The 71790-nt window shown below is 41.9% G+C and overlaps 3 protein-coding genes across 7 annotated transcripts; 2 read left to right on the top strand and 1 right to left on the bottom strand.

The window, feature by feature from the left end:
- Positions 1-13751: 13751 nt before the first annotated feature.
- Positions 13752-22894, top strand: fkbp1ab (FKBP prolyl isomerase 1Ab). Its single transcript, XM_047608135.1, has 5 exons — positions 13752-13943; positions 14156-14203; positions 17762-17874; positions 19972-20139; positions 21625-22894. The coding sequence occupies exons 1-4, from the start codon at positions 13907-13909 to the stop codon at positions 20098-20100; spliced, it is 327 nt and encodes a 108-aa protein (XP_047464091.1). The 5' UTR covers positions 13752-13906; the 3' UTR covers positions 20101-20139; positions 21625-22894.
- A 2142-nt stretch (positions 22895-25036) lies between these two features.
- Positions 25037-41691, top strand: sdcbp2 (syndecan binding protein (syntenin) 2). The gene is made up of 9 exons (XM_047583956.1): positions 25037-25214; positions 30602-30653; positions 31046-31142; positions 34131-34231; positions 35371-35535; positions 36963-37138; positions 38422-38593; positions 39366-39457; positions 40193-41691. The coding sequence occupies exons 2-9, from the start codon at positions 30603-30605 to the stop codon at positions 40245-40247; spliced, it is 909 nt and encodes a 302-aa protein (XP_047439912.1). The 5' UTR covers positions 25037-25214; position 30602; the 3' UTR covers positions 40248-41691.
- Positions 41692-46304: 4613 nt separating this feature from the next.
- Positions 46305-70220, bottom strand: snphb (syntaphilin b). 5 transcript variants are annotated; one of them, XM_047583920.1, is made up of 7 exons: positions 68804-70220; positions 61159-61278; positions 56946-57107; positions 53296-53475; positions 52639-52746; positions 51537-51686; positions 46305-51455 (listed from the first exon to the last, which is right to left on the bottom strand). In XM_047583920.1, exons 2-7 carry the CDS (start codon positions 61206-61208, stop codon positions 49469-49471), a joined length of 2637 nt encoding a protein of 878 aa, XP_047439876.1. In that variant the 5' UTR covers positions 61209-61278; positions 68804-70220; the 3' UTR covers positions 46305-49468. The 5 variants fall into 5 exon arrangements, with proteins under 5 accessions (XP_047439876.1, XP_047439866.1, XP_047439892.1 ...); XM_047583910.1 differs by having other exon boundaries at positions 69282-70220; XM_047583936.1 differs by lacking the exon at positions 56946-57107.
- Positions 70221-71790: the final 1570 nt, after the last annotated feature.

Raw genomic sequence — 71790 nt, 5'->3', positions numbered from 1 at the left:
TAACCTTTCCCCGGCCGAGAGACACCGCGGCCTGGTGCAACGTGGGCCGTGCGTGACTGGACGTCTGCTACCGAGGTTGGTGGGGAGGTGGGGGGTGAAGGAGACCTGAAGGAGAGGGGGGCGAGGTTAATGAGCTGGGTTTGCACGACCTGAGAGGTAAAAAATAGTCAGCAGTGGAAAGTGATTATGTGTCTTTACTCACGTTTCAGGAATATAAATAGTAAATATCCAGTAAAAAAATAAGAAATACATTTTATTTAATGGTGATGATATTTATATATTTCTTTCAATTTCAGAGAGGAAAATGAAAATCATTTTATAAAGAAAAACTATCAGAAACAAGTTGATAATGATAATAAAAAAAAAGATAAATATATTATGGAAAGAGTGAGAAAAATCCTTGAAACTTTCAGGAGAGTGTTAGAGCCACCCACGAGTTTTTCATCATGCACTTTGATAAAAAAAAAGGCGAAATTTTGAGAAAAGCGTCGAAGTAGACAAGTAGACCTTTAAACCGGCAGTGAGGTCGACTTCATTTTCTCCAAATTTCTACTTTCGTCTCGAAGTGCCTGATGAAAAATCTACCTCTTCTAATTTTTTTTTCTCATGGGTGACCCTAATACTCTTCCATATCTGGTGGACATACACCACTGTGCAAATGTTTGTAGTGGATGTGTAGAAGAAACGCTGGAAACTAAGAATAATAAGAAATATAAATAATGATTATTATTGTTTTTCTTTTTTTGCCAATTTACAAAATACAAAGTGAGCAAACGAAAAGAAATCTAAGTCTCATCAATATCTGGTGTTACTACCTTTTGCCTTCAAACCAGCATCAATCCTTATTGGTTCACTCGGACTGAATCAGGGATTTAGTACGATCGTAGACGCAGTGGAAACTGCACACATCAACATTATTCCCCTTTGAAATCTGAAGACGTCCAGCAGAGACATGAGCTCAGGACTGTCAGAAACCAGTGGGACACAGGTTCATCCATCTACTGTCTGGAGACGTCTGGACACAAGTGAAGAGCTGCAGCTAAAAATCCATCTAACATGGAAACAAGACCAAGAGACTCAACTATGCACCAAAATATCTGGCTGCAGGCAACAGTGAAGCATGGTGGAGGCTCCTTCTAAGGTCGAAGCTGCATTTCTGCAAATGGAGTTGTGGATTTGGTCAAGACTAATAGTCCTCAATGCTGAGAGATAGAGGCAGATACTAAGAGGACAAAGAGCCCAAACATCCAGCCAAGGTCATTAAGAACTTTCTTCATAGGAAAGAAGAACAACACATCCTGGAAGTGATGGCGTGGACCCCCCAGAGACCTGACCTCAGCGTCACGGACTGAGTCTGGATCACATGAAGACACAGAAGGATCTGAGGAAGATCTGTGGTTAGTTCTCCAAGATGTTTGGAACAAACTACCAGCCGAGTTCCTTCAAGAACTGTGTCCACGTAGAAGAACTGATGCTGTCTGGAAGGTGAAGGGGGGTCACAGCAGATACTGATTAGATTTAGATTTCTCCTCCGTTCATTCACTGCGTTTTGTTAATTTAATGAAAATCAACTATTAATAACAGACAACCATTCACACTCACATGTACGGCCAATCTAGAATCACCAATGAACCTAACGAGGATGTCTTCAGAGGGTGAGAGGAACCTGGAGGCATCAGTCCAAACCACCACAAATCCACCTGAAAATCTTGAAAACTAAATAGCAAAGTACATTTTTAATTTACGCTTCCACAGTGGAAGGATGGGAGAAGATATATAGCACTAATAGAATAAAACAAACATCTACTAACTTAATAAAAGAGGTTTAAAATAACATGTCACTTTTATTTCACCCTTATTTCCCCACTGATGTCAGAAAATTGGTGCAGTCACATATAACTTGATGACTAGAATCCAGGAGTTGGAGTTTCTCTGCACTCGCTGGCCTCTCACCACCGGCTCCATGTAGAATATGAAGTCTGCTTTAAATGGATGAGTCTTTGCTTTTCTACTCACTAACTAACTGAAGACACGGGGACAGTTTTGTCCCTGTGTTTCCAGCTCCCGGCTCCGTTCATCCCTTTGTACTTTCCTGAAGCCGCAACAAGCTCAGCTAATTGTCTCCAGTCCCCTTTTCCATTTACAATTCAATTGCTGTTATCTGTCACCGAGATCAATGTAAAAGCAATAATACTCACCAGCAGTTAACAGTCAGGAGGCGTGTGCAGCAGAGACACAACAGCCGGCATGAATACATACGGCATCGCTCTCCTCTTCTGAGTAATACCCTTTTAATTACCAGGAACAGGAAGGAATCATTGGCAATTTTCGGAGAGGGTAGGGGGTTTGCGACTAATGCTGGGGGTTGACGGACGGTGGAGAAGGCAGCAGAGAGAGCAGAGTGGGCCCTCTAGTGGTCACATCAGAGAAGTCCCACAACCTCCTTCATCAGCTGCTAAGATCTAAAGCAAAAGACGTGAAAAGGCAACGAGGTCCAAGAGAAGACGTCATCCTGTAAAAATGCCTGTTTTGTTTTTTTTCTCTTCTTGTACTTTGCCTCTAAATAAAATATTGCTCTTCACTTTTAATTCTCTAAATATTACCTCGCGTCCCTCCCGGCCCAATAAAGCAGATGGATCCCCGGGACGCGTTCAGATCGCGACGTCCATCAGAACCTGAGCGGGATTATTTGTGGAGCATTACATCACTCGACTGGAAGCAATCCTTCACTTTTACACCGCGCATTATGCGCGCCATGTAATGCACATGAGTGCCTGCTTCTCATAAAGAAATATTGTAAAGTCTCTCCCGGCCTCCTCAGCTCCTCTTTATACAGATAGAGCAATAACCTGAGTGGACTTCTGACTGTTACAATAAAGCCGGAGCAGTAAAGAGGGCTCGGTTTGATCCGGGGCCCATGACTGATTACTACGAGGAAGTGGGTTATGTATGTGTGCACCGAGCGTTTCCATATTCATAGGGTCTGGAAAAAAAAAGTGTGAGTCTGGTGGGTTCTGGGAAACAAAATAACTTCAGTGAAAAGTTACTAATGAGGAATAAAAGAGCTGCAGGTTAGAGGCAGGACGAACCGAACATGGATCTAAAACCAGGTGAAATGCAAAAAAAAACAAAAGCTACACAAGAACAAGAAGTCAGGAAAACAGGGAAAGACAAGGAACTGAACTGAAACATTAGGAAAATCCACCGATGATTTAACAAAGGACAAACATTATGACCATCCTCCCTAATATGTGGTGTCACTTCTCCTGTAAGTGGTCATAATGTTGTGGTGGATTGGCGTAAGTGATGACGAGATGCAGGTGAATCTAAAGAGGGCGGAGCAAGGTGTAAACACAGGAAATAAAACTGGACAAGACAGATGAAGGAGCTAAGAAATGAAATCAGGAAACAGGATCATGACCGAGGCACCAGAGACAATTTCGACATAAAGCTTTGGTTTAAGGTAAATGTTAGAATTAGGTTAAATGCACTTTTATAGAATGATAGAATGATGATGTTTTCTGATTAGTTTTGTCTCTTCTATCCGTGGTCTAACTTCTACTTACAGCAGCCAGAGGATCTGGAGAAGCCTGATTCTGCTCCTGCAAAGATCTGCGGGACTTCGTGGGGTAAGTTTGATTTGACTCTTCCAGTTGTGTGCAAAGCTACTTTTTCTTATTTTTCTTCTTTGAATCTGCAGGAATAAAATCCAAATCACGAGTTACATTGAACTAGTAGTGGAGAAGAAAGTGTGATACCTGGTTTTAAAATGTGGCTTCAGAAGTTTTAAGTGGCAGAAAAACAGAGGACAAAGGTGTAAACATCACAATTGTCCCACAGTGGGAAAAATTGTAGAAAATAGTTTACTAAAGTTTCAAAAACGTAAGAAAATTGTCTGTACACTCAGGTTTAATATGAAAACCTGACGAATGCAGAAAAATGGGCCCAAAACTGAAAATGAGGTCAAGTCAGTGACAAGTAAATTAAGGCTTCATTTAACCAAAACTGACCCGGGGTCATATAGACGTAGGACTAGTCCAAAACAGACCAACAACTAACATAAACCAGCTAACGTACCTCAACTAAACATGAACTAAATGAACAAAAAGATGAACTTTATACAAGGAAAATCCTTCTTTTAACCTCACAAATCCTATTTAAAGGAAACTTTTAAGCCTTCTCTAGTCTCGTCCCCCCTTATTCCATCTCCTGAATGGTTTCCTTCACTTCTTAAAAGGTTCTCAGCCTGGTTTCAGGATCTTCCAGACCAGAGGAGCTCAGAGAAAGAAAAGGTATTTGTATAATTCAAAGACCGTGAACAGAATGCCAAATAGTGTGCTCCCAAATCAACAAACCGCAAATGGAACCAAAGACTTTGTGTTGCGTTGTTATCTGTAGATGTGTGTGAGTAAACACTGGTGGTGGACGAGTGCTGTGAACATCACATGGAAAAACCTGAAGGAAAATGCTTCAGAGCTGAACCTTCTACTGCAGAGTCACAGAGTTACAGCCTCAGTCTGAAGAGATTCATCTCATAGAGAAGTCGTATGTCTCTCTTGTCCTTGTCCTCCTGTATCATGTCTCCTAAATGTCCATCTCCTCGGCTCTTAGGCCGACGTTGGGGTGAAGTCGGACACATCTCCACACAAAGGCTCCTCATTAACTCTGCAGAGAAGGACTTGATCACTGAGCTCCGGACCTTTAACTGCTGAGCGAGCATCGATTTCTCCGGCCTGTTCAACCCTCGCTACAACCTCACACAACCTCACACACACACACACACACACACACACACAATGATCTGAACATCATAATCCAGGCTGTGATGAATGCTAACTAGACAGCAGCTCCTGCTTTGATTAATGAAGATACCGTGCTGGTTCACAACAGTGGACTGAGCTGCAGATAACTGCTGAGTGGGTATTAATCATGGTTAACCAGGCGCTGGTTTCTAACAGGGCCGATGCATTAAGTCGCTTACTGTAACCTACACACACGCTCCTGAAGCATTGTGTACGCCTGCGTATGTATGAGGCTGCATAATGCACAAGGTGAGCTTTTGAAGCGAACTTAATTAGGCTTCGGCCCAGGTCGTCCACACAAAGCAGGAGCCAGAGCGCCGGCTCACACCTCGTTCACCCGTTACTAACTCGCTGCTTTTGTTACGCTTTTATCCTGAGTCTGCAGCTTCATTCAGAATCATTCTCTGGAAAAAGAAGAAGAAGAAGAAAGAACAAGACAGACGACTTGAACAAGTCTTTTACTAATTATGGAACCACACAGAGGCTGGAACTCGGTCCGTGTAGGGTTTGGATTTTCTGTTCAGGAACGAATAAAAAAAACTAAAATTATTTGATTTTCATTTTAAAACTGAAATTCAAGGCATTTTTCTTTATCAGGGCTGAGAATGGATGAACAAAACTTTTTTAAAAAAATGTTTATTTTAATTTTCTGCTTCTAAAAATAAAATAAAATGTGTCTGTGTAACAGATGGACATGGATCAGTGCGTTGTTTTTAGAAACAAAAGAGTTTGACTCAGGTAAGACGACATGACTGCAGAAAAACTGAGCCGCATATTTCAGGTAAAAACTAAAAATAACTGCATATAATCAGGGAATAGTTAGCTACTAGCTAATATTACTTGTTCCAAAGCTTCCAGGTTGCAAAATATGAAAAAACGGGTACTTTTTTGTTTCTGTCTTCTAATGAGAAAATGCAAATAGCCCGTTTTTTAAAGTTTTGTTTATCCATTCTTGACCTTGATGAAGAGAAATGCCTTGAGTTTCAATTTTAATGTTTGATTTTTTTTTTCCTTTTTTTATAAAAAAATAAAAAATAATGTTCTTTTCTGAACAGAAAATCCAATGACCAAAAAATACTCGGACCAAACACCGAGAGAAATGGATGAAGACGAGGTTGAAGATCAGAAACGTGGGACTTGTAGCCGAATCAAGTCAAAGTTTATTTCTAAAGCACTTGTAAAAACAGCCTCGGTTGAACCACAGTCGCCGTCCAGAGGTACGAAATGATGATAAATACACTTAATAACTAAAACAATAATGGAATAAAAATGAGCACAATAGTTTTTTTTAAAAAACAAAATAAAGAATAGTAAAATAAAGCAATAAAACATAAAGAATAAAAGCCAAGGACTCATCCAGCTAGAAAAAGAAAAAACAAATAAAAGTGCTGGTGGACTGCAGCTCTAGTTACTAACAGTAAAATGTTTCTTCTTATTTAATGTAACTTTAAATAATCTTTTGCCGTCCGTGCATGTGACAAATAAACGAGTATAAATGTAGATTAAACGATGCAAGTCCTGTTTTGAGCTAATCTCAATAATATATTTGTAACAGCAGGAAACAATAGACTCTATGTGATTGGTCTTCTCATCATTTAACTTATAAACTGGTTCATTTAAGATGAGGAAGTAGTGTCTATTTAATGCCACTTGTAACACAAAGGACATCACCCAGCGCTGTTGGAGCGTTTAGCAGAAGACACGGTGGCCTGCTGCCCCCTGGCGGCCGGATGGTGAACTGAACAAATAGAAACACTGTGTAGGACTAAGAACAAAAGTACTTTGACTCAGGGTCTGTGTTTGAAACAGAAATGGTTGACATTTTTAAAAAGAAAGTGAGAAAAAAAATGAACAGGAGGAGGACTGTGGAGGAGACAGGGTACAATAGACCAAGGATAAACACAGAAGACAAGAGATGACTCGTTCAAAAGGAAATCAAACACTTATTTGAAAGTAAAAGAAGAAATATTTTCACCAAAAACCAGCTGCATCAACCAAACCTGTCCAGGGAGAAAGTGTGAAAGCGGATATTGTTGAAATACAGCGACTGGTTCCCAGCAGCGTCCTGCTGTCAGACGTCCTCCCCAGACAGATGACGAAGTCCGGCTGTGCAGCGGAGACGACCCAACGCTGGATCAGTGGACACGTTTTTAAAGAGAGACACTTCTACTCCAGTCAAATGTAAAGAATCACACCTTCACCCTTTATTTTTTATTATTTTATTTTATTTTATTTTTTAAAAACATTTCAGAAAGTTACTTAAACTTACTTTAAAGGACAGTATGTTGGTTACCTAGATGGTTTGATTAGTATAGAAAAAGAGTGGGAAAAACCGGAGTTCCCGGAGTAAACCCTAACTACCACCCTGCCTGCTTGGCTCTTAGGAATCGTTTTGTGTGGTGGTGGTGGTGGTGGTGGTGGCAGGTTAATAGTTATAGTCAGATATCAGCGGAACAATGGTCTTCATCCGCTCTGGTTTCCTGGTGGGAACGTGTCTGACTTTACTGGCTGATATCGGAGGCAGAGTGGTTGTGTGGTCAGCTGTGGTTTGCTGCAGGGAGTTTGTATCACGGTGATATTCGTTGGTCTGACTTTACTGGCTGATATCGGAGGCAGAGTGGTGCTGGTCAGCTGTGGTTTGCTGCAGGGAGTTTGTATCACGGTGATATTCGTTGGTCTGACTTTGCTGGCTGATGCTGGAGGCTGAGAGGTGCTGGTCAGCTGTGGTTTTCCGGGGTTGATGGCTGGCAGGGTGGACTGTTGGGAAGTGACACCTTCCAGTAAATCGCTGACAGCGAACCTCCTCTTACACGGCCTCTCCACCTTCGGCTCCTGCCGGCTCTTTCGCTCCTGACAGAGTTTGGTCAAACGTGTCTTGTCGGTTGCAAACCTGGGCAGTGACACGACCGTGTTGGCTGTGAAGTGCTCGGGCTCGTCCCCTTCCAAAACGAATCTTCCTGCAGTCGCCGCCAACCTGAACGGAGCGTTTCCTCCCAGCTCCACAGCTTTACGCGTTTCACCGCGGAAATAATCCCGGAGGCGTTTCTCCATCTCTGAAACCTGCTGCGCCATCTTCCTGTCGTGCTCCTCCTCGTCCCTCTTCACCTGCTGCTCGCGGGCGCGTTTTTGTAACTTCCGCTCGACGTTGACGTCACGGAGCTGGATGTGTTTGTCCCGTGTCCTCTGATCCTTTTCCCTCTGCGTCCTAACGTGCAGCTCGTGAGCCTGTTCCAGAGCCTCTTTCAGGTCCTGTTTGTTTTTAAGCTCCGCTAACCTCACCTCCTCGTTGCGCCTCATCGTTTCCTCTCGGTGTTTCTGAATGGCCTTTAACCTGGCGTCCCTCTGCTCCTTTTTGTCCCTCTGTGTTTCTTCCTCTTTGGCCTTTTGCTTCTCCAGCCCCGTCCGTTCCCTCGTCTCCTCCTCCAGCGCCGTCCTGGCAGCTTCCTCCGTCTTTCTCTGCGCCAGCTTGTCAGATGCGACGCTTATGTCTTTCTGGTACCGTGTTATTTTGTGAGCTTGCGCCGCCTTTCTCTGCTTCAGCGCTGCTTCCATTCCACTCTGTACGCTCTTTATACGCTTCTGCTCTTCCTCCTGTTTCTGCTGCTCCTCCTCCCTCTGGAGTTTTCTTGAGTAGATGCAGTTTAAGTTTTCGTTTAAGGTCTCTTTCTTAAACTGAGCGTCACGTTCCGCCTTTTGTCGCATCTCCTGTGCGAACTGGTCGTCCAGGCGCCTGAATTCGTTTCGTTCTTCCCTTTCCTCCTGTGTTTTCCTCTCCCAGAACTGTTTCTCCAGTCTGGCCTGTTCCTGACGATACTCAGCGACGGCCTTCTCTTTGAGCTGCCGCTGACGAACCCTCTCCTCCTCGATTTCTTTGGCTTCGTCCAGTCTGCGCCTCATCTCCTCCTCATAGTGTCTGGTCCTCTCTTCCTCCTCCATTTTTCTTTTCCTTCTCAGCTCTCTGAAGATCTCGTTTTCCTGTGCCACCTTTTCAGAATGGACCACACGGTTGAACTTGGCGACGCAGTCGTCCTGGCGAAACCTCAGTTCATTGCATCTGACCACCACTCTCAGTTTGTCCTGTTTCTGGCACTCCGCCTCCTCTGCAGCGATCCTATTCAAGTATTCCTCCTTTTTACGGTCCTCTACTTCGCGTTCATGCCTCCTCTTTTCCAATTGGGTGAGCAACAACCTGTCCTGTGATTTCATATACTGATATTGAGCGTTGCTCTCTACGACCTCCTGTCTAGAGTAAACTTTTTGCTCAGGCTTATTTAATTCCGCCTGGATTCTTCTCCAGGTTTCTCTGGGCAACACAATCTCTTCTGACTGAGGCATTTCGCTATCTCTTTCTTTCTGTCTATCACTATCTGTCTCTGTTTATCTCTGTTTATCTCTATCTGTTTATCTCTATCAACCTCTATCTCTGTCTCTCTATCTATCGCTATCACTCTCTATCTGTCTATCGCTATGTATCATCTATCTATCATCTATCTATCTACCTATTTATCTATAACTGTGATGTCATCACATTGCCTTTGATGTCTGACACGCCCCCTAGTTACCGTTGCTGAGCAGCTGAACCTTGTGGCCCCTTTAACAACAACATTCCAGAATCTTGAGGACTCGTCACTAGGCAACGGATGTAAACAAACTCCTAGACAAAAAACCTGGTGAAATGTGTCAGTAAATACAGAGACACCGGGAAAAAATGTGGATTATCAGGTCAAATTAAGGACAAATGGACTCGACGATGATCAGGTATGGATTTGGAAAAGTTGTGGTGAATGTAACTAAATAAAAGATGCTAATGCTAAGAGCTTCACTGAGAAGTAACGTTAGCCATATAATACTGCAGCGTTAAAAGGACGATGAGCAGTGATCACAAATATTCAGTTTGTTGTTTTATTCTTATTTATTGTTGGAGCTGAAATAGTTACTGTCGGTTGTAACTACACCAAAACAACAACATCCACAAACTTATCTGACAGAACCTCCAGAACGTAACTTAAGAAGTAACTTAAGGTTTGACTTCATCAAAAAATACAGCATGAATTAATATTAGCTGACACTAAATGAAAAAAAAAAGTTTTCACACAAACTGACATATTATCATCAAATATTTGTGTAAAAATCTTTGTTTTGTGTCTGGCTGCATTAGGCAGACACTAACAAATACAAATTATATTTATTTATTTATTATTCACAAGAACAACTATCAACGGTAAGTTCTAGATTGATTGATTGATTGATTGATTGATTGATTGATTGATTGATTACTTTATTCATCCCCGAAGGGAAATTAGATTGTCACAGCAGTCCGGTATTTGGGTACAATAAAATACAATAGAATAAAATACTGAGGTATAAAAATAAAGGCAAAGGTAAAAACACACAACAGGACAAGGACACTTAAAAAACACAAGTTATAAGATACATAGGTGGATAAGGTGCAGTGGCAGGATGATGGCAGTAGTACTGATGATATGATGGTAGTGTTATTGTGAATAAACAGTATATAGTAGTAGTATAGTCTATAATAATATGATATATAATAGTAATGTAGTATATTATATAATGATATAATATATAACAGTATATGATAGTAATAAAAGTATGTAATACTAATAATGGCAGCAGCATCAGTATGTAATAATAATAATAATAATAATACACACAGAAATGTGTCATGTGTGCAAGATGAGCATACATAATTGCAATATATAATATGTAAACATGTATTAATGCATGTACATATATATACATATACACATATATACACACACACACAATATATCGTATAGGTATAATATATGCATATAAGTACTTGATCATGTAAGATATACTGGCAGTGCTAAAGTGACCTGTAGTAAATGGTGACAGTTAGATTCAGTGCAGGTTTAGTTCTGTGATGGTGGATCTGACAGACGTGGATGAGTTGTAGAGTCTTATTGTGGTTGGAAGGAACGATGTCCTGTATCGTTTTAGAGCAGCGGGTTGAATGAGTCTGTGGCTGAAGCTGCTCCTCAGCTTGTCCAGTGTTTTGTAGAGGGGGTGAGAGGGATTGTCCATGATCACCAGCAGCTTTGCCAGCATCCTGTCCTCCACCACCTCCTCCAGGGAGACAAGCTTAGAGCCAACAACAGATTCTGCCTTCCTGATGAGTTTGTTCAGTCTGTTGGCGTCCTTTGCTTTGATGCCTGCAGCTCAGGACACCACAGCGAAGAAGATGGAGCTCGCCACAACAGACTGATAGAACATCTGCAGCATCATGTTGCAGACATTGAAGGACCTGAGCCTCCTCAGGAGGTAAAGACAGTGTTCTAGACAGTTTCAATATCTCACATTGTCGGTATCAAAGTCAACAAATAAAAATAAACCATCACATCATCAGTTAATATTTATTAGTCCTGTCACTAGCAGCAGTAATGTTAGAGCTCTAATCCTGGCTGACATGTTCCCCACGAGCCTTTCGCACTGTTGAGGACTAATGTTGTCCCATTCTTCTTGAATTTCTCTTTTCAGTTCTTCTAAATTCTTTGGTTTGCTCTTCGAAACAGACCTTTTGATAATCCACCACAGATTTTCAAAGGAGCTCAAGTTCTACTGGTCCTGAATGTGTGGAAAGTTACAGTATCTTGTTGAAACATCCAGTTTGGACCTCGATGAAACCGAGCACGTGCAGAAGGGAGCATGTGAGTTCAACAGTGAGATGACCAACACCAGCAGCACTCCTGTTTCCCCAAACCATGATGCTGCCTCCACCATGTTTGACAGTAGATACTGTACATGTTGGAGTTAATTCTTGGCCTGGTCTTCTACGTAGCCTCACATTATCAGGAGGAAGATAAACTGGAAACTTGACTCATCTGACCACAGAATCTTCTTCCAGTTCCTGACTGTCCAGTTCTTGTGTTCTTGGGATAATCTCTGTCTCTCATTGATCATTGATCTAAAAGGACTGAATCTGCACTTCCACTTCCAGGCGTGTTTCCGGCATCAGGTTCCTGCGTCAGGTTCCTGGATTTAGGCATTTTTGTCTCTGAAGAACTTTCAAATGTACCGGCTTTTTACAGACACGAAGCACGACAACAGAAAAATGTGTCTTTTAATGAAAAGCACAACCTTCATTAGTGAATCACTGGAACCAAAATGACCCATTTCATCTGTATTTTTATGGAACCGATCGATTTTAAGTTTTTAACGGCTGTTTCAGGATTTGTTTTGTCTGTGACTGAACTAAAAGAAATTGCACTTGAAGACCAATGATTCTTAATGTAATACGTCACAGATGTGTAGTGTGTCTGAAAACTTTTTTTCCACCACTTTATCTCTGACTACTCCAAATCCGTTGGGTCAGTGAATCACACAGCAGCTCTTACCCATCTTTTAAATTCATTTTGAAGCCCAGCTGTCACTTTTTGCCACTCTGTGTGGTCACAGACACAGTTAAAGCTGATCTCACTGTAACATCACATGCATACCCTCTATATTTGTTCTTTTAAACTTTAATACTCTACTTTTTTCTGCTATTTTTGCTCTTATGGCTGAGTTTATCCGCATTTCATCGCGCTGTTGCACAGTTGGTGCTGGTAAAGAAAGGAGGCTCTGAAGGAGGCTAGCTAAGCTAAAAGCTAACAAGGAAAACAAACAGAAGGAGAGGGAAGAGATTTGCTATGTTCAGTTTTATTGATATCCCAAAGGAAATTAATTTCGCAGCAGGCATCAGAGACACTGTTAGAAAATGGACAACGCCATGTGACATCAACAAAATCACATTAACCAGAATAAAAGTAATAAAAATACTATTAAAATGTGATGCAAGGGCCTCAAAGCACATGGTAATAATGTGATGTGTTCAGGAGTCAGACTCCAGATTTTTTTTTTTTTTTTGTCTTAACTGGGTTACGGAGGCAGCAGTTTGTCCTGGAGATTATTCCACTACGTTACGTTGGTATTGAGATGTCTGCAATCAGGTTCCCTCATGTTAGCGTTCGTCTGCTAATTCAGACGATTGGTAAATGGTAAATGGTTTTATACAGCACTTTTCTACTTTTCTACATTCACACACTGGGAGCAATCATAAATTAGAAGTGGAACTCAAAAAATAAAATAAAATAAATGGATTTTCACACTACATACACTACAGGCCAAAAGTCTGGAAGCAGCTTCAAGTTTCTGTTCACATGTCTTTCTCTAAAACCAGCACGAGGTTCTATGTATTTACTACATGATCAGACTTTACTTTTACTGATATGAACCATCTTCCTCAGTTTATCTTTAGCTGAACATTAATGTTACCACAACATTGATGAATAAATGTCAGAAAAAGAAAAGAAGAAGGTTTAGTTTTAGGGTCGAGAAGATTTAAAGAGTCACAGCTTCAGAGCAAAAGTTAAAAAAAAAACAACAACCAACAAACAAATAAACAAACAAAAAGCAAATCACAGTTTGTCTTATCCACTTTAACTCTTTGTCTTTTGAGGCTTCATACAAATATCCCCTGTGGAACGAATGTCCTGTATATGTCATAATGTTGTTAAAGCAAAAACTCAAATACCTGATAATTGTAGTAGATAAGTTTCTCTTTATATAATAGTCATGTTTATTTTGATACCAATGAAACTATGATCTTTTATGGACAAATTTGTTCTTGCATCCAAACTTTGTGCCTGCAGTACCTACCTATCCACCTAAAACATGCAGGGCTTTAAATGATTTCATTTCCTCCACGTGGCGTCATTGAAAAGCACTTTTTATGTCATATATTTATTTCGCAGTAAACTGTAAAGTGCTCAGAAATTAGCGGAGGAAAATGTTGGAATGAAACGCGTTTTATTTTGGAGGTGGTGGGCGGAAGTGCTGCTGCGCAGTGTGGGCGATGACGGTGGTCTCCATGCACAGGGAGAGAGAGGGAGGGAGGGAGGGAGGAGGGAGAGAGACTGAGAGATCTGGGAACATCCGCCAGAGGAGCGAGCAGACAGACGGGAGTGTTGCCGGGTGCAGGGACGCAGCAGCAGCAGCAGCAGCAGCAGCTCCAGAACTCACCGCTGGAATAATAATTACAATTATTACTATTAGAATAATCAAAACAGAAAAATACAACCATGGGTGTGGAAATCGAGACTATCACCCCCGGTGACGGTAAGGCCAGGGTGCACGGGGAGGGGAGGGAAGGGGGGGTTGCGTGTTGCTTGTGCTCGACCACTTTTGTGTTGTGCATGTAATTCCAGCGCAGACGCAGGAAGCGCTGCCTTTAATTGCGTCGTGTACCCTCTCCTCTCCTCTCCTCCCCTCCCTCCCTCCCTCCCTCCCTCCTCACGTTATGTTAAGCGCCTCTTTTGGTTTCTCCGCAGGAAGGACTTTCCCCAAAAAAGGACAGACGTGCGTGGTGCATTATGTCGGTGAGTGTGAAACGGGAAACTTGCTCCGCTGCATGCATGCGTGCACGGACACATTCTGTCTGCAGAATTAGCCGCGAAGGCCGTGGAGAAGGCAAGTGGAGTGACGGCTGCAGGCAACTGTCTCCTACACCAGTGTCTGTGTGTGTGTGAAAAAGAGAGAGGGGGGGAAATAGCCCAGCATGGGAATCCTCAGAGTGGCAGCACACGCAGATATTGGCAGTCCAGTCCAGACCAGACCAGACAGGGGTCCGTGTTGGTTGATATCTGGGGGACAGTGGCACTGAGTTGTAGGCGCACAAGCAGCAAGCAGACACGTTTCAGACTCAAAGTGGGGCAAAGAGGCACGAGTCGGTTGTCAGTCACAGACTGGGGTTGCGTGGAAATTGAAGCACTTGCGCTCAGCAGAGGAGGCAGTTGGGACCGACTGCGCTCCGGACTCACCACTGCGTAAAATAAATGCGCGTCTCCTCAGTCTGGGCCGAGCGCTCCATTCCAGAAGCCTCGTAAAATAAATGTGGCTGAATGTTACTACTGTATCTGCGTCTGGAGAATTAACAAAAGAAAGAAGGGAGGGGGGGCTTCAGACGGATTCTGCCGCAGGGTTCACTCAGATGTCCAGACAGACACACAGGCTTTAAATCCCGTCTGACTTCCTGCGCTTTTCTGTCTTTGTCGGGAGTTTCTCCGGGGTCGTTTTGGGGAGGGAGACGTGGGGGGGTTGGTGGCATTTGGTTGAGCCGATTATAACCGTCTGGGTCTGACTGCAATAATAGCAGACTGACTGTGTTGTAATATTTTTGCAGAGACCACACAAACATATGACTCACTATAATTAAAGGGTCATGATGTCAGATTTTTTTTTTTTAATATCATCTGTTTTTGAGCCTGTGACCAACAAACATGATGATGAGGTGTCTGGACATTATTGTCTTTACAGATGGATGTACAAAATTATATTATTTTATTCTAAATTACTCATTTTGACTGAGCTTTTCCACTGTGCCCTTAATTTCCTCCCGGGGACAAATAAAGTTTTCTGATTATGAATCTGAATGAGTGAAAAATCAAACAATTGATCAGTTTTTCATTTTGGCTGCTGATCAAATTCCTGCAGCTTCAGCTAAAAACACTCCAGATTCATGAGGATTAATCTTCTGGGGAATGTGAACGTCTATTGCAAATTATTTGCAAAGTTTTACGACTGTAGTTTAGTGATGAAGCACGTTAATAATCGCCTATTTGCATCAATGCCTCAGTTTTGCAGACATTTGAGTATCGACCAAAGCATTAAAGCATTAATGTTCCAGATACTAGTGCTAGATGTTATTAATCATGCTAACATTTGCTTATTTCTTTTGAGCCACGCTAATGTTTAGCAGTTATAGGTTTGAACATTTCCATTGTTGTAGTTTAGATAATATTTGCTAATTCATGTCAATACCTTCAGGTTTGCAGATAATTGATCATTTCAGACCAAAGTGTTGATGCATAAAGACTTTGAAACAGCTGTGAGAGGGTTTAAACTTTTGGGTTTTTAGTTGCTAACGTCTGCATGCTCAAATTCTCACCTAATACTGATGGTTAGCGGTTAGAAATGTGAACATTTTTGGCATTGTTAGGATGGCTAACACTTTCCAGATGTTATTGGTATTTGGATTTAGCAGGCTAACGTTTGTTAATTGCCTTTGAGACAACAGCTACATTTACAGCTAAAAAGTCACAGTGGAACATGGAGATTAGCAGCATTAGCTTGAATCATAGGCTTTAATAGCGTCTACATGATTTTAAAAAAGGGTGGAGCGCTGTCGTTTTAAAAGCAGTTAGAGGTATTTTTCTTTTTACAGATATCAGTACATTACAGTAAATGTATCACTGCATTAGAAGAAACTACTGGAATCCAGGCTCAGAAACCTGGTGTTGTGGTTCACATTTAGTGTGAGCTCTTAGCATTAGCATCTTTTATTTAGCAACACTTATCATAATAAAAATGACTTAAAACTAGCTAATCCACTTTTCCATATAAGAGGGTCCTCTAGTACGAAGCTGTTAGAGCTGTGTTGTATAAAGCTCATACTTTGGTATCAGTGTAGTATTTCACGGCATTGAAATCAAGTCCATATAAATATCAGGAGAACTGATTTGTGGCTACATGGTAATGTTTGTGGACCATTTGTTTATTTGTTATTTCATATCAGTCATTGTCGAGTCCTTAATTTGATCTGATAATCTAGATTTTCCCCGGTCTCCCTGTATTTACTGATACGTTTCACCATGTTTATGCCACTCAGGGGGCGTGGCCCCCAGGGGGGCGTGGCCCCGGGCAGCACCACAACAGATTTGTCATCACAGGAACATGAATAGTCTAGTGTCAGTCCCTCCTGTAGCTGCTGAAATGTTCCAGTGCCGATCAAAGTGCCAGACGGATCCAGTTAGCACCACTGCAGCGTATTAAAAGACACAAGCCAAACACGCAACACCATCAGCAAACTGGGTTTTTAAAAGAAGGCCTTTGCTTTCCAGCATTGCTAGACGCCGTACATTCGTCTGCACCTGTTAGTCTGGCAGAGCTGCTCTCAGACTTGTAGAGACTCACATTACTCACTGTAACACAAGCCTCTTTGCCTCAAGATTATGTAACTTGACATAAGACCCAATTCGAGCCGCGGGCCACTCGCAGCGAAGCATTTTTCTGTTTCTCTTGAGGCATAAGAAGCCTGGATTCTCTGTATTTGTTGGTTAATATGACTCAATGGGCAGGATTTCCTCTCCGGGCCGTCTCCCTTCCTGTCGGCCGACGGAGCAGCCTTGACATGAAACCGGATATTCCTCTGCACAAGCAAGAAGCCAGACATCTGCTGGAAGATCAAAACCTGGATTTTTTTGGGGATTCTGCACAGGCTCTGTCTGCAGGAAACGGCCAGCGTGGGAAAATGCTCTCACTGCATCGTTTGCTGGCGGAATGACGCCTACAGATCAGCTCCTTTAGGCTCTGCTGCATATCTACGTGTCCAGAAGAGGACAGGAGACCCACTTTGCCGCCTGGATTACAGGGTCTACATCTCGCCAGACGCCCCCTGATGTGCTTGGTGACATGTGCAACGTTGCACCTACGCACACGTCACACTGTGCCAAGCCCCCTCCCGCACACACACACACACACACACACACACACACACACACACATGCTGCGTCGCTGGTGCTAATAACAGTAATAGAGCTGGCGAAAATAGTCTCGGAGAGTCGCTGCTGTTCTGTGGATTGATTCTTACGTTTTCCCCGACTGTCACACTGAAATCCACCCCTGCTGCAGACAGCTGCTGGCTATATCTGAGATCTTCTTCATTTCAGTGCACACACACACATTAATGCACAGTGAGCAGGGATGATGAATGTCTGTGGAAGATGTATTTGTCGTCCAGTCGTTTTAGAAAATGTTCTATCATGAGCTTCCACCTGCTGAATATATCTAACGTTTCAAGCCTCTCATATATATATATATATATATCTGTGTGCACGCTTCATTTTCTTCCTCCACTCTGTCTCCATGTCTTTTTGCAGGCTCCCTGACAGACGGACGGAAGTTCGACTCGTCTCGCGACAGGGAGAAGCCTTTTCGCTTCAAGATCGGCAAACAGGAAGTGATCCGAGGCTGGGAGGAAGGCGTGGTGCAGGTATGCAGGAGCACCAGGAGATTATAAACTAAAAGCACAACACAGAGGAGTATTAGGACGTTCAGTCCGCTCAATCTATTTTCTTCCTATTAATCTGTGTCCAGGACATGTGACATGTAGTTACAGTGCTGCATGAAACAGAAATATTATGCATTTATTTACCTCACAAAATGACACAATATTACGTACATGAGAGCTGCAAATGTAAAGGCCTTGACTAGAAGTATTAAATTTAATTAAGACAAATTTGAGTCCATCTATTCAGAAATTAACAAAATTAATCATTTGTTCATATCTGTGAGTTGCTAAAGCAAGTGAAGCCTTGTTTCCAGTATCTGCTGTGAGCTCCTTGTAGATAAATGTTTCTGGTAACTGCTGATCAGTGTCTACAGCCGCTTGGAGGAAGTTGATCCCATGCCTCAGAACAGAACCACTTCAGTTCTGAGATGATGACAATTGAAAACAATTGTTTTGTCTGAGCTCTTCAGAAAGCTCCTTTGTCTCTGCCATCTTTACAAAAATGTTGTGAAGGTCGGACTGAGAAAAAACACATTTTTTTAAGCAAAACAGGAACTAATCAGCACCAGAACGTGTGCCATTTTTTTAAGCAATGTAGCAAAAGAAAACTCATGTATGTACCTACTAGTCCATTCTATTCTCAATGTTTTTCTATGATGGTTTCCAATTTCTGAGTGTTACTGTGATGTAGCCTGACTGAATCTAATGGTACGTTATATTTGTACTCAAAAGTCGGACTTTCCGAGTTCCTAGTTGGAATTTCCAGCAGGAACGTGCCCCGAAGTCAGTTTCTCCCCAGAAAGTCGTAGAATCCTCACTACCCCCGAGTTGAGTTTCCAAGATGGCCGCCCCGTGTGTAAACAGTAATTAGAAGCTCCTGTAATATTCCGTTTATTAGCTCTTCTGATTAGTTTTTGTCGTATTAAATTGGTCGTATTTTTTACCACATATATGTGTAGAAAGGCTGTTGTAATTTAAGTTTTTCATGTGTTATATGGGAGCTACAAGCCCACGTCACGCTAACAACGGCTAAAAACAACAGCCTGGTAAAACCGGAACAGAGACAAACACCATCGTGGCAAACTGGGGTTAATAGTTTATTTTTTGTTTCTACAAACGAAAAAAACTTTTAAATATTTTTTGAACTTTTGAATATTTTTAGAAATTCCTGCCTCATGTGATTTTGTAGATTTTGTCGCTATAAATAATTCTAGTGAAAAGGTTATTTGTTCCATTTACAATTTTAATTTCACTCTGCACTCAAAAAATGTAAATACTGAACACACCAAGTTATATTTGAACAAGTCTAGAGATTTCATGGACACAGCCATCTAGTTTTCCGACTTCTGTCTGGAACGCCGATAACTCCGGTGTGACGTCATTCCCGGTGCTGAAATCCTCCCTCCGAGGTACATTGAACGCACCATCAGTGTTTTCCACAGGTTGCACGTATTCATCCTCTTCAGAAGACATGCTAATGTGCATTTATCAGAGCTCTGAAACTGGGAAAACTCAATAATAAAGGTCATCCAGCCAAGTCTGTGAAGGTTCTCAGTCATCCAGGTCAGGGATTATCTATAAAATAGGTCCAAATGGATTCGTGGACCACTCTACAAGTTCAATTGTCCTAGTTCCAGCTTGTGGTTCTTTTTTTGTGCTTAGTCACGCAGTGGATGACATCATTGGTATCGTGAGAAAGAAGATGCGTTTTGCTGTTGATAATGTTGTTATCGTGCACTGAAATGCATGAATTTATTGACAGGGTTCCATTATGGCTTTTCCATTCACTCTGCACACACCAGGCTAATAGAGCTCAGACACGGCTCCATATCTCACATGCTCAGGCCTGCAGTGTTTGGATGAGGAGGCCGGTAGCTATTAAAGCTTCAGATGACTGCAACAAATATGGTTTTAGGAATACGGACGGGGCGTTAGTAAACAAGCTGTTTGTCTCTGTGACTTCTCATTGTCCCCTGTGGCTTATTATCTGACTTATGAACACTCATGATCCAATTATCGGTGTCCGCTAACACCTGTCACCTCTTTCCTCTCTTTGTGTCGTCACCCTCTTCACTCCAGATGAGCGTCGGACAGAGGGCCAAGCTGACCTGCTCGCCCGATTTCGCCTACGGAAACAAAGGCCACCCGGGCATCATCCCTCCCAACGCCACCCTCATCTTTGACGTCGAACTGCTGGGTCTGGAATGAAACGAAACAAATCCACGGCCTGTTCTTTTTTTGTGTTGCGTAAGTAATCCGCAGCAAATCACAGTTTGCTGGACGCTGTGGTGGCTGTTAGGTTTAGCTGCAACTGTGGATCACATTGTTCTCAAGGTCCGGCCGCTGCGAGGACGAGTGTGGGAGTACTTCAGTGCTTCACACTGCAACAAGCTGCCGGGGTTTGTATGGAGAGATGAGCGAATTCATGCACTTCAGGTTTTACTGAAGGTATTAGAGGCAGCATTAGGAATCACGCACATACAGATTGGATGCACAGACTGCGAATAGGACAATGAGTCCAAGAGTGTTGCCTCTTGACCTTTGACTCCTGTTCCACATATGTTAAACTATAGTATGGCATAATAGTTAACAGTGTACAGGGTCTCAAACCATCAGAAGGCCTCAAAATAGACAAACAGAGCCCAGTCAAACAAATGAAATACTATTTATACATTTATTTATTCCAGAAAATCAATCATTGCAAAAAAGCTGATCAGTGTCCACAGCAGTTTGGAGGAATTTGCTGAGATGTTGGTGTTTTCCTCTCATGAACTGATGCCACAACTTTTCTACTGGATTAAGGTCAAGACTTTGACTTGTTCCTAAACATTCATCTGGTTCTTCTGGAGAACCACTGGTGTTCTTGGGTTCCTTGTCTTCCTCCATGACCCAGTTTCTCTTCACATTCAGCTCATGGACTCATGTCCTGACATTTTCTTTCAGAGTTCACTGGTAGAATTCACAGTTCATTGGTCCATCAATGATGAGCAGATGCAGCAGAACAGGCCCAAACCAGGACATTAGCGCCCCCATGTGTCATGGAGGGATGAGGTTCTGATGCTGGAATGCAGCGTTGGTTCATCTCCAAACATTTAAACCAAACTATTCTACTCTGGTCTCATCTGTCCACTAAACATTGTCCCAGATGTTCTTTGTGGACAGAGAGCAGTGTCTTTGGTTGTTGAGTGGATTCATCAACATGAACATCAGCCATGTGAGAGAGGCCTTTGACTGCTTAGACGTTCCCTGGTTCCTTGGTTCCTCTCCCACTATGATGGAGTGATGTTTGTTGGTGGACCACTCCTGTGGAGGGGAACAGTCGTCTTCAATCTGTCTGACTCTCTGTGGATTATTTGTGGCTTCCAGACTCTTTACAGATGGTTGTGGAACCTTTTCCAGCCTCATGAACAACAACAACTCTTTTTCTGACCTCCTCACAAAGCTCCTTTGATCTGTTGCTGTCATACACTTCAACACAAATGTGTGTTTTGAAGATCAGACCAAATCCTGTGAAAATTTGCTGATGTTTTGAGTCATTCTCACACAGAAACGTAGAAAGTTCTGAAGGGCGCAAACACCCTTTCATATGGAGGATGATTAGGGCCAAATTCTTATTGCTTTGAAGTACTTACATACTTAATGACATTAAGGTTGAGTGTGAATCTAATCAAAGTCTTTGGAGGAAACTGCTTCTCCATTTCAAAGAGCTTTTCTTTCTCCCTGTCTTCACAGGTGACTTCCTACCTGGGTGACCTGGAGAGAAGCTAGGAGAGTCTGCCCCTTGAATAAGAGGCTCAAGTCAACTGTTCCACTACTTATTTCATCAAACTACAACAGTTTCTGTTATTTTGTCTCTGTGACTTAATTATAAGTATTATTATAAGTTAATTATATATACTTTTTTTTCCATCCTATTCTTGCTCCAAGAAACTGCGGGCCATTACCTTACAAACCTCCACATTCTTAATCTTGAATGGTTTAGAACTGCTTTTCTTTGTGTGTTTTTATTTTTATGTTTTGACGTGTAGGTTGTGCATGGTGACGCTGGGAAGTACAAAAAACGCTGATGAACCACTAGCAGCTTGTCACATTACCAAAAAAAAAAAAAAAGTGTACAAAAGGAAATAAAAAGCACACACTTGTATCCTATCCAGCTCAGATTTGGGTGAAATGAAAGTTCGAGGCTCGGCGTGAGTCACGCGAGGCCTGAATGGTGCAACACAGGAACTGAGCTGCATATATCTCTGAGTAGAACCTCTGTTTTCTTTCTCACCGAAGACGCTAAGCGAAGGAGGCGCAAAGGAGAACCAATCACAGCTGGCGGATGATGTGTGCCTCGATGATCTCACAGATATGTGGTTGCTACCTTGCCCTGTCTGCATGTACCAGACCCGACAGAAAAACCTTAGCGCGCGTACGTCGAAAAGCTTTGCATACGATATGTTATTATATTTATTACTATTATTATTAGATTTGTCTTCTACATCTTCGCCGACTCTTTAAACCCCATTTAAAGCCATAAACGGGTCAAACGGTGCAAAGAAATTTTTGAAATTTACAAAAAAAGAAAAAGGGGGGTGGGCAGTGGAAGCAATCAAATTGTGACCCACCCTGACATTATTTTTTGAAATGACTTCAATCATGTATTTTACAGATGCCAACTTTTTATCTCTGGGAATCAATTGTTTTTTTCTTCTTTTCTTTTTTTGCCACTGTCAGTAAACTACCACACTGCCTAACGGAAGTCTGTCTCGCACACAGGCGTCCTTGTGGTTTTCTTTGTATCTCAGATGAATAGTTTTAAATGGAGTTTAATGGAGGAGCTCGCTGGCTTGGCTGTCTGATATTGACCGTGGCTGTCGGTGTTTTTACATATTGGCCGAGCTGTGACTGGTGCGGGCGGCAGCAGTCCACCTCTGTGCTGTGTAGTCATGTGCTGATACGTTACTGTACGCAGGCTAAACGAATGAAGACATATTTAAAATAAAAGAAGTGCTCTCCACCTTCTGACTAATGTTGTTTTTTATTGCTTTTTCTTTCTCCCCTACTTTTAATCTATTTTATTCATTCTTTTCTGAAGACCCCTCTGGGTTCTGTAAAGCATCCTGAGAAAATTTGGATATTTGTTGATACCATAAATAAAATTGTTAATTATTTTACCAGGTCAGTCCTCTATGCTAGAAGACCCTGAAACAAACAAGTAGTTTTTAAAAGCAAACTAAAGGCCCACGTTTTTTAATCTTGCTTTCAATTGAATTTTATTTACTTTTTAGTCTGGTTATTTGTTGAATTTTATTTATTTCATCATTTTTAATATTTTTAGTCTGACTTTTAACTGAATTTTACTACTTTTTTTATTATTATCATCTTTTTAGTCCAGTTATTATCCGACTTACTTATTTTTGTTATTATTTGTATCCTTTCAGTCTGGTTATTAGTTGAATTTTAATTATTTTATCATTTTATATATTTTTAGTCTGACTTTTAAAAGAATTTTACTACTTTTTTATTATTTTTATCTTTTTAGTCCGGTTATTCACTGAATTTTACTTCGTTTTTAGTCTGATTATTAATTTAATATTACTTATTTATTTTATTATTTTTTTATTTTTTTACTTTTGTTATTAATTGAATTTTATTCATTGTTACACTTTATGTAATTATTACATTATTATAATTTTAATTCATACAGTTATTTATTTATTTTTTGTTGTATTTCTCTAGTGTTTCCTCAACGTCAAAGTGGAGAGGTTGTGATAGCGTTTCCTCAGGCTTGTCCACATGATACTGATCAAGCTAAAGACGGGTAGAAATGGTTTAATTTATTCCCTTTCGATTCTATTTCAGAGAACTGAGTGGTTAACAAACCTCTATAATTGTTTCCATATAGAACAGATGTCCTGATGAACATGCTTCTGAATCATTACTCTTTTGTAATCATTGGTTATTAATAAGACTGGGAGTGTTACTCACCATTACGTGTTATTTCAAACGTGAACTGACCTACTTTATGAACATGCCTCCTTAGTCATGGGTATGTTTTTATTTACAAACGGGACAACCTACATTAGGTTCCAAAATAAGCATCACTAACACAAGATATGGGGCGCACACACGACAAACAGCTGGTCATGGTTCTGATACAACAATTCTCTGAATGAGGCCTAAATATGTGTTTATTGGATAAAACGTACTTTAATCTGAACCCATGACCACAAAGGTTAAGAAAACAAAACATATCGACAACAAACAGGTGTTCATGGTTCTGATACAACAATAGGGTCATTCATTAGGTTCTCTGAATGAGGCAATTGGGAAAGGAACTTAAATCATTGTGACTGTCACAATGTTCCTAAATAAGATCAACCCAAGTCATGGCGCACACTCAACAAACAGTTGTTCATGGTTCTGACACAACAGTTGGGATTCATTAGAGACTGTGAACGAGGCCTAAACATGTGTTTATTAGAAAAAAAAGTACTTTAATCTGAACACCTGACCACCAAAGGTAAGAAAGAAAAACATATCAGCGACAAACATCTGTTCATGGTTCCGATACAACAATTGGGATTCATTAGAGACTCTGAACGAGGCCTAAAGGGATTTTTATTAGGAAAAGAACTTTAACCTGACCCCTGACTAGTCAGCACAAGAAAGCAAAACATTCTGTCACGAGGTTCCTAAATAAGGCATGGCACACTCAACAAACAGCTGTTCATGGTTCTGATACAACAATAGGGATTCCTTAGAGACTCTGAACGAGGCCTAAAAGGGGTTTAGATTAGGAGAAGAACTTTAATCTGACCCCTGTCTCAAGGTTCACAAAAAAGCAACATCAAGGTAAATTGTGGTGGGCGCTCAACAAACTGTTCATGGTTCTGATACAACAATAGGGAAATGTTAGAGACTCTGAGGGAGGCCTAAAGCAATTTCATTAGGAAAAGGACTTTAACCTGACCCCTGTCCGCTAATAATAAAGGAAGATACAACATATCGTGACTGTCATAAGGTCTGTTTGCCGTGAAACCGGTCATGATGACTCAAGGCTCATGTGACCGAAACGACTGGTGTAAGGAGGGGAGGGGGGCGTGGCCCGCGGCGTCAACATTGATTGACGCCGTTCACGCAACCAGGAAGTCGGCGGTGACGTCACTTTCCAGAAGTCCCCTTCTCCTTCTTCTTCTTCTTCTTCTTCTTCTTGTTATCTGGGCGACGGTTCATCCACAGCGAAGAGGACACAGAAACGCGAAGGAGAGCGACGTACTCTGAGATTACCGAGACACGTTTAACCGAGCTAATACAACATCTAAACACATTAAAAGGTGAGACTGTCTTTTTTACCGAAGTCTGTCTTCCCCACATCCTGCTTTAAGCTAGCGTCCTTACGGGCTAGCTCCCCGCTTTCCCCTGCTGTTTTTGTCGGAACAAAGACCGTGTCCGCTTGGCCACTCGGCTACTTTTGTTTTTCCACTAACCCATAATGTCATTTTATTTAAAAACCAGCTGTTTATTAGTCTTGTTGTGTCCTCCTCGTCTTTGTTGTACGTGCTACTAGCTCCTGCTCCTGCTGCTGTTTCATGTTTGTTTTTTCTCTCTGTCCGTTAACGACTGCGCAGCAACGTTAACTAACGGTTTATAAGCAACGTTTCAAGTCGTAACTTCAATAAAACAACACGCAAAAGCTTGTTTTTGTGTTAGAAGTTTTGTAACGATAGTCTTAAGATATTATAATTAAGAAAAAAAAGAATAAAAAGCCAGTCGAGAAATACCTATGAGCTCTACAGACAAGTGTAGCACATGTGTTGTTAATACAGCAGGACATGGCGGATGTGTATATTTATAATAATGACATTTATTGGTAATTATAGGTCTTATTTTTTTTACTTTTTATTTTTTTCATTTAAGCAGTCAGTCCCTCCTCCTTCCCTTCCCTCGTTCCTTATTTCCCCTTTCCCATCGCTGTCACTAGGCCGGAACAAGCTGCCAAGAGAGACCACATTCTTGTATCCAACCAATTCGTTCAGGCTCACAGAAGTTAGCCTTTCTCTTTCCTTCCCCACTTTCCCCACAAAGCTTGGCTGCCTGCACGACTTCAGCCTGAGTGGTGGACAAATAACTAAGTGCATTAATTCAGGTGCTGTCTTTAGCCACAAAAGTGCACAGTGTACACTTTCATTCTACTTCCTCTTTCCATATGTGACTTTACAAAAGTATATGATGAAGGAGTCAGGTTTCACCACCTTACGAAGAGACATTTCTCTTTTGTTCCTTACTTACATACTGCGCTATATGCCTCCGGGCATGTAGGGCAGCAGTGAAGTATTTCCACTCCTGCCTGTTTTGATCCTATGTCTTTATGACGTAAGGTCTCCTTCCTCCGTCCTGCGCCAGGTGTATTTGGGTCAGTCTCTTTTGCATTTGCCATGAAGGTTTTTGTGGATGTTTTCTCCCTCCCTACGTGTTCAATCCATTTCCATTACTTTCTCATAATGACGGTATCCATGTTTTTTTTATATGTTTGCACTGGCTGAGAAGACGTTGACTGGAGATGGTGTTGTGCCAGAATATTGTCTTTATTTTTTTTTTTACGTAGGCTTACACCTGACGTAACTAGACTTAATCCTTTTCAGAGTATGAGTCAGGCAAAGAGAATAGAAAACCTTTATTTCACCCACAATGGGGAAATAGCAGTTTGCAACAGCATACACAGAAAAGTGACAAGAATAAGGAATGGACTAAAAATAATAAGATAAAAAAAAGCAGAATGGAATAAGCAATACACAAGGATTTCAGTGCAGTCAGTGCTGATTCAGAGTAAAAGTCAGACACTCTTTACTTGATTCAGTTAAATGTTATCAGTATGGCATCAGTGAGGATACAGATTGTCTCACGGTGCTTTACAGAACCTGACCTGAGGTCCCCAGAGAAACCACTGAGGCGTCCGTGGCAAAGAAAAACTCCCTTTAACAGAAAGAAACCTCGAGCAGGTTGAGAAGTTCATAGAGACAGAAGAAGAAAGAGGAGATGAGCATCGAGATACAATCTGATGATGACACAGGTGCAAGATGTAGCTGATGCTGTTGCATTACGGTTAGAAGAACATAGAGGCATAAAACTGACAGTAGTAAATGTATTACAGGTGAGTTCGGTGGTATAATAGTTGAGTGTAACAGGCATCGTAGGCAGGTAGGAGAGTAACGCATTCAGGTAGGAGTGGATACCTGCAGGCCATGAAGACCAGGACCACAGATGTGTAGTTATGCAGCTCCACAGGTCAGAAACACACAGCTCCAGGGCTGAGACACTCTTTACTTATTTACCTTGTCATTATATAAGCAACTCAGCCAGTCACGAGGATCATCAGCCATGTTCTTGGTAACGCGTTGTAAAGTTTGTCCCGCTTTCCGGCTCGTGAAATTCACAGTTCACAGTTTCCCTTTTTTTACCTCTTTGGTCTCAAGTTAATTTGCAAAAAAACACAAGTAAAACACGATGCAGTGAGGATATTTTGATCCCAGTGGAGAATTTACAAATACTGGACCTGGCGTCCAAACTGCTGCCTCAAACTTTGATGTTTTTCATGTTTCTTTAGTGGAAAGTGGCAGAGAAAACAAAAAACACACCCCAGAATCATACTGGATCAGGGCCTCTGTGTCAGGAGGGTTACGGTTCATAATTCACAGTGTAAGTTTGATTTGCACAGTCACAGATGACCTCTGCAATTATTACAAATTACTGGATGTCCCGAGGTAAAACGAGTCTAGCAAATAGGATTTAGAAGAAAGAGATTAGAGGGATCAAAAGAAAAGTGTTTGTTGGAGGGGGATCGTTGGGTTCTGAAACATCGTCTTAATTAACATGTGGTTAAATTGCTGCCTATACTTTAACTTATCAATATGAACTTTTTTTTTATGGATATTTCTGTCTGTGTAGAGAAACATGTTTATTACCCACTTAGTTGAACTTTTCCCTTTTTACTCTTTATATAACTTTTACGCTAGCGTCTCAGTGATCAGGTCGCGACCCAAACGCTCATCTCTTCCAGGTTTCACTTGAAACTTCAGTAGTCCACACGAGGCACGAATATAAAACAAGCAAACAAGCCCAGCGGAAAAGTAAACAGCAGAAAGTATTAAACGCCGCTCTGTGTCCTCCGACACAATGATGCACTTGTCTCGGGAGGACTGAGAAGAATAGAATAGAGTGGTGGCTGGAGTAGCTGGGAGAGTGAGATCTCACACTGATGTGATTGTGGTCAAGTGAATTTCTTATTTTAGGGACTCAGGGTTTCTACTCGCTGGTGTTAGAATGAGTGTTTGACTGGAACATCCTACCGTTCCTACCCACCTTATGCACATATAGCTGTTTATGGTATATATGTATTTTTGTGTTGTTGCCTTTATTGCTCTTCTCCATTTGTATGAGTTCAGTCTTTCCCTGATGAGGCCTCGAGTTCAAGCATCGCAACCTGAACCCAGTTGTTATTTTTTTCTCGTCCGGTTGTTTTGCTGCAGTGTTGTTAGTAAGTAAGTGGCAGTGGGTTGTGTTTGCAGAGGGATTCACAAAGTTGCTGTTTACTTTCCAGTGGAGTGTAGCTGGACTCCAGGAAAGCTGCGTAGCTGGAAGCGGCTGGTGGTAGAGTAGTAAGGTTACGTCCAGGTCCACTGCTCCACTAGCACAGAGGTAATAACAACGTGAGAGGTTTTCAGAAACACACAGAGGATTGAATTTCTTATCTTTCTCAGAGCAGAGTTGTCTCAGCATAGAAGTTCATTATTTTCACATTGGAGGAAACTTTCTCATCCCTTAAAAAAAAAACATCACTTTCTCTGTCTCTTTGTTTTATCTCCTTTGTGTCCACATCCAGAAAACTGTCATTTACAGCTGCCATTAACTTCCAGGCTTCCATCCAATTGGCTAATGATCATATGTAAACATTCAGGCTTCTGATTGGTCCTCACATCATCAGAGGAATTCTAGGAACTCGAAACTAGTTTTTTTATGTAGCCTATAAGTGTATGTACTGAAATATGCACCTCTGCCCATCCCAAGGCTTTTAATAACTCACCTGTACCTGTCGCTTATAATATAATATTATATTTTATCTCGTTTGAAAAAGAGTTCCACATAACGTGTCATTGGCTCTAGGGATATTTCCATAATGTTTTCCATCCTGCGTATGACTGTCCTATTGTGCAGCTCTTCTGTCATCACACGTTGTGCGTTTAAAGCGCTGCCATAAACCAGCTGTCTCTTTCTTGCTGGTCGACTGATCTTGTCGCCCAGTCTTCTGAGATTTGTAACGAGAGGAGGCAGGAAATGGCTTAAACTTGGAATTTTAAAAACAGTTTTTACGACCCAGCCCGGTTACTTTTACAGTCGACTGAAGACCCTGTTATTTACGTAGATAGACGGATGGATCGATACTTTGTTCTTCTCACTGAGAAATTCACTTTGCAGATTGCAGCACTAACATTTCTAATGTTAATGCCAGATACGGGGAAGCTGAGAAGAAGCTGCCGCAACTTTGGCACAGGGAGAAAAATGATCAAAGCATGAATGAAATGTAATATTTAACAGATGTCAGACGCAGACATACCTGTGTTTAATCTGTAATCATGCTACGCTCGTCACGGCCCGTTCTTCTTCTCTGTTTGTGCACGTCTGTCTGTCAGCTGACTATTATCTCTCACTTCCTTTTCCTTTCCATGGCAGGCTGCTGTTTATTTTTGTGCACTGACATGACCTCACTTTTGGTTTTATTTTGTTTCGTGTGGAGCAGAAGGATTTCAGCTTGTGTTCTCATAAAAGGGCTCTAAGCCTTTATGCATCCTACACACCTCCCTCCACCCGTGTTTACTTATGTCCTGTGTTTGGTGGAGATTCATATATTTACAGACCCAAGTGTCTTGGTTTGACTTTCAACATAAATGTCCTCTCCTAAAGTCTTTCCTTGTCTTCTCCTAGAGTCGACACGACTCGACCCAATAACTCTAAGGTTAATGTGGTGTGGAGACGGGAGCTTGTACCTTGTGTTCTCTCCTCTGGAAATGTTCTGGTCATCATAAACTCACTAAACCTTCTCTGGAAGACGTTTCCTCCAGGAAACGCTTCTTTTAAACATTCAGTGTTTGGTTGTTGTTCGGGTTTCAGCCTTTAACCTGAGCAGACTCCATGACTTTCTGTCTTTGATGTTTTTTTGTTGCTGTAGACAAAATCTAATCGTTTGTGATCATTTAAAAAATGCCCGGATCGGTCTTGATATTAGTTGGGATCCTTCCACTTCTTGCTCTTCTTCTGTTTACTGTCTTATGTACTTTGTATTACTTGTAATGAGTTATTTTTATTAATGTTCAAAGACAACACACACACACACACATAAACCTTGTTGTATCTGCACGTTTATTGACCGCGTTCACTTTGCTGACACGTGACTTCTATTTTGGGAGCTAAACTTCATTTTCTGTGGAAAATTACACTCCCCACCGACACACTCTGGACAATAGGTCGCCTCATCTTAGATTTTCCACTCACCCGAACGCTGTTTATAAGCCTCAGATAACATTGATTGTGGTTGAGTAATGTGGGTCAGCAACACAAAGGGTGAGATCATGCAAACCAGTCACCAGGTTAATAAGATCAGTTTTATTATTTTATTAGTCTTCAAGTCACTAACGGCTGGTTATGTTTCTCTTTTCTTTTCTTTCAGCATGTCCCTGTATCCATCCCTCGAGGACCTTAAGGTCGACAAGGTCATCAAGGTGAGAAATGAAAGTGTTTCATTGACACCGTTTGTATGGAAGTAATTCATAAATACGGAGCGAGCTTCGTGAGTCTGTGTGCAGCAGCAGCAGCCGCAACGTTTGTATGATTCCGTCTTTTGAAACCGAGAAATGATGCAAACATTGTGAAACTGTGAGAGGAAACTCAACATGCACCAATAAGTTTAGTGGAAGCTCAGTTTGCTCGTCACAGAATCTGGACGCTCTGGAAGTCGCAGACATTTAGGACGCAGGGATTTTAATAGAAGATGTTATTAATAATGTAATGAATAAATATATTCTTTGCTGTTTCTCTGTCAGTCAGCATTAAAATCACTTATTTAGACATTTACACCTTCCACTTTTTGACTGGTTTGTCTGATTATCTCCAGGCTCAGGCCCAGTTTGCCCAGACGACCACCCCGATGCCGGCCATCACTGAGGGAACCTACCAGCCTCAGTTTACCACCGCTGGGATGTCACAAGCGGGTGAGTCTCACAAACACTGCTGCCGCGTTTAGAAAGTATGTTATAAAAAAGCACTTTATTTCTTTGTTCTCCGGCCGTTCTCTTGTTTCCTGTGGCGTTGGTGATCCTGCAGCTCTGAGCCTGTTAGAAAAGAGCAGTGCTGCCTCTGTACCTCTGTACGGGGGCACATGAAAGACGTGAGGAGGAGGTCTCGGGTATTTTAGAAAATAACAGGAGTCGGTTCTATTTCTGTGTGCAAAAACAAGGATTCCATCAGAGGACACACACACATTATAGACGCTCACTCCTCCTTCCCCCCTGTCTTTTGGATGCACAAGTCTTTTGGGCTTTGGGCGTCCTTTGTTTTTACCTCAGCAGAGCCGGGGCCACGGGTCGCCATGGAGACCGGCTCTGGTAATTGTGCTGGGACAGGGCTCGAGAAGGGGGGGGGGGGATACGAAAGGAGGAGCTGAACGAGAGCTGGGGGAGGAAGGAGAAACGCTGGGGTGTAGGACAAGTGGGAGAGGGAGGTGATTGACATGGGCTCAGGACCACGGTCCAGTCAGATGCTCTGCAGCTGCATTTAAATCACTGCACACAACATAAACCTGCGTTTATCAGAGCAGGGAGAAATGGGACTTAAAGTTTCAGTTTGGAGACTTGGTAAAGTTAAGACTCAGAATGCACCAGTGGATTTTTCCCCCTGAAAGGCTTCGGTTCAGCTCCTCCTTCACTGACTAATTTGGAAATGTGGGGTTGAGTTCCAGAGTAGCTCCACCTAGACTTGGGTGAGGCACCGGTTAAAACGCAGAGGACAGTGGAACACTGTTGAGCTCACTAAAATAACTGGGCAGAGAACATTCCCAGTCCACTAACATCTTATATATATTTATATATTTATTTCCACTGTGTGTAAATGTGGAAAAGGCGTGTGGGCGAGAGAGGGTCACGAAAGAGAAAGTTACGTTAGGGGGGAAAAAGTGAAGAAAGGCCTTAAATGGTGATTATGGACCACAGTTATTTCCACCACAGTTAATCATCACCATTAATAGTGAGGAAAATATAAGCTCATAACGTCTCTAAAATATGAAAACCCTGCTGCCATTTCACCAAAAACAAGAACTTTAGCTCTAAATAAATGTTTACTTCAAACCGACCCACTTCTCAGTGCTGCTGCCACATGTTCACGCCTCCACACAGAATAACCCACTCAGAAATAATGGCAATAATGTGTGTGACTGGGCGCTGATCTCCAGATCAGAGGAGATTATTTATCTGAGTGGGCGGCTTCAGAGTTGATAATCAGACTGTTTAAACCCGTGTTGACTTATGACTCCATCTGCTACCGTCCTGTAACTCTGAGCTTCGTCTGTTTGTTTCTGTTTCCTCTTTTAAAGTGAACGTCCACATCATTATTAAACTGGTTTAATAATTAATCATAGTAAAGTTTATCGTACACCAGGATTCTTCTATATGACACCGAGTGCTTCAGACTTGCAAATATCACTCCTGTGCACTTGTAGACCCGCCTCCACAAAATCCCACAGCAACAGCCTGGAGAGCAGCTTTTAAATAGAACAATGGAAAAGCATTGTTGTTGTTGTTGTTGTTGTTATTCAAACACCAGAACAAACACTAACACAGAACGCTGCAACGCTCTCCATGTTAATGAGGAGGTGATAAGGAGTCACACATGCAGGAAATGAACAATATGACCTTTGAATCATATAGTCTGTTCACCAATAAAAAGTATATATATATATATATATATATACGTAACCTCTAGAGACCATATGTCCTCATATGGGGACAATAAGTTTTAGGTTTTATTGGAGCTTCTTCTGCTTCATTTAAACTTTTATCCTCTTAACTAGAGACTAGTTGGTGTAAAAACATGACACTGAGCGTTTCAGCTGATTCATTCTGCAGCCAATCACAAGACAAAAGTGACAAAATGTGCAAAACCTCACCAAATTTTACATTTTACAGAAACTTGTTTAATACGACACACAAACTCCATCAGTAGTAACAAGCTCTAACTTTGCTAATTAGCAAATACTCGTTTGTAGACGTTGGGAATTGATTATTCACAGTTCTGTCTTTGCAAGGTTTATATTTTGTTACATATTGGTGACTTTATTGTAATACACAGTGAAATAATCCCAGTGCCCACATACGAGGACATAACTTTTTCCAAAAACTACAAAGATGATGCTTAGTTTTTATGCGTCTTAGGTCCAATTAATCCCAAATACCTTGGAGAAATTAAAAATGCACAGGAAGCTGAAGCTCAGGTCTCAGGTTAATGACACTGAATGAGTGAAGTGTAAATGTCTGGTTTATCTGTGGACATCATGTCTTGACCACATTCTTTTCTTTGCATGTGTATGAAAACAGTGACGTGCTCAGACAGGAATGAGCAGTCGGACCAATTTGCGTCGTAAATTTGTGTGTATTTATATCAGTATATTTTCACATTTTAAATAGGCAAAATAGGACGAGCGCACGTTATAGTTGATGATAATGGCCTCGCTGTCAAAACGAGAAGGTGCATGTAGATGACAGGTTTTACTGCACAATCAGGAGGTTAACGTAGCTCAAGTAGGGTCCTGGTCCGGTGGATGGCATGAATAAAATCTAACGTTTAGAAAGGAGAGATATGAAATAAAAAGACTAAAGATTGTACAGGAATGTTTGTACGTCTGTGACATGAGGAAGAAGAGGACGAGGGCGAATAAATGGCATTTAGTGTCGCATTGAAAGGGAAGAGTCTGATGTGATGCTGAGTGGAATTAGTAAGTAGATGTCAGGGTCTGACGGGGGCATTTATGCATGTGTTGCCATATTGATTCATTATATAACCTCATGCTCTTCACCTCTCTTTCCTACCAACCACCTGCTTTCACTCTCCATCCTCTCCCATCCTCTCCCACCTGCCCCCATCTGCCCCCACCTGCTCCTCTTACCCCAATTCTTCCCCTTTTCTTCTTCTCTCTCTCTGTCTCTCAGGCTTGTACCCAAACCTGGAGGAGCTGGGCGACTACATGGGGCTGGCCCTCAACAGCGATGAAGTCCAGAGGAACCTGGCCTTGGTGCCTGTGGCCGATAACGTAAGCTGCATCCTTCAACATCATCCCCTCACTTTATACGTGGATATTCATTCATTAATTAGTTACAAAAAAATCAATGCATTTAATCGCAGTTTGCATTCCAAAACAATGTGGAACTTTTGTCAGTGCATTTTCCTGGTAAACCGATTACACTGATGCTCATGGCTAATGGCTAATGGCTAAAAGAGCACTTCAGCTCTACGGTTCCATCTAAATGCAAAGCAGAAACCACCCAGAGCTAATGAGCTAAGGGTTTCTTTTTTGTTTTTTACTAATTTTAAGTCGTTGCCGTTCTGAAAAAGTAGTTTCACTTTAGGTCTGTTCAGTTCTGGCCAGAGATATTTTCTATTTCTTCTACTGTTTTGAACTGAAATGCAATTAAATGCATTTTTCCAGACATTGAAAGAGCTTGAGTCTATTATTTGATTCCAATAAAAAAACATTTAATTTAAAAAAAATATTGCTTTTTGGGGCAATCGAGATTAATTAACTACAAAGCCTCTAACTAATTTGATTAATTTGATTTAATTTGAGTCCCACCCCCTAAAAATATACATATATGTGTCACATTCATTTAAAAACCCTGTAAACCACTAAAGATGAAAACCTGGTTTCAGTAGCGGGATGAAGGGATGGAGCCAGTTTTCCTGGAGATCCACATTAGTGAGTGAGTCACCACAGGCCTGGAGCAGAGTGTGTGGGAGGGTGTGAGCTCTTCACTCCTCTCCAGCACCATGTTGTTTTTTTTGTTGTTGTTGTGGATCCTGCAGAACCAAAGCTACTCGGTTTAAGCATCTGTGTATCACTGACATGTACTGATCCCCTTTTCTATTATTAACTAATTTATCGTTGAATGCAGATCAAATAATTCCCATCATGGCGCTGCTGTAACAGCTTTATCCTCAATATCAGAATAGATTATTAATCCTTAAAGAAAGGAAAGAGAAACAAAACATAAGAAGAGCCTGAATCATTCCTGATCTCGTTCACTTGTGGAGGAGATGAAACCGAGTCCTCCCACTTACAGCAGCTCTTATTTGATGCTTCGTCTCCAGCTGAATTTTAATGTAACGTTCTCCTCTTTAATTCCTTTCTGCCTCGCTGTTCTCACCCTCGACTTGTTCTTTCGCTTCTTCCAGCAAGTTGCGTTGGCCGCGAGCTCAGGGGTCGGCGGGATGGTGCGGCCGGTGACGGGGTCGGACGTCGGCATCAGGAGGGCGGAGATCCGCCCGGGCCTCAGGGAGATCATCCTCTGCAAGGACCAGGACAAGAAGGTCGGGCTCCGGCTCAGGGCCGTCGACAACGTGAGTCAACAAACTCTTTCATAGACGCTCGAAGTGAATTATTCATCTCACACCATTTGACACCGGAACAGTGACTCAGGCAATATGTAAAAGGCCCTCACTTAAATATCCCAGCGTCTACTTCCTTTAAATATCTTAAATGAGCTGTAAAATGCTCCTCATCAGTCATGGAGCTGTGTTTTAAAAGTGGGAAATTACTCAGAAAAAATATAAATACTCAGAAATGAGTGAAGATTAAACTTATCTTTCTTTAAGTCTTTAGTCTAGATAACTAGCTAGCATAAGTCTAGCACAAGGCTAGCATAAGGCTAGGCTAACTTCAAACTTCATTCATGTGTAAAGTGGTGTTTTTGAGATCAAGGTTCACATTAATGATGGTGTCACTTTATTTTTCTATATAAAATCTTAACAAATGCCAAAGAGAGACATTGACATTTACCTCATCACATAATAGAGAAACCAGCTGACGTCCAGTTCTTCCTTTTAATCTTCTGCTCCATAACTTTCTCTGTTTTTGTTCACTGGGGAAACGGTGGAGTTTCCTCCGTGTTTTCCTGATCCTGTGGCATATTTTACCTTTTAATCCAACTTTATTCTCTGTTATTTCCACTTCTCTATGGATGAATATTGGTTAGATGGATCCAACATGGCGCCCATGAAACATGTGACCAGCTCAGAACCAATCAGCATAGAGGGACAGATCAGACGCTGTGTTTCCTGGTTGGACAGAGTCTCTATAATATACGGCTCTGTTTGGTTTCACCTTTAAAGGTGTTGTCCACTGTCCTACAGTCCTGGTGCTGATGTGATGATGCGATTGTGCAGTTGCACCTAAAATTCTCGTTAAGAACTGACCAATCAGGTTGTTCACTTCTACGTGTCGTGATCAGAGCGACGTCACTGGGACCAGTTCTTAGAAACAAGAATGTAAACAATGGAGCCAGTTGGTAGCAGCTGGTAGCACAAAGATAAAAACAGTAAATGTGTTTTCTTTCACGTCACCCTTTTAGCAGAGATAAGTATTTAAATGATAAGGCTGTTTTCTCTTTAAACCCGGCTTATAAAGATTAATAATCTTTAATAATTAACCCCGTCCCTTTTCAGTGTGTTTGCAGTGCAGTGGTGAAAGAACCATGTAAACACAGCAGAGAGCGACTGGTGTGTAGCAGCTCCAGCAGCGTGTGTGGTAATAGGTTCCTGAAAGTGGTTAATAATTCAGTTTGTGCTAATACAGCGGGAAGCCTTTGAGATGACTGGAATAAACTGGCAGACAGAAAATGGAGTGTATGGGTGATCAATGAATGCCTCTGAAATGAAACACACACAAACCCCCTTAAAGGCTGCTGCCTTTCCTTCAGCTTCTCTCTGTGTTTCTATTCTTTGGCCTCATTGTGTTTTATCTGTGTTTCCTCTGCCCGTCCTCTCAGGGAGTGTTTATCCAGCTGGTGCAGGCCAACTCCCCCGCCGCCCTGGCTGGGCTGCGCTTCGGGGACCAGGTCCTTCAGATCAACGGGCAGAACTGCGCCGGATGGAGCGTAGACAAGGCCCACAAGGCCCTGAAGGTCGCCTCCGAGACCCGCATCGAGCTGGTGGTCAGGGACAGGTGAGGATGCAGCCGCTTAAAAACACCAGACAACAGACACATTCATATGTCTTAGCATCCGTTAGTGCAGTTCAACTTTCCCTTCAGTATTTTATTTCCTGTTGATGCCACATTTGTGGTTTTAAGTTCATTTAATTAAAGTGAATTGGGTTGATGACTCACAGTTTAAAGAGGCTTAGTCAGGTCATGGGAAATGCTTTATTTTAACACGTCGCTGTGACCTGGTCCTGTGTCGTCTGCTGCTCAGAGCTGATTTTCTCTGGTGCATGATGTTTGTTCACACTGCCACCTGATGGTATTTAACTTCCTTTAGCTGCTAAATGTTCTCACACCTGATTCTTTTCAACATTGTGGCTTTTTTTAACCATTTTTCTGCCTCTGTCTCAACTTTTTTAACATCTGTTGCAGCCATATAATTTAAAGTGAGCTCATTTTGTGGAAAAACTATCAAAAGTTTTTAGTTTTAGCATCAAGGTGGTGGAGTCACCTCGTCCTCCTTTAAAGAGATAAAATTAATTCAGAATTAAAACAGGTCAACCATTAACTTACGTCATGCATTTCATCTATTTTGTGTTTTAGGTTTAGTTTTGATGTCCTTAAAAGATTCACTGATATCACTCAGTGAATTATTATTTTATGAGGCTCTTCAGCCGTTTATGTTTTTGCTAAAGGGTTTGTTGTTTTTCACCCATTTTCTCTTTTAAAACACACTTTACCATATTTTTTAAATATTTTTATTTTTTTAATATTAATATTTTCTAAGGAAAAGGTGCAAATAAATAATTAGTTTCATAATATCTCATTAAAAGCTGAATCGTTTGAATCACTCTGCAGATACGATACGATTCGCATCACAATATTTCAGTTACAACAACATACAGTATTGCAGTAATATGATATTACGATATATTGTAATATTCTACATGGTTCAGCTGTAAATGCAGCTTAAAGTACATGTTGTATGTATATATATATATATATATTTACATCAGATGACAGTGATAATTCACTGGACAAACTGAGTCAAAAAACAATATTAATCCAAAGGATCCATTTCCAATTTATTGCATTTGTACAGAAATCGATCTTAAGACATTCACAAAAACATTGTGTTATGTTGCTGCCACATCGATATCTTTTCCCGTCCCTACTCAGACTGTTTATCACTCTGCTGAGTTTAGTTTGTATCACAGACACAGGTGTATTTATTGAAACCTGCCTGGTAGGTTCTTACACGTTTGGATTGCTAAGCTTGGACCCCGTGTCCCCGTACGTGTCTGCAGGCCTTTCCAGCGCACCGTCACCATGCACAAAGACAGCTCAGGACACGTGGGCTTCATCTACAAGTCCGGCAAAATCACCTCCCTGGTCAAGGACGGCTCTGCTGCACGTAACGGCCTCCTGACCGATCATTACATCTGTGAAATCAACGGACAGAACGTCATCGGACTCAAGGTGGGAAACTTGTTTCTCTGCGTTCTCTGACATTAAAGAACGAGAAGAAGTAAAACTCATGAATAGATACTGAACATTTCTGAAGATGTTGGTTGATTTAATGTTTGTGCTCCTATAAAAACAAAGTAGTTTATCTTGGGGACGTGCAGCAGATTTAAGTAAGTCCAGCTCTCAGTCTGTGACGTGTTTAGTTTGTATCAGAATAGTTCAGTGTTTAGTTTCTGTCTCAACATACGATCAGTTTTTTTAGTTTCGTTAGCGCCGACACTTTTTCTCCATCCAAATAAAAAACCTGCAAAACTCCACTCGTAACTTCTAATGCATTTCTTTAGCTTTCATGATCAAATCAGATCAAACTTTATTTATGTAGCACGTTTCAGACATAAAGAGGGTAAATAACGGGTTTATTTTCTGTGGGAGAACAAAGTAACACCTCTGTAATAAACAGGAAGTCAGTGCGGGGGGGGGGGGTCTCTTTGTGAGTTTCTCTTGTGTTTCTAACAGACGTCACTGTTTGGTTTGTTGTGTTGATGTAAGTGACCGTGTACAGGATAATACAGCTTCATCTCCAGTTACACAAGTATCATGAAGTGAAACCTATCAAAACCTATTAAATTAGTTCTACTAAAATATCTAAAATATGTCCCAGTTAGTTTATTATCGTTACTACTGATGGAGAAAAAGTGTAAACTGTGAAGATGAATGTGTTTCTGCTGGTTATTTATGGACTAACGAGTATTTAACCCGTCACTGTTTCCTGTGTGAACATCAGGACTCCCAGATCAAGGACATTCTGAGCACCTCTCCCAGCGCCATGACCATCACCATCATGCCCAAGTTCATCTACGAACACATGATCAAGAGGTAGGACTTCAAATAAAATACAATAAAATAAAAATGTTGAGGTTTTCAGTTGGTTACAGATAATTATTTAAGGAGAGACTGTAGGTGAATAAAGGGTAAAACTTTAACTAATGGATATCGACATGAAACTTCTCCAGTTAATTACTTACATAAATACAATCGTTTTCTGTGCATGTATATTTAAATATGCACTAATTTGCATAAATTTCCCAAACAGAAATGTGACTAATGGCTAAAATGAGGTTCAGAATTCTTGTTTCATTTTGTTAAAATATTAGATTTCCAGGTATTTACAGAGGGAATTTTTCTCTTTTTATCACATAAAATAAATCACAAAATACGTCAACAAACAAAAAAACAAAAAAACGAAAAAAACAATGACATATGTCTTAAATGAGTTTTATCAATGACAAGAATATCAGGTCATGTTACGCTTTTGAACCAATCACGTTGGCAGAAATCGACCAATGAGAGTTTAGCTTCAGATCCGTCTCTACTTTCAGTTGTCCAATAGACAGGATATGACCATATTTGGACGTGACAGACTTCTGCAGGAGAACAAGAGCTTCACAACAGTTCCTCATGTACCAGATAGAGACGAGGCGACAGCAGAAAGACTTTAGAGAATTTAGGAGGAAACACAGACACAGTGATTTTTTAACTAGTTTGACAGAAAACATGTTAATGAAGGAAAGAATCTCTAAGTTGATCCCGTTTGTCGTCTGGTTTGTCCAGGATGTCCACCGGTCTGCTGAGGTCAGCCATGGATCACTCCGTCCCCGAGGTGTGAGGACGAGGACGGCGTTGTCCAGGATGTCTACAACACAGACTCTGTGTCTGTCTCTTACTCATATCTCCATGTATCTCTCTGTCTTCAAACCGTCTCCTACGTCACAATCATTACCCTTTAACATGCGATGCCTTTATTTTCTATTCGTCATTATATTCTTTACCTTTTCTACAGGTCCTCGTGTCTGTCGACATTAGAGCTTAGAACGTACGTTAACCATGTAGTCTGACATTACATGTTTACTTTTTAGTTGTTTTTTTTTGTACTTTGAGATCATGGGCAGTACAAACAGCTTGTTGTTGTTGTTGTTATTAAAAAAGAAAGACAGAAGCCATGCATACTATCACGAGTCCAGAGCTTCCTCCTCAGCGTGGAGATGAGTCAATGACCGTTCACCTTTTCAAAATGCTGTAAAAGTCAGATTTCAGATTCATGACTGCGCCCCCCCCCCCCTTCCCTCCCTCCCCTCCTCTCTATGTGTAATCTGAGCAGTAGTTTTAACTCGGCCAGTAGAAATAATAGGTTTTAGCTATTGTTTTTTAGCTTAAATACATGTGTTTATTTTGGCGTTACGCTCACAGTATTAGTTTTATTCTCCCGCTTATTTTTTTTTGAAAACCCTGATGCAGTTTTCCACCTTCTCCAGGAGAGGGCGCCGTGTCATTGCAACACATTTCCAACCAAGTGTGAGTGGAGTGCAGGTATCGGGGACATTGTGTACACATTCCGGAGGTGGGAGGGGGGGAAGGAGCTGGAGATTTTTTTTTTTTGTTTCCCACGATGAAGCAGGCTGCGCTCGGCCTCCACGCTCCGTCACCGTGGGGGGGGTGGGGGCGGGGGGGCGGCTGGTATTCTGTCTGGAGGGGTCTGTTCTGGGCCGACCCACTAAGTGCACTTTCCATTATCTTTATATAAGAGCTCGTCTTTCCTGTATCCATTTCAGAAATTTAACATTTCTTATGGTTTTTTTTTTTGTTTGTTTTTTCTTTTTTCTTCTAATTGTTGTGTTTGTGCCGCTTCACGTTATCAGAAGAGAAAACAAACTCAGATTTTTTCATGGTTTTAGGTGAACTTGCTGTCCTCTTATAGTCCCCGCCCCCCCCCAACTCAACCCCAACCCCCCCGTGCTCTGTTATAATTAATCCTTCCTTTCACCCATGAGCACAGTGAGTAAAAAGCTCACTAGTTTGTGAATTTCTACTTGTTATATATATATAAATATATATATATATAAAAAAAAGATAATTCTCCTTTCAATGCTGTTCATGTTCGGATGCATGTATTCCTTTAATTTTCTAGGTATGCAATCTGATAAACATCGCTGTCATTCTGTACAAAAGTAAAATTCAAAATAAAATGCTAGGGAAGCCTAAAGGTTTATATACGAATGTAACCGAGATAATATTGTAAAACGAATAAAAAAGTCTTTTTCTGTTCACATAAATATTTTTCGTCTTCTTTTTTTTTTTCTTTCTTTTAAAAAAATAAACACAAAGACACACAAGAGACGAAGACGACGGGTTCCTCCATGCTGTTTAATATAGGGGCTTCTGGTCTTCCTTTACACAGTGTGGTGGGAGATGTTCTCTAAGTATTTTTTATTATTTTAACTGTACACACTACTATTGCCATTAAAATAGTTCATTTACATGACGGTTATCAGTAGCTATGAATGATGGCGGCTTAGTTCCTAAACAAGGCATCGAGCGTCCTCCGTGTTAGGATGTTAAAAGGACTTCTGTATACATTAATTATTATTATTATTCTTATTATTACACAGGCTCGTGAACACGCACACACACACAAACAGTCAGACAAGGAATAAAGCTCAAGATGACGATGCACATTCAAATATTGTTCCAACATAAAAATAAAAAAAGAAGAAAAAAGCCAAAAACACCCTCCACCTTCTTTCCACAAGAAATATACGCGTTTAAGGATATACTCAGTATATAATCAGTTAGTCACCGCCACACACTGGACACTGACAACCTCACACAGCAGCAGGAAGTTCAGGTGCATCATGGGACAGGAATAGAGAAACGTTGAGGTACGATAATGATAATGTATTGTGGGACAGTCTCTCGGATCCAGGTTCAGGGACGCAGCAGATCATGACGGTGGATTTTTAACCTCCTGAGACCCTGCGTCCTCATACGGGGACATGGAGATGGTGACAGTGTCTTATTCTGCTTCGTTTAAACCTGTTGTCCTCGTAAGTGGACGCTTTAGTCTTAGTCCGCTCTAGTGGCAGCAAAGGGTCGATAAACTACTCGTAAAGTGAACAAAAAGTGGACAAAACCTCATCAAATTTTACATCTGTAACTTGTTCATTTATGATTATTAACGTCTGTAGTTTGATATTATATTTAAATTTAACACATTATATCAATAGTAACGAGCTACAATGTTGCTAATTAGCAAGTACTCATTTGAGGACATTGGGATCTGATTTTTTTCTCAGGAATTGAAATAATGTTCAGGAATTGTAATAAATAGTTTTACATTTTGTTACACACTGGTGACCTTATTGTGTTATACAGCAAAATAATCCCTGTGTCCACATATGAGGACATTTTTTTTTCAAAAACGACTTATTCTTTTTCTAAATATGATGCTTAGTTTTTATACTTCTTAGGTCCTACTTATCTCAAATACCTTATCTCAAATACCTTAGAGAAATTAAAAAATGCATAGCAAACACACACTCAGGAGGTTAAGATTTAGTTTTTAACCTCCTGAGACCCTGTGTCCTCATACGGGGACTTTAGGTTTGAGGCAGCTTCTTCTTCTGCTTCATTTAAACTTTTATCCTTATAACTAGATACTAGTTGGGCTGATTCATTCTCCAAAAGTAGACAAGGTACAAAACCTCATCAAATATTAAAGTTGAAACTTGTTTATTTATGATTATTATTAACTTTTCTAGTTTAATATGACACAAACTCTATCAATAGTAACAAGCTGTAACTTTTCTAATTAGTAAATACTCATTTGAGGACGTTGGAACTGCATTATTTGCAATTCTGTCTTTGCACAGTTTGATATCTTGTTACATATTGGTGACTTAATTATAATATTTAATGAAATAATCCCCGTGTCCACATATGAGGACAACATAACTTTTTCCAAAAACGACTTCCTGTTCAAAGATGATGCTTAGTTTTTATACGTCTTAGGTTCAGCTAATCCCAAATACCTTGGAGAAATTAAAAACACACAGGAAACACAAGCTCAGGCCTCAGGAGGTTAAGAGAATTAATGACTACAGACCCGATCAGGACGTGAAGACACGCCAGTGTACGACAAACATACTAACAATAATAAAAAGAGCAACTCGACACAAAGAGGGACAATAAACTAAATATGTTGTGACTTGTTTCCATCCTGATATGAAGCTCAGCGTAATTTAAATGAGGAAGACGGCTCCTTTTACAAAGTTACGGGTTTAAACGCTCAGATTTTACCACGATCTTAATTATCAAATCATTAAATCAGATGTAATTTAATTTAATTACATTTAATTACATCCAGGACGTCTCTATTGGATCTAACCGCCTTTTCCTATCCTGCATGTTATTAAGTAAAATCTCTCCTGACTGAAACACACATGGTAACATCTGTTGTTATCAGAATTAGTTTAACTTCCATTACTTATGTCTACAATGGCTAAATACTTGAGTTTACAACCTCATCCAGGTCACGTTATATATCCCAAAAACAAGCTGAAAGTACGGAAACTGGACTTCTTGAGTCCTTTGAAGACGTTTGTCCAAGTAGCTGAATAACGCTGAATGCTGTTGATGAACAAATTGGAGCTCATTCATGGTCTTTGTCTCTTTTAAAAGCCAAGACTCTGAAGTTTCTATCACAAAAGTCAGAATCACTCTAAGTGGTTTAGTTCTGGAGGAATCAAAATTGGCACACGGTTAAAAAAAAAAAAAAAAAAAGTTTCTTAAACAGTTACAAACAAATTAGGATTGTCAGTTATTTTCACTGAAAAACGTCTTCTATAATTTTCACACTTTGCAAATTCATGATTTACTCCTCTGAGATATAATCTGCCATCAGATGGATGAAACGTCTTCAAGAAACTCTACAGGTCCAGTTGCCTTAGTTCCAGTTTTTCACATGCACAGATGAAATTAGTGTTTTGGGACTTTTATGGGACGACTTTGTAATTAAATAACAATTCAACATTTAACATAATCCTGCACATCTGCAGACGTTTGTGCGTAGAGGTGAATTAACGGGGTCAAGGTGGCTGCTGCTACTCACAACGTGCCTGGACGTCTTATTAAACGCCACCTTTCCTTTTCTGTGTTTGTTACCTGTTGACTTTCACCATTAGACATTTTTTCCACGCGACACATTAACACTGAGAGGAGGAGGCCGCCTCCCACATTCTCATACCTGTCACATTATATGGCTTCAGTTTGTAGCCTCCTAATCCGCTCTGGCTCTGGCAGGTGAGGAGATGAGAACACAATCATGGACGGTTATGATTGTCACTGACATTTACAGACTGGAGAAAAACAGTGGACCCATGTGGAGCTCCCCCTGGTGGCTAGATGCAGTACAGGTTATCTCGGGGGAAATAATACATCATTAGCGTTAATCAACACTTTGTTTTCTTGGAGCTTCTGAAAATGTTTGTTTAAGACTCAATTCTTCTGATATCTAAATATTTCATTCTCTGCTGACAGCATTTTTTAAATGCAAAATTTTCTTTAGACTTTGTGTGTAGAGGTTGCGACTCTTTATCAAGGATGGAACAAAAAAATGAAACTGTTTCCCAGTATTCACAGAAATAACACCTTGAATTCTAGCGCTAGCATGGATCTACCTGAAATGTCACCACGACCCAACCGACTGTTTCAGGCACTTCACCCCCGACCTTTCCTTCCTGTCTCCACCTTCACTGAGAACAGAGCTGCAGCTCATAGGCTCCGGTCAGACCTCAAGTGAACATCCGTCCTGGGAGATCTGGTCATGAGTTTGCTCTTTGAATTAAATGACTGGAGCCGGTTGTGGTGTGATAGTTAGCAATGATGCCTCACAGCAAGAAGGTTCCGGGTTCTAGTCTGGGTTCAGGTGACCCTCCAGAAGACCTTCTTCTACAGCAATTCAATGAGGATTTAAATAATAAACAATTGATATGATGCAATTCCATTAGTAATTCTCTTTCCATTAGACACATAATTTGGTAAATTAATTAAAGCAACAAAAAAAATGGATGGAGCCAGTTGGGAGCAGAAAGAACCAGCTCTTTTTTTTAGTGAGCTGAGTCAAAAGAACCAGTTCTCTAAAAAGAGTCGAAATTCCCATCACTCATCACAAGTTTCCAACTGAGAGTTCCAGGTATGAACATATTTCCAGGACTAATCTGAGAGATCAGATCTCAGTCCACGTGGTGGTGTAGGTGGTGGCATGGAGACTTTCAGGGTTATAGTTAACGTCCATCCCAAAGTCAAGACAAAAAAAACAAAACAGCACTGTTCTTGGTTCTGAAACAGCAGCATAGATCAATCATTAATATTTATCTGCATCCAGAGTGTGGAACTGAGATTAGAGCTCAAATGGGGACGCAGGTGATCACAGGTGACCCAGGACGGATGTTAATACGAACGATTCTAACGTCTGTAAATAACTCACAACGTCTACACTTTGTATTCTCATCCAGTTGTTCATTACAGCTGCTGCGTTCGTTTATACCATTCACAGTTTTCTCATAGATATGTTTTATGTTATTTATTTTTTCTCTTTATCTTAAGTTGCTTATTTGCGCGGTTGAAGTTGCTGCACATTAAACTGCTGCTGTACCAGGACGATATGCATGTGACATAAAAAACACAACAAAAAGAAACAACCTGCCTCAACCACCGTAAGCACGAAATCAAAGGTAACTGACAACCAAGAGCAACAGAACAATCATTGAGGACACACATACAATCCTCGAGTAACTGCTAAAGTGAACATTAGTGCAAAAATATGTCGACCAAACAAAGGCAATAATCAGGAGTCTCTTGACGGACTTCTTCTTCTTTTTTCTTTTGATTGCACATCATGGAAGGATTATGAGACTGCGGGGGCCGGGGCACATGAAAAGTCCACCCACACGCTCTTAAAACACAAGCTGAAAGCGGCTTTGTGTCTGGATTGTAGTTTGTTTGCTTTTTGCTGGTTTTACATCTTAACAGTTGCTTTGCAGTCATTGTGGCGTCACTTTAACATCGTTTCGTTGGCGTTTTGCATCTCTTTGTAGCATCGTCGCTTCGTTTTGTGCGTCTGAAGTCCTTCTACTTATAATTGAAGGCATTTTATTTCTGCAGTCATCGGCTTCTCTTTGCAAGTCTTTTGTGTCTCCTTGAAGTTGCTCTTTATTTTTATGCATCTCTTTGAAGTGATCGTCGTTCTGTATCACTCTGTTTTCTGTTGCTCTTGCATCTTTTTTCATCATTCATTCCGTATTTGGGCCACTGCATTTTCATGTTGTAGTGTTGCTTCTTTTTTTTTTGTTCAATAATCCTTCCATGATTTGCTAATCTGACCTAGCCACATTCAGAGCCATGTTGTTGACGTGCATGACTACTCTTCTGTCCATCGCCTCATAAAATCCGCCCAAACTATTTGATTGAATTGGTTTTTCAACTTTCCACCATAAAAAAATAAAAAATAAAAAACTGTAGACAGGGAAGTTGATGTAGGTCCCAAGCTACACACAGTCTAACGTCTGCACAAGATCTTCAAACTGGAAAGAAAAAACTAACCTGTTCCTAGGTGATTATAACCTAGACGACCTTACCGATACCAAATAAGTCAAATTATCTGCAGTGACTGGTTAACTCTCGTACAATGGACTTGATACATACACACACACGACCAGAGTGACGGTTTAAAACTACACCAAAAAGAGCATTAGGTTCAGCAGAAATATACAGCACAGATCACAGACTGAGCACAACTCACTTCATTCAGATCTACATCGAGTGTCAAACTGAGCAAGTGAGTATCTACATAGAATCTGAATGCGACACGACTCCCATCAGGATATTGTCTTGGTGCGTTGCGTGTGAAAAGGAAGTAAAACAAACCGAGCTCGGTTATATTCAGATATTCAGTGAGTTCAAGTGAGTTTGCTTCATGTGCAGTCTTTAGGACACGAGGACTAACGAATACAGAAAATAGAAAAAATGACTCCCCCTGGTGGCCTGGCACCCAAGAATAAAGGCCCCGATGAACATGTATGAGAGGATTAGTTCTTGGAAATGCATTTAAATTTGAATAAATCTGCTAACTTTGCTATAACTAGTAAATGTCTTTCCATAAACCTGCAACTTTTTCTGACACTTGTGTTTGTGCACAGACCAAAGAGAAGTGAAACTACATCTTCATATGCTCATAAAGTCTCACTGCATGGCACTGCAAGACTGCTACGCGAAACATACGCGACGATCCAGCATGCAGATAACTGAGGGATAAATTAGTCGGAGCCTGCACCCTTTCATTCCCACCATGCAACTGTGAGAAGAAAAAAACTTCAGAAAATTTAAATCTTGCAGCCAAAGTTATTCAGTCGTTTACATCACGATTGTCGCAATAATTTGGTGTTCGAAGGTGTTGTGACCTAACAGACTAAAGGTCAAACAACAGTTGCTCTTGCAAAAACTTGCGGCAATGTTTAAATATGCCACAGATGAAACGTTCAGGGCTAAAATCTGCCTAAGTCACTACACTGTCTATCTGGGATTAACAGAGACACCAGTGAACCAGCAGTAAAGTTTGTGTCTGACTCGACAAGTTCAACTGAGCCTAAACTGCTGGGTGGGTTTGGTTCTATTAAGCTTTTTATCAGGTTCAGACAGGAGGTGCAAGCACCATATGTTCAGTTCAATTTACCCAAATAGAAGCCTGGCTAATCACACCACGAGGCTCAGCACAGGACATAAAAAACTATTTACACTGTTTAGAATTTTCTACATTTCTGCTTAAAAACAAATATTACATATGTGTGTGTTGCAAAAGTATGCACCTCTATGAGTGTTTCTAATCAGTGTCAATCAACAGTTAGTTGAAATAAATCAGGGATTTGTCCCAGTCTGAGCTTCACATGTTTGTGGAAGTGTATGATGACAGACAAAGGAGCTTTGTGAGGAGGTCAGAAAAGAGTTGTTGTTGCTGCTCAGGCTGGAAAAAAATCCTTAAAACCATCCCTAAAGAGTTTGGAATCAAATAATCCACAGTCAGACAGACTGAAGATGATTGTTCCCCTCCACAGGAGTGGTCAAACAAACATCACTCCAAATGCAAGCAACGAAATTTATGTTGCACATACATTTGCAACTCATTGGCTTCTCTTTGTCTACTTTCACAACCTGTGTGAAAATCTGCAGATGTTTTGAGTAATTTTTATGCAAAAATGCAGAAAACCCTGCGGCACTGAATATACTTGATGTGTTTTCTTTCCAGATATACTTTTGATACTTAAGAGACTCTAATATAATTGGCTGTAGATTGGGAGATGGCTACAATGCATTCTGTCTGTCCTTCCTGGAGTTCCCTGTATTTGCACCCTTAAAAACCTTCCTGAGTTCTGACTCTTTATCTTAAAATCAGACAATCTCCATGTTTTCGGGCTTAAATATTGTCAAAGATCAATAAAAAGCCCAAAATGTCCCCAATGGGACCAGACAAATTCTCAACTTTTTTCCCTCAGTCGATGGTGAGTTGGGGAGTAGCTTGATGCAACATGGGCTATACATCACTACATATATTGTATTTCATGTACACACACGTGATTAACACACGATCATTTGAACGTGGCAGAATTGACGGACCAATGAATCTTTTTCCCTGCAATTGAGAACAAAATAAACAATCAGCGTTAAACATCCAAGCGTGGATCATTCATGTCGATCAGCTCATTCAGTTTTGCACAAGTCAGTGGTGTTGGCGGACATCTTGGTAGCGACAGCAAGGACTTTTGGGCAGGAGACATCGGGGAACAGGACCAAACAGAAAACCAGAGAGATCTTAGTCCTAAATACACATTTCCTGTTTCTTGAACTCTCCTCAGCTACGACCCTTGACGAGAACCGCAGGACAGGAAGTTATTTATGTTCTCTTCCTTCCCTCGCACTACATATATCTGCCAAAAGGCCAGACCCATAATAGGAGAGGTCACGCTGAAGAACCACAGAGCTGCCGAGCAGGTTTTCCTCTCATATCTGTGATCCCCCCAAGTCTCCCCCGCCAGCGGGGTAATGCCTCAACCCACCTCCCCTGCGCAGTGAGTGTAGCGCCACAGTGCAACAGCCTCTCAGCAGCGACCCTATATGATACATGGGCTGCCCTCCACGGACTGGACCGCGACACAGCCACGCCACTGTTGGCACCACAGGGATGGCCACCGCAAGCAGATCAACCAGGAAGTGACGACTCCAGTAGCTTTTCTGAATTGTCCCAGAGTCAGATGAATCCTCTGCTGCAGCATCCCCCGTGGCGCCTGGTTCTTTAGTCCCATCCTCATCGTCCTCGTCGTGCACCTCCACCACTGTGACACCAGCTATCTCCTCATGGGAAGTAGACTTCCTCGGTTGGGACGTGTGAGGCTGTTCTAGGCCTGGAGGAGTTAATGCCGACTGACTTGGACTTTGCTCTGTTGTCTCTGTGTGGGCTGATCCCATGAATAGGTCAACCTCCAGCTGCCTATTCTCCTCTGTGAGGTGTTGAGGAGTTATCTCACCCTGAATGTCCTCATCACAGCCTCCTCCAATCTTTAGCTCATCCTGAGCCTCTGCTGGTGTCTCCGTTAAATTGCACAATTGCTTTTCTTGAGCTGTCTCCTCCGTAGCTTCCTGACCCTCCATCTCCTTCATTACCACTGAGTGCACTTCTTGTTCCTCCACTGCAAATACTTCCTTCTCTCTGTTCTCATTTTCTTGCTTTTCCTCTTCCTCCCCTCCTTCTTTCCCCCCACACAAAGGAATCTCCATGGAACACGACACAGTGGCAGACCGGGGTAGAGGATGAACCGGTGGTGTTTTGGAAACCGGGATGGGCTCCGTGGCTGTACTCATGACTGTTGCTGTGGTCACTGAGGTCGTGGTAGTAATGGAGTCCAGCTCCTCCTCCCCATCAGACATCCAAGTGGAGGTGGGGCTGCAGGCTTGGGAGCGGAAAGTGCGTTGCTCTGCAATTGTATCCAGATCGGAGGGGTATGCTGCCGCTGCAGGGATCGGGCAGCTCTCGGTCTGGATCCCTGTCTCCTTCAAGGGGTGAAGGTATAAATGGTGGTGGGATAGGCATGGGTGGCTCATGCAGCTCACTCCACCCATACCGCAACGGAAAGGTGCCATCCGTTCACCCGTGCACAGCTTCTCATAGGTGGAAGAGTGCGGCAAAGTGTGTGGCAAAGAGTGGGACAAATTGTGAGGGAAAGAATGGGGTAAAGTGTGGGAGAAAGTGTGAGGCAAAGAGTTGGGCAAAGAGTTGGGCAGAGAGGTGGGCAGAGAGTGGGTTAAAGAGTTGGGCAGAGAGTGGGGTAAAGAATGGGAGAAGGTCTGCGTGTAGGAGTTGAGTAAAGATGCCGTTTCCTCGGACAGGAAGGCGGCCTCCAGCAGCAGGTCGGCCCGGCTGGGGACGCTACTCTCCCCACAGCAAACAAAGCCACTGTCCTGGGTGCCGTCCCCCGACAGACAAGGAAAGTCTGTCCCGTTCCCGTTACGGTCTGCCAACGCCTGATCGCTAAGTTTGGTGTAGGTGGAGCTCCGAGTCAGAGAACGAGCTGGGGAACCATCGCAAGAGCAAGACCCCCTCCCTCCTATTGTCAATTTGGGTACTACCCCAGGACTTTCCCCTGAAACCGATGCCGGTGCGGATCCCCCAACACGGCCTCGACAGCTTGCTATGGCTTCCCCCTCCTTGGCTAATCCGGCCTGGGCTAATTCCATGTTGAGCAAAAGGTTTTCAAGCTTGTGGTTCTGAGCGTTGATGTCCTGGAAGTACTTCTGAACCCCTATGTCCCCGCTGAGGCCCCCGGCATCACTGAGCCTGGCACGAACAGTGTCCACAGCCTGTTTGAGCTGCTGGATCTCCTGTCGCGCCTCCTTCAGGGCCAGTTGGGCCTCCACGCGGTGACACTCCTCCTCAACCCAGTCCTCCTGCATCCGGTAGAGCTGGCCCCTCAGCTCATCAATCTCTGTGTCCCTAAGAGGGTGAAAAAATGGGGAATGAGTTAAGACCTGGAAGACCTGCAAAAGGCAAAACTTAAGTTTCTCGGTATCTCACCTGTGTTGCAGGGTGCTGATGGTTTCTTTTAGCCTGGCCCGCAGGTGCCGAATACACACCTCCTTCTGCTGCAGGGGAGTGAGGTACTGCTCTGGCGGAGGGGGCCGGATGCCATGGTTGTCTGTACATGATGTGTACTTTTGGTGACGTCTAGAGACGACACGACACAAGAAAATGAAAGGGACCTGTCCTTTCCAAACAATGCCTATTGTTTTGAGTGTTTTCCAGGTGTTGAACAGTCTTGGCAAAACTAGCTGACAAATCATAAGATGATTTATAGAACATAAATGAATCATCGCCTTGAGGCGCCTCTATAGAAGTCTGAATCCAATGCAAGTAGACACATGATAATGTATTTTACAGACACTACAAGTACCTGGGAGTCCACACAAACAACAGACTGGACTAGTGGGACAACAGATGCTGTGTACAAGAAGGGCCTGAGTAAACTCTACTTTCTGAGGAAGCTCAGATCTTTCACTGTGTGCAGTGAATTACTAGAGTCTTTCTACCAGCCTGTTGTTGCAAGTGCCCTGTACATTTCTGTCGTTTGTTGGAGGAGTAGTACCAGCAAAAAGATCAACAAATTGATCCTAAAGACTGGACATGTGATGGATAAAATGCTCTCCATTATGGACAATCCATTCCATCCACAGCACCAAACACTAGAGGGTCAGAGGAGCTCATTCTCCAGCAGACTGATTCAGCTCTGCTGCCATAGTAAACACTACAGAACTTTTTTATTCCATACTCAACTTTATGACTGCTCGTCTTTTTGTAACAAGCTACAATGACCAAGCAATTTCCCTTGTGGATCATTAAAGTCTGTCTAAGTCTAAAGTTTAAAGCACAAAACTGGACAAAAACAAATGACAAATCTTGAAATCCGATGTAAAACACATGTGACTGTTTACATTTTCTTTGGCATAAAGTCAGAGCTACTTCCTCTGGGTCCTAAAGTGATTGTATTCTTTATTGCATAGTTGCTGGTTGGCTGATGATGATAATACATATAGATTCACATTTTACTGACTAGATAAATCTTTCACTAATGAAAAGCTTGAATGAAAAGTTATTGCCCTTGCAGTTTGTGATGTCTCACCCTTTGGTGGGGCTGCAGTCGCTGCCTTTGCAAGAGCCTGAGTTGCTGCCGCTGCTGAGGGAGGCGTTGCCATAGGGATCTCTATTGCTGGGTGCGGCTGGGGTCCGCCTGTACCACAGACAGAGCAGACGTATTAATCCTCTCCTGATGAATACTCCAAAAAAAAACACACTCCGGACACCAAGTGAGCTGTTGAGCAAAACCACTGTGAAGCCACAAATCAAACTTAGCATGAAGGTTTCAATCCAGGTTGACCAACATGCTGATACAACACAAACACGACACAAACACGTAGGACAATGTCACTGCTGAAAAGACACCAGGGCTGCCCGGGAAACAAGGACACACACTCCTCTGGGCGCTGAGAGTGATGCTGCAGTTTTCACAGTGATGCAGTCAATGTGCTTTGTGCAAAAAATAAAACAAAAAAACATTTAACTGATTAGACATTCAGTCACGCAACATCAAGAAGTATTTCATTAGGGCGCATAAATAAAGAGAAGGAGAGAACATAGACGGGTCAAGACATGACATGACTGGAATGACATTGTGAAACATTCACAACAGTGCAAATGGTCTTGTCATTCCCATGCTTTAAAGGATAAACACCAACGGGAAAAGAAGTAAAAGAAGAAGAAGAGGGACTTGGGCACGGACCGGCAACGAGGGGTGGAGGGAGAGTTTGCAGAGCGGCTGTGCCGGTCCGGAGACTTGGTGGAAGTGTATCCCTTAGTCGGCGACTTGTTCGAAGCGTAGCCTTTAGTCGGACGCATTGAGACCATATAGCCCGTCTCCATGGGAACGTAGTCTAGCTCTATGAACCTGCAGTAATCAAACCTGACCAGGCAGAGACAACATGGGGTTAAAGCACAAAGGACAGGCGGTGGCGTGCGTACACTGCACAGTATGATGTGCATGCAATGAGTGCATGTGACTATCAGGCTTAAATCACGTCTGAGAACAAAACTAAAGTTTAAGTTTAAGCGGCAGGTGGTGCAGACGCCAACAAAGACAAGTGCTCAAAGGAAAGGTGGCTCTCTACAAGCCATGCTTTAACCCTTTATGACCTGAACATCTGCCTGTGCATAAAAAAAAATCAAAGTGTGGCTAAACACTGGGAAGTTTACGGTAATTATGACGCAACGCTGCTGTCGGCTGCAGCAACGCCAGACCAGGGAGCCCCAGAGAGAGTTGTCTGGAAGGATTTCTTCCAGACAAATGCACAACTTCCCAGTGTGCAGCCAAACTTTGAATTTTGTCAATAGAGCAAACCACTGTGAGTCATGGTCATTTGAAAGCACCATGCTTTAACGTATCACCAGCGATACGTTCAGGCTTTAAAGGGTTAACAGATACAGTTCTTTGGCTTCTCATATGGAACAAACCGTATGTTGCCAGTTCATAAGGTACACTCGTGGAATTTTATGCATTCCACCAGTGTATACACTAAATCTAAGCTTCATGAAGGTCATCGACTGCAGAAAATAATGGATAACGCGTCTCCACTTCCTCCCATTGGTCAAACTGATGCTCGTATCCTGGATGCAGTTCTATCCCAGGATGGACCCACGCTATGGACGACCTGCCAACACTTCCTCTAGACTCCCTGGTGTTTAATTAATACTTCGTTTCACCAGTTACCTAGAAATGCTGGATTCTACACTGTAGTTATTTATTCATTCATATTTCCTACTCTGCCACACAGAGTGGTTGCCATTGGCAACTGTCAGTCATCATGACATCACATCCTGTTTTTATAAACGCCCCCAGATTCAGAAAAACCACATCAATGTGAAAGCGCCCTGAGCCGAGCTAGCTTAGAGTTTAGTCATGCTAAACCAAGCTAACCATCTGCTGACGCTAGCTTCGTAATTTATGTTCGAACTAAAAGAGAGGCATAGCAGTGAAAAAAGGACCAAAGTATTTGTTTCAAACTTATGTTGGATGAACTTAAAATAAGCACGTTTTCACCTTTAGCTATCCTGATAGAAGAAAACAGAATGGTAACAATCACAGAACAGGTACATCCGTGGTAGCAAGGACTACAGGAGCGTGATCTGTGATGGGCAACTTCTGTCAAACCATTTCTTGCTCAGAGTACTTTTTGTAATGCTCTGTAATCAGTGATTTGCCAAAATGACATTGCTGTTGCCCAATCACTGGCCTGTGGAGAAGGAAGGGGTACAAGCAGGACAGCAATGAAGGGTTTACACACAGGACACGGAGACTCAAGCCTGAAGAGACTGACTCGTATTCAAACTTCTGGAACTCGTCCTGCACAAAAACTAAAGAATTCTTTACTCTAATGTAAAACTAAATGCCAAAACTGTGCCTTGATATATTGATAAAAGCAAAACTTGACCATATGATGGAAACAGATTGGTGATGGTCAACATAGACTTAGGGAATTAACAGGTTCTGACTTATCCAGGTCAGGGTGTATCCAAAAAAACAAAGCTGAAGAGCAAGAGCAACTGGACTTGTAGAGTTTATTGAAGAGGTTTTATCCAGTAAAAACAGTCTCATGATAATGCACGTGAACCGCTGACTAACTTTATAGAAGCCTCTTCTAGACGAAAGTTGCCAAAAGTAATTTGCCAATAAAAACACCAGATCTAAGCTTTAAGGGCAAAGTATTATGTTTTACTGTCTTTTTCATTGTTTGTTGTTTGATTGAGTCTGGTAACACAACATTCGGAATTTATTATTGTTTCAATTCATTAATCTTGCAACTAATCAGAGCCAGAATTCAACTCCATGGCTCTCAGGTGACGTTTATGACTATGTTGTTATTACTTTTCAGCCCAATCAATTTACCAACAGATCTTTGCAGGATTATGATCAGTTCCCAATGGAGAGATTCCAGAGCTGCTTTAAGCCCCCCCCCAAAATAACTATTGCATGCACAGAAGTCGCTCCGGCTTCCCCGAAGCTAGGCAATAACGGGGGTCGGTTGACGTTTATGAATAGTACGTTGTTTCTTTTCTGTGCAATCAATTCAATTGGACCGACAGATATTTTTTTCAATTAGCTGCCGTTCAGCAAAAGTTCCACTGAGTCAGAGGTGATATAGTACCTACTCCCTAATCAGTAAATAATTCAATGGAGACGGTACAACATTACAAACGTTAGTTGACATGTTTGAAATGGACTTTTGTTCGCGTTGCATGACCGTGCTGAGCCAACGTGTCCTGTGTGATACAAGTGAGGAGGCCAGATATTAACTACTCAGTGTTTCCTTTGAAGATCAGTACATGAAAGCAGCCAAGACATGGATAGAATGGAGGCAGGCAGGGGGAAGCAGCTGAAGCAGTGAGTCCATCCCATCCATGTGCTGGGATGGAACCATGTTTTTCGGTTGTCTGTGGTTGTCTGAGGGAGGTGAGAGCATTTCCCAGTTGTCAGGTGTTGGTTAGAGTTAGTGGGAATGCAACAGATTTAGTAAACCACATGAAATTTGGACTTAAAAAGCAAGTTCCAGCAATGCCAGTGTCCTACGGGGTGCTGCTGATGGAGCTGCTGTGAACCAGTGATCACTTGTGATCACAGTGTACTCCCACAGCCCACAGTGGCGGTAGTGCTTCGTAGTGCACCGTGCATGTAGCCGCTAAACACAACCAAACATTTTCCTGGTACCAGGGCCAAAACGGCGCCGTCCAGTTCTATAGCGGCTCTGCTAAAGTACAAAACACTGCGAGAAAGCACCAAGACGACGTGAGATGTGACACAACAACACACAGGTCTGTTTGATGTTTGCTGTTACTGAGGAAAGACGGGGGCACATTTGTCGAATTTCAAGAAAGAAAACGACCTTTCACTAACCGGCCGTGTCTTAGCAACTGTAAATAGCTACAGCAGGCCTGTCAAGCTTTGGATTTGTTCATCTGCAGCGCAGGAAAGCAGAGTGCATTTAGTTTGAGGTGAAAACTGACTGAACTACTGCAGTCCTTGGAGTCACATTCTTCTGTGTGTTTGGAGTGTTTGGGTTCTGGGGAAAGCAGGCAACTGTGGACGTCGTAGGTAAAGGTCCAGTGTTTTAAGTAATTTCACGCGTCTCTTTAATTGACCTAATCAACAGCCATAACTAGAAATGAGAAGCTTGACAGGCATAGCAAGAGCAGGGCAAACATTCATTATTTAGAGAAAGGAAACAGACTTGAAGGGATTATTTTAAAGGATTATCTCAGGCTGCCTGTGTGCTGTTGTTGGCCGTTCAGTCTCCAGTTTTTGTTTTAGTGGCTACAGTGCATGTCAGAGCTACAGCTATGAGGCATGCTCTCTGAGACTGTGACTGATGTGTGTCTCACGCAGGGGGCTTGGGCACGGGAATGGCCACGGGCGACGTGGCTGCCGGCGCGGCCGTCCCGGAAGCCGACGCCGGCTTGGACGCCGGCACCGGCGCCGGCGAGGAGGAAGACAGAATTTGCTGCAAGCGCCGTTTGGGCTGCAGCGCCTTCAAAGGGTTGAATCTGAGGAAGAGAGACGAGAGAGAGGAGGACACGACAGCTACAGAACTTACCATGGAAGGAAAACCACTACGTAGGACTACAGGCAGACGTATCATCCTCGGTTTAAGAGGCTTAGGACAGAGGTCTTCAACGTTCAGTTACAGGCCAAGGACCCCAAACTGATGGAGAGATTAAGTATCTACTATATGTGTCCTTTATTAAACTAGTGCTTTTTAAATTTTGCATTCAATATTAAGCTAGTCAAATAATACACAGGTTCAAATATTCATTTTTTGTGCAACAGCAGTGTGGCCAAGCAACTGGCTGGTAAACACAATGGACAGATTCAAGTTTTAATTTCACCTGGGGACTGAATAGGGTCTCTTGGCCATTAATGTGGAATCTGACAGAGTCAGAGTGTAATATGTGGCCTTGTGATTGGCTCAGAAGCAATAGGGGCAGGGCCTACTGTGTACAGGATTTAGATTGACAGGTCCTGTGTGGTGGTAACGGCTTCTGCTAAAATATGTTGGATTCATGTTATTTAAATTTAAATTTGTGGGGGAAATTAAAAATATATATATATAAAATGTCTAATCAACCAAAGATTTTGCCGTACCTCCATGGACCCCCCTGTTGAAGACCTATGATCTAGGACATCTGTTTGAGATTTCTGATTTGAACACATTCTCTCAGTGTGTAAGAGAATTAGTTCATCTGCTCATCAGCAAATAGCGACGCCAGACTGGCTTTCTGTGGTATTAAGAAGCTGATGAACTGGAGCCATTAAGTAAATCAGTGTCCAATTACCACTGTGTACATGTGTGTACAAGGTACAACACTTACACGACTTTCTGTATGCGACTCTGAGCCTGAATGGCTTAATGGATGGTTTTAGCCTTTGTCCCGTAACTTGAGCAGAAAATACGTGTAGATATTAAACAAACTGTGCTCAGGGTTCTTTTTGCCATTTCCCGACTGACGACATTTGATTATTTTAGGCCCATTGTCCTAAAATAGGCAGAAAACCATAACTGCAAAAGGAACACATACATCTTATTTCTCATCTTATAATTACATACAAAAAACCAAAGTGAACCATTAATTGTTCAGAAAACATCTCAGGTTCGTTGGATTGTTTCTGTTATTCCAAAGAACATTTGGACCATTCTCCTAAGACAACACACCTTCTTTACCCTCTCATGCCACTGAGGTCTAGGAGGAGGAAGTGGTTTCAGCCATAATAGAGTTATTATCTTCCTGCTTATCAAAAGTAGGACATGCACTAGGTACAGCTTATCTTTTTCCAATCTTCCATTAGGGAGCGCTCCAATGTCACCAATGTGTCCCAAAAAAATTTATATTAAACTGTTTAGTTTAATGCAAAAGCAGAATTGGAAATGATGAAATCCCAACGTCCTCATATGTGCACTTGAGAATTTGTTAAATTTTCATGTCACATCAAACTAGAAAAGTTAATAAGAACAAATAAACACGTTTTAATCCTTCACTAACAGCACATGGCAGAAAAAGGTGTCTCCTTATGACGACAACAGGTCTAAATGTAGCAGAATAAGAAGCTCCAACAAACCCAACACCTGATGTCCCCATATGAGGACGCCAGGTTTCAGAAGGTTAATTTCCAATGGAATTCTTTACTGTAGTTATTTTATGCACCTCTTCACACACATTCTTTCCAACATGTCTCTTCAAAAGTAACATTCAACTCCCGCTTCCCTTTTACATCAAGAACATTCTCTAAAGGAGAAATTTACATTTCTTACAGATCAGATAGTAGAAAATAACGTAATAGCGATGACATCGCGCACAGAGATTCCACGAAATTGAGGCACAGGGATCAGATTCTATCAAGTAAGTCAGCATGTGGTACAGAGTTAATGGAGAACCGTGTGGTTAGAATCAACAGGCAATAAAGACAATATAATGTCACGCAAATCGTGTTTGGGATTTGATGAAATATTGAGACATGTTCACAGACGTGTTTACTGTGAAGTTTCACGTTTGGCTGCGTGTTGTTAGCTGAGGCTAGCTGGTTAGCTCCAGCCAGAAACACCAACTAGACATTTTTTGTAAGAGAGTCATTATCATTCAGCCCTATATCTGCTTCCCTTGTAGGAGTCTTTTGACCAGCTGTTTGAATTAGAGAAGTTAATGTGCTGTCAAAAAGAAACACTTATGCAACACAGACACGCGCACACATATAATAGATGCATGTAGCGTAACAAATTTTATTACATCCAAAAGGTTTTGACACAGATGATAAAAGTGCACGTATAATTTCCATGTATAATGCATTACTACGCTTGTACTTGGAGCTGTGGGAAACATCTGAGTTTGTATTAATCAAAGAATCACAAACACTCGTAGGAACTTTGCTGGAAAAGGTGTTAATGTGACTGTGTCTGTCAGGAGTGTGATGTTGTTGATTTGACTCTCCCAGACAAAAAAGGTGCATTCAGCGGGTTTCCTTTAATTTGACATCAAACTATTAAATAAGACACACAGATTTATGAAGCTACAGAAGCTGTTCACCAACAGAGATTGATTCAAATTGTTTGACTTCATGACGACTTTGAACATATATTTGGTTCAGAATGGTCAGGTCAAAGGTCAAGTGGTGGGATTTCTTGATGCGTTTGAGACCCTCAGAGTATTAGGACCACCCATGAGGGTAAAAACGACAGGGGGCAGATTTTCTTTTCTTCAGTGTGTGACAGTATCCAACAGTCCAATATAAAAATCAGCAATATAACAAATTTAAATTCTGAATTATATTAATTATTAATTAAGCCCCCATACTTTTCCGTAGAGTAGCTTCTTGAAATTTTGACTCATTTCTCAAAATTTCAACTTTTTTTCTTGTCATTTTGTTTCGACTTTTTCTCGAATTTTCAACTTTTTTTTCATGAAATATCAACTTTTCCTCAAAATTTTGACTTTTTTCTTGAAATTTTTACTTTTTTCTCAAAATTTCAAATTTTTCTCAAAATTTCGCCATTTTTCACAACATTTTGTTTCAACTTTTTTTCTCGACATTGTATTTTGACTTTTTTCTAAAAATTTCGGTTTCATCTTCAACAATGCATTTCAACTTTTTTCTCGAAATTTCAACTATTTTCTCAAAATTGTATTTTGACTTTTTCTCAAAGTGCATGATGAAAAAAAAACTCTACCTCTTCTCTTTTTGTTTCTCATGTGTGGCTCTAATACGTGGCTTTAATACTCGGCTGTGTTGTGCGTATTGTTGGCGGAATGGACTGTTTACTACATAAACATGTGTTCTTTTATAGCGTTGATGCCTCCGTCTTTATTGCAGAAAATGCTAAAATAAAATAAACACCTTTAAGGAGTAGCTGCATCCAGATGTTTTACAGCTGTTTTCCATTTGCAACAATTGCAACAATGTCTGTGCTTCAAATCAGATCAGAACCGCTGTGTTTTAGTTGGCTTATGGCTGTCGGCCCATCCCACACGTGGATCAGAACACATCTGGAGTTAACTCATTTTGTTATCTGGGAAAACATGGAATTGTCTCCTGCTTATTTAAGCATTATTTGTCTAATATAAGGCAACATTTATGAGAGAGCAACCCTGTAGAATAGATATGCATGTTTTAAATGTGACCCAGGATTCATTGTGTGTTCACACCATCAAAGGAATGAGGTCTAAAGCTTTTCAGACCAGCTCCACATCCAAATGAATCCTCAATGCGTCCTGGATGTATTCCCACTTGTACTTTAAGATGAACGCTTGTGGTCAGATTGTTAATGCAAGGTCTGGACGGCGTCATGATATTGCACAATACACTATAACATTAATATGAACGTTTAATTTGTTGCAGCAGTGATTTTTCTTCATCGCTGCTGCAACGTCGTCTTTGCCTGTTGCTGTTCGTGCATCCTGCACACGTTCAGTCACGTCGATGACTTAATGCATCCATCAATAAGCTTATCGTACCAGATAGTATAGATTTCCTATTCTGAGACACTAATATGTAACAAAATCTACCCACAGATAGAGCTGCAGATACGGATCCTGATTGGCTACCTACCGGCGAGAGCCCGACGTAGACCTCCGATTGGCCGGAGCAGGGGCAGACATGGAGCCACACAGCCTCTCGTGTATCCTCACGTCTTTTTTTCCCGGCCTTCTTCAGCTCAACACTGAGAGTCTGAAGGAAAACACACAAGACATGAGCAGTGAGCGAACACACAAACACAAACACGGCTGAGGGATGGGTTTCGCTGACTTCAGCCTGCTGCTGCTGCTGACTCAAGCTGACACTTAGCTGGCACAGACGAGACACCGGGGGGTTCAGCAGCCAATCGCCTACAAGCCACGAGGGAGGACGAACCAATCACCACTCATCTGCTTCATCTCAGAACATCAGAACAAATAACAGCGGCAGTGAGTGAGAAGGAGACGACAGAATGTCTCTGAGACGAGCTGAGAGCAGGAGGTAGAGCTCGGAGGAGGCACAGGAAAAGAGGAGGATTATTGTCATTAATAATGAAACACACTCACAGCTTGGTGGGACCCTGAGCACCAGGTTTGTGTTTGGGTGTAAATGCTGTAAGTCGTCTCTATGCTGCACTGTGTCTCCTCTACACCCACAGAAACAGAATCACTTTTATTAATCTGTTTGTAACCTGTTTGTGTTTAGGAGTTCTACTACATATATATGTTTTTGCTGCTATTATGTTTATCCTGTCTATTCAACACATGTTTACCACTGCTGCTATAAAAACTATATATTTTAGAATGTTTGTATATTTTTTTAGTATTAATATTTTAACTTTAGTTTGTAAATCCTTGTAAATAAAACCTTCTTTGCACTATTTTGTGACACTTGTGTTTCTTTTTGCACTGAAAAGGAGAAGCTCTCCACTGTACAATGACAAAAAAGGCTATTCTATTCTATTCTATTCTATTCTATTCTATTCTATTCTATTCTATCTTATATAAGCTACGTTTCACGCACAGTGTTTGTTTTCAATGCTTGTTTCCTTCCATCAATGAACAAGTATAGAAACTACGGATGAAGTTGTGAACTCTGGAGACGAGGACATTTTATTTTTAATAAAGCGTCTGTTCTGGCACGGCTGAGCTGCTGCATGATGGGAAATGTAGGATCTAGAAAATATTCAAATATTCACGCTGGTCACATGAGGAACGGCAGCTTTTTGAAAGGGTGTTTTTAAAATGATTTGTTTGAAAAAAGTATTTGTAAAAAACACTGTATTCGGGTTCGACTTCACCCCAACTCTACACAATGAACCAGTTAAAGATGAGTAAATATAACTAAAAGAAGCTGCAGCCCACAGCTACTTGTGTTTTAATCTAGAGACGTTATATTTATGTTTCTAGTTGGTTAATTCAAACTTCTCTAACAGCTGCAATTCATGGAGCATCTGTTCAGATCCACAGCTGGAGCCTTTTGCAGACAATCACAGATAATAATAATAATCTAAAAAAATATTAATGATGAGGCTGAATGAGCATAAATGAAGTGTCCTGGTCTTTTAGTTTATGAGCAGAGCCTTTTTTAATTATTATTACAGTACCACACACGACGTGACCGAGCATCAGGAGAGCGTCACGTTCTCCAGCTCTGGATGCTGTCGCCACAGATCAGAGCCCGTCAGAGAACATCATACAGGATTTATTAAGTCAGGCCTGTTATGTAACAGGACACATGAGAGGAGGACGACACGCGAGCAACTTCTGTGCTGACGGGACGGAAACGCCAGAGCGGATACAAGAAAGAGGCCGGTGACGAAAGAGGAGAGAACGTGGCAAAGAGGCGAGGAGGAGGAGGAGGAAGAGGAGGAGTAGGAGGAAGAGGAGGAAGAGGAGGAAGAGGAGGAGGGGACAGGGAAGCCAATGAGACGACAGGAGGCAGCACGTGTCGAGAAAGAGGAGGGGCAGGTGATGAATATACGTTTGATAGAGGATGATAATGCACACACACACACACACACACACACACACACACACACACACACACACACACACACACACACACACTCTGTGCATCTGCAGCAGAGACTCTGCAGTTTATCTCCTGAACGACGGCGCGTCCTTGCGATCTAATCGTGACGTGACCTTCACTCGTCTCTGTGAATCTGAAACAATCGTTCTGCAGCGTCCGCGCACAGACAACGGGAAACAGGGATGAGATGAGGGGATGAGGCGCCACCGTGCAACGCAACAAATCACGAGGCATTCAGAAGGGACTGCAGAGCAAACTCACTGCTTGCACCCCAGAAGTTGGACAGGAGTGGGAGGGGAGGAGGTGTGACGAAGAGACTAAGAGCAGCATTAAACAGCAAGATGTCAGCAAACACAGTTTCACTAAGACTCTGGGGTCTGATGCTGAGTCACTGCAGTTAATCCAGGACATTATCTTTGTGTGTGTGTTTGTTGTGCATCCACAGCCCCTCTGGTTTTATTTTACACTTCTTTTCTGTGTGTGTGTGTTTGTATTTGTGGTTATATCATAACACACAGAGGTCGACGCTGAGCTGAGTCAGGATGCTGCGATCAGCGACCTGACGTCTTGCACCAAAGTGACTGATCTGCTGTCATCATCATTCACTTCTGGTTTTCTGTGACAGAAATGATTTTGACAGCGTAAAGGAGGCGGTTCAATTTATCCAAACCTTATTAACAGAAGCTGTAACATTGTGCATGATGTTCTGCGTATACACCGTCCTCACTCAGCTCAAAGAGAAGGTGTGTCTAACACCTGCACGACGGGTTTAAAATGTACCAGATAAAACATGCTGTGGGAAAACAGGTCACCTCTCGTCTATTGTTACTTGTCCAAGTAGAATTCCTCTTAGTTTACCGAACCAGAGCGACTTCCTTTCAGATTCTGGAAAAACTAAGGACGTCCTGACCGGTCCAGACATTTTATAAATGATGGCATCAGATACAAAAGATCCATAAACCAAAACTACGTCCGTGTAGCGTCAACACGTCTTCCTCTTCTGCTTTAATGCCGGTCGGATAACATCAAACTGCCAAAAAAACTGAAGAAGAAGAAGAAGACGAAGACGACTACTACCACACCATAGTAGAGAATAGGGCTGGGCGCTACACCACTTTATACCAAATACTGGTATGTTTTTCGTTATGATATGAATTTTTAATATACTTTCGTACTATTTAATTGCACAGCATTCGGAAAGGAAGCGCTGCGAGACACTATTTCAGACCGGACGGTGTAGATGGAAAGGTCCGAAAAATGAAGCGGCAGAGCGAGACGACTTGTGCTAAAAGAAAAGTGCAGTGTCAGTTCTAAGGATAGTCCCCGTTTTGGACGACCTGTCCCACGACTAAAGCTGTCCCGAAAAATGTCTCCAATTTTATCTCTTTATGAATGAGACAAAAAAAGTTGCGCATATACTACAGATACTACGGTAGCCAGAGACATAGAAGTTTAAATATGTTTAAATATTAATAAATATGTCAAAATAAATGAAAATGTAATTGCCCTGTTCTTCATTTCATCTCGATAATATTTTATTTTTTATTTTTTATCTCTGAGCTGAAAATGTCCCCAGATTTCCTCATCAGCAGTCAGTGCTGACATGTGCAAACCTGTTTTACTACTAGTGTGGGATTATTCTACAATATTTACTCATCATCACAGTAAAATAGTTCATATTGTGAACACGTGATTATGAATGAAAAAAAATAACGTGTTATTCAGAACACAAGGTACGAGCTCCTCTCTGCACATTAACATTAACATTTAATTTATTGGACTGAATCCAGGCGCCTCGAGGAGAAACAAGGAAAGACGCTACAGGAAGTTTGAAGATGTAAAAATTTAAAATCACCCTTTAACTCAATATTAAAAGAGCTGGTGAGAACTGTGATTTTTTTTTTTTGTCTTTTGCCAAATGGTGCAACAACAAGTGTTTTCCCCCATCACCACAATTATGAAAAAAAAAACACCAAAAAAAAAACAGGTGTCTGTAAAACTGTCGACAGAACACCTCCATTTATTTGCAGAGACGCCCTTAAAGCCCTGAAAAGTGAATTTTTTTGAACAGGCTGAGCAGAAACATTTAGGGAAGAACCAGAGAGTGAAACACTAATGTCCATTTGTGGTGTCTGGATGGACACTCACTGGACGTCCTCCAGAGATGGTGCTGGCTGGTCTGCAGCGCTAATATGGAGCAAAAACTAACCACCTTCAGTTCATTCATATATATATATATATATGCATTAATGCAGAAATGTAGCTCATGTTCCTGTTCTGAAATGCATTGGCTCAATTAGTGTTGATTGTAAAAGCCAACAAACAAATGCAACTTCACTTTTCTAATGGAGAACATGAGAGTGAAGTGGACAGGAACATGACGAGACACTGCTCGACTCTATCAGCCTCTACTGGACCAGCACCGACTCCCACAATCACAGAGCGCTGAAAGCGGGAAAACAACGAGATATATACTTTTACAAGTAACGTTTAATAGAGAGATTTAACCTTCTGGTTAAAGTGTGAGGAGATGCAGAACAATCCTGCAGAGTCACGCTGCTGCAGTGCATGCACACCAGCTTTTAGTGAAGGTTCAGCAGAGCACAGCAATAAAACAGTGGCGTGCTCTTAGTGGACTATCAATCAGCATTAAACAGAGAGGAAGGAACGGAAAAGAAAAAGGAGGAAGAAAGGAAATATAACACAACAGGTTCTCCTAAAATATGACCATTAATAATTAACCAGGGTCTCGGTCTAAATGTTCTTAAGCATCAAAATGTTTCTTTCTTTCACCATGTTCTCATTGACCGTTGCTCTCGTTTGCCTTTGTGTGAAAATAACTTCGGTTAATCAGGTCGAACGCCTGAAATACTTCCTACGCCACGGGTTTGTCCCGTTTGTTAGGAAGCAACGCAGCAGCGAGTGAGAACGTGCCAGAGCTCTGGAGCCTAAACGATAACGCTAATAGTCTGTGTGAACTATTTGTCTCAAAGGCAACTCGGCCAAAGAGCTCTGATGAAAATGGAAAGGGAATCACCATCACGCTGATACAGATCAGGAGTAAGGTTACACACACGCATCAGTCTCTGACTCAGGCTTCATTCAGGATGCTACAGCTTCCTTTATGATGTACTTAATAATGTGTTTTGTAGAACAGCTTTATCATTATCAAGCAGTGTTTCTATTCACTCTTTCTTCTCTTGTAGCCTTGTTTTTGATCTCGACCAGATTATGTTTCTGGATGAAAGATAAAACAAGACGTAACATAGCGAGGAAATACCACAAATCTCTGGAACCAGTGACGACGTTAAAGGTTTAAAGGTTTATAACTGAAATGTCTCTAAATGAACTGTCTCTCTTGTAGCTTTGTTTTGGTCTCCACCAATCACAGAGTAATGGGGCTTTAGTAGCTTAGCTAAATGGGCTGCTATGTTCACCAGCTAGCAACTTATCTCGAGTGTCATTTGCTTATACTGAATACAACAACTCATTTCTATCTGAAAAAATATATAAGACGGACAATTTGTCCTAGTCGAGTTGAGAATACGAGGGATGAGAGAAGCCTTTATTAATCTACAGGGATGAAATATTTTTAAATTTAAGATTGGATCAGGACTCATATATATATTTTTCCCCTGGTTAGATTTACAGACAGGCGCATCCACACACAGCCCTGTTTTCCTGGAGACACTGCAGACCCGTGCAGCCCATACATCGCCCCTCCCCCACTAACAGAGTTCGTGCAGCTGGAAGATGGAAAATGCTTGTACTAATGTTGTCCAGGGATCTGACCCTACAATTCTTTGAGTTCAGTAAATATTTATCTTACCATTGTGTCATTTTCATCGTGTAGATGGAGGGAGAAAAATCCAAATATCAGCTCAGAAAAATCTGCAGCACGTATCGGCCATCGGCCAATGCTGCTGTAAAAAAAAATCCATGTCGGTCAATCTCTAGTTGTAACTACCGCTGTTTCAGAACCACAAACATGTCTTTGTTGTGTGTGCACCATGACTCTTCCAAACATCTTTTCATCCACGCCTAACCCTCTACTATATGATCTCATTCTGTTTGTGGCTGTCTCTGAATGGGTCCCCCTGCCCCCTCCCCTCACAGAAATCCATCTCCAGTTAGTGGAGGGTGCAGATAACTTGATTTGAATGTTTTGCTGTGGCTAGAAGCTAAAAGCACCGTAATGGAAATGCTTTCCTGCTTTTCCTGCAGGGAGAGCAGCCAAGGAGCTAAAAAAGCAGTGAGTGGGATTTTAGGTGCAATCCAGACATGAATCTGTGTGTAACCACCTGTAGCTACACATGAGCCTTTCTTATATTAATACACTGGTTCTTCCTTCATATAGAAACAATCACGTCATGTCTTTAGCTCTACAGATGGTCACAATTCTCCTCTGTGGCTGAGGAAAGGCCACATCACCTCATGCTGAAATGAAGTGGTGTAGGTATATATAGTCAGGTAAGACCACTGCTTTGGTGAGGATCGATAATGCTTTGGTTTAAATGAAAAAATAAGTTGGGAAGATCCGGAAGATACTTTAAATACAGGGCATCCTCTGGTAAGAAATCTCAGATTTACACGACAAAGTTTGATCTAAAAGACGACAGGAGCTCCATCAGGTCAGACTGGACCACGAAGAAGAGCTGCACAAAAGCAAAGACGCATGAAAAAGGATGTGAAACTAGACATAAAATAATCTTAAAATACAACAAATTAGTGAAGCTGTTCTGAAACGGATAAATCTAGTAGCAGTACCCAGCCTTAGTTCTAACAGTTACATGTGATTAAAGGCAGGACCGGAGACGTTGCCACCACGGGTGCATCCGAGTAAACACCATGCTGCTAGGTCACCATGGAAACGGTTGATCCACCACTCGCGTGAAACGTGAGCAGAAGGGGGAGCTGCCATTGGCCGAGGAACGCTGGAGGAAACAGGATGGAGGAAGGAGCCTGCTGCTGACAAGATGGCCATGCTGCAAAGGACGAGCGTCCCGTACCAGAGGACAGGGGCCAGCACGGAGCTGCAGCCCTGCAGGGCTTCCTCCTGGGGTTCTGACGCTGCTCGGGCTGTATGTGGTCTCATAAATATGAATGCATATTTGCAGGATTACCGAACAAGGCCTACAGGAAAAAAAAAGGCCCACATCTGCAGCTTTTCTCTTTACTCCAGTTTGAGGCGGTCTGACGACTGCAAAGAGGCTGCACAAATACCAAGCAGAAGCAAAATAACAAAAGATGTTTCTACGAGCACGGTGGTAAATGCAAAAAGTACCAGAAAGAGAGACAAGCAGAGGCAAAACGACGACTCAAAACTGTCACAAAAAGATTCAAATCAACTAAAAGATTGTCACAAAGACATCTGCTACACATGAGACAAGCTGCTGCCAGGAACTCCTTTTTGTGCCAAGGTTATTCAGAGACACTATAAAGCATCATCAACACCCGAACTCATCCACCCTGACTGTTTCCTCTGTCCATGCATAAAGAAATAAGCTCTTATCTGAAAGGGAAAAACGTGAGCAATGCAACAAACACCATGCAGGCTGCAGCTTTAGCGTGAATCTGAACCCAGTTGCTCTCTCAGGTGGGACACGGGGGCGCTGGGAAACAAAAAGAAAATGCTGCAAGGTCAAACTGCAGCGCCAAGCAACCTGTCACGACTTTGCTGCCTGCAAACGTGAACGGCACTTACTTTGGGTCTGAGGCACCGCGGGCTGGTTCTTCACGCATGACCAGCGGGCGGGGAAGCGTCCGAAGACGCGTTCAGCAGGAAAAAGGAAACGAAAATAGCCTCAGGAAAAAAGCTCTCGTTTGTTGTGACGCTGGCACCGGTGGGAAGCTTCCATCTGACGCCAAAAGGCCCCCCCTCGGGGACGGACTCACACTCTAAAGCGCAGGGCGCACGGGATGACGAGGCGCGCAAACATCTGCCGGAGCGCACTGCGCAGCATCCCTCCATCAGCCTCCATCAGCTGCACCAAAAATAATCAGGAAATACACGGACCTTCGTAGACAGAGCTGCAAACAACCTGCACTCCGTTCAGCCACCGGCTCCGGTCACTGACGCTCTCCCCGCTCCACGGACGCGATCAGATCCTCCGCACAAAAAAAAAACAACAACAACAACAAAACAGCTGGGAGCTGCTCTGAGTAAACCCCGCCTCGCTTACCTGCGGCCCCTGTCGCTCCTCTCAAGGTTGAATCGCCTCCAGATTCATCGTCTCCCTGCGGTTCGTCTCCAAGAGCCAACCCGCCCCTCCGCCTGATGGAGCGGCGATCCTGGCTCTCACACACACCCGGGGAGGAAGCGGAGGAGAGAGGAGAGGAGGAGGAGGAGGAGGAGGAGGAGGAGGGGACCAGGCCAAAGGGGATGCAGGAGGAGCGCGCTGGATGGATGCAGCGTGAGGAGAGGAGGAGAGGAACAAGGGTACACGCACGGAAGCGTCTGCGTCACGTTACGTCGGATCGATTTAAAGGGAAACACCTCAGTGTGATGCGCAGCAGGACCCTCCAGAAAAAAAGAGAAATATTCAGTAACTAATGTTCATTGTCATGTACTACAACAGTGGTTCTCAGCCTTCCTGGGGTCCTACGTATTTTCATCCATCCAGTGGACACACCCCAACCCTCAGGAAATTAGCTTAGCTTCATTCAGCGCTAACCTGAACATGCGCGTTAATGAGTTTTCCACAAAACCTCCCTGCAGATGTTCCACAATGAGAACATTATTAAGGAATGAACGGTGCATGCACACTGAAACAGTAGGGGCCTCATAATATCAAATGGGTGCAGTTTGTGTTAATTTTGTATTAAGTGCATCATGCAGTAACTTTAAACTATGAAACCCGGGAGTCAGATGTTTTAATAAAATACAGTGAATTACTCTGTAGGTCTATATGAGCTGGTACCTGCTGTGGTTCAGGTAGATAAAGGTCTCAGCCACATGATCTTTTTTTTAAAGGATATTATTTTCACTGACCGCTAGGGGGTCCGCGAACCCCCGGTTGAGAATCACTGGACTACAATACTCTGGTGGCATCAGCCACAACATTATGACCACTGACAGGAGAAGTCAGTAACATTTAAACCATCTTTTGTTAATTCAATGTTCTGCTGGGAAACTTTTGGACCTTGTATTAATTCATTCATGTAGATGTTACTTAGACATGTAGCACCCACCTAGACCAAACCAGACCAGACGACAACCCCACCCCATAGCAATGACACTCATTGATGGCAGCAGGATGCAGCCTGACACAGACATGCACAAAAACGTGTTGACCTGGCCTCCAAATTCACTAGATCCCAAACTCATCAAATATCTGTGGTCGGACATGTGAACATTCCCAGTTTCTTTAAATATTCGCAAATCTCAGGACACTTGTTGACATCTTGTAGATCAGAGACAGAGTTTATATATTTACTCACATCAACACGTTCCTCTCCATCTCTGTAATACTAAACCTTCAGCAGCAGAGGTCACTGCATCTCTACCCTGCACATAAGAACCACAATCAAGTCAAACTGTGTCCACAGTATAATCTGTATAAGTGCTGTAATAGTATTCATTCACCGTTGACACCCAGTGGTGTGACAACAAAGCCTGGGCTGCATTAATAGTCACAAATATTCATGTATGTGACTTAATCAGAGCTCACAATTTTCAACATTTCTGTGTAAAAATGATTGTAAACATCAGATGAAAGTAGACAAACAGAATCCAATCATACAAATCAAACAGAAATATTATTGTTGGGCATTGTTTATTTAGGAAAATGAACCAATATTACATATCTGTTGTTGTTCGAGAGGTGTGACATAACAGTGAAGATACACAAGTTACAAAAAGTTAGGATTAATTTCAGCTCTTGCACAGCCTGTGGAAATGCAGATCCGTCAGGGAGACGGGGATTTGAGACGACCGGCGCTTCCTCTTCATTTCCACGGTCTGTAACGCTAAAGCTTCAACAGCAGAGGTCACTACATCACTTCCCTCTCCACACGTCCACCTCCATCACCTCTGGTGGAGACACCTGTTTAAAACCAGTGTGGAAAACCATCTTCTTTACATGAGGGACCTGGCATCGTTCAGAAAATGCTCTGGGGATGGAGAAAAACTCGATGGATCTCAGCTGTCCTGCCAGAGCGGAGTCTTTTAAAAACTGTGGAATATCAGTAAAAATATTAACAAATTAAACGTGGTGGCAGGTTGCTAACGAGCTCAGTTCCTTTAAAGATGGTGCTGCTGAAGTCAGTTCTACAAAATAAAAGATTTAACAAACTCTAATGACGCCTGCGTTTTATTTTTCTTTAAAAACTCTCAGCTTTGTAACTTTTTCCTTTTTTTTATTTAAAGCGCCGTGTGACAGATTAGACTTCACTGCAGGTTTTCGTTGGGTGTTTTGTGTAGAAAAATACGAGCGTCGTCTTTCGTCTGCTCGGCATATTAAATATTTATTGCGGCTGTGGGGACATTGTTCCCTCTAATTGGTTCGGTTTATGATCTTTGTTCTCCCGCTCTGGGGTTTGTGACTGTTGCTGTTCAGGAATTAAACAAACCACCAGTCTTTTTGTGCGGTGAAAGGGAGACGTCCGTACATTTCCACTTTAATTCATCAGGATGAAGCCAAATGCAGATAAAGAAATAGAATATTTATCTGCAGACATATACAGTGGGGG

This window comes from Mugil cephalus, chromosome 1 (assembly GCF_022458985.1).
Source record: "Mugil cephalus isolate CIBA_MC_2020 chromosome 1, CIBA_Mcephalus_1.1, whole genome shotgun sequence".
NCBI lineage: Eukaryota > Metazoa > Chordata > Actinopteri > Mugiliformes > Mugilidae > Mugil > Mugil cephalus.
This window is presented reverse-complemented; position numbering and strand designations above follow the sequence as displayed.

Coding starts and splice junctions, on each gene's coding strand:
- snphb (XM_047583920.1), bottom strand. CDS start 61,208: ATGTCTGCCCCTGCTCCGGCCAATCGGAGGTCTACGTCGGGCTCTCGC. Junction 57,108..61,158: donor TCTACGTCGGGCTCTCGCCG/GTAGGTAGCCAA, acceptor TCTCTTCCTCAG/ATTCAACCCTTTGAAGGCGC. Junction 52,747..53,295: donor CCCTCCACCCCTCGTTGCCG/GTCCGTGCCCAA, acceptor TCTGTGGTACAG/GCGGACCCCAGCCGCACCCA.
- fkbp1ab (XM_047608135.1), top strand. CDS start 13,907: ATGGGTGTGGAAATCGAGACTATCACCCCCGGTGACG. Junction 14,204..17,761: donor GTGCGTGGTGCATTATGTCG/GTGAGTGTGAAA, acceptor GTCTTTTTGCAG/GCTCCCTGACAGACGGACGG. Junction 17,875..19,971: donor GGGAGGAAGGCGTGGTGCAG/GTATGCAGGAGC, acceptor TCTTCACTCCAG/ATGAGCGTCGGACAGAGGGC.
- sdcbp2 (XM_047583956.1), top strand. CDS start 30,603: ATGTCCCTGTATCCATCCCTCGAGGACCTTAAGGTCGACAAGGTCATC. Junction 34,232..35,370: donor TGGTGCCTGTGGCCGATAAC/GTAAGCTGCATC, acceptor CGCTTCTTCCAG/CAAGTTGCGTTGGCCGCGAG. Junction 39,458..40,192: donor TACGAACACATGATCAAGAG/GTAGGACTTCAA, acceptor TGGTTTGTCCAG/GATGTCCACCGGTCTGCTGA.